Source organism: Diadema antillarum, unplaced genomic scaffold (assembly GCF_040938485.1).
Source record: "Diadema antillarum isolate AM-2024a unplaced genomic scaffold, OU_Dant_1.0 scf00000075, whole genome shotgun sequence".
Classification (NCBI taxonomy): Eukaryota; Metazoa; Echinodermata; class Echinoidea; order Diadematoida; family Diadematidae; genus Diadema; species Diadema antillarum.
In genome coordinates this window covers 1,725,960-1,798,048 of record NW_027270964.1, presented here as the reverse complement: position 1 = coordinate 1,798,048, position 72,089 = coordinate 1,725,960, and the positions used below count along the sequence as shown (strand labels likewise).

The window sequence follows — 72,089 nt, the reverse complement described above, 5'->3', positions numbered from 1 at the left end:
ACTTGTGGCTCAGTGGGTACACAACGAGCTGTTATATTCTCGAGGTCTCTGGGTCAAGTCCGCTTGCAGCAGCCCTTTTAGTGTCTTGTCCTTTATAAACAATACACTTTATCCTCATTTTATCACTTTATCATTCATTCTCATCGTCTCCTACGGAGAGGAGCTTGTTCAAAAGCAGTTCATTAGGTGATTCCTTCTTAAGTCACATATTGTGGTATTATTGTGTGTATGTGTGTGTGTGTGTGTGTGCATGTTTGTGTGTAAATCGGTTGATTCTGCATTGCATGGTCGACTGATGACACAATCATGGACACAAACAAGTCTTAGTAACTGAGTCTGGAGAACATCGTCATAATCAAAAGCAAACACACTTTTAAGATACTTGTGATGACTGAAGAACCACGGGATGTGGGACTACCGGTCTACTCGTTCAGGTCTACAACCACAGAACATGAAATAAATTCAAATAGATAGACAAACTCACCAGCACAGTTTCTTCCGGGGTTAGACGGCTGCTGGTCAGTGTAACCTGGCGGGCAAGAGCAGGTGAAGCTTCCGTCCAAGTTTCGGCAATGCGGGCCGGAGAAACAGTCGTGGATCCCTGCGGCACACTCATCGACGTCTGCGAAATCAAGATGATATAATATTATGATTAAAGGACAAGTCTACCTTCATTATATGGATTGAGTGAATGCAGCAATACCAGTAGAGCACATCAGTGAAAATTTGATGAAAATCGGAAATTCCGTTCAAAAGTTATGAATTTTTTTAAAGTATATTTTGAGTCACTGCTGCATGAGAAGACTACTACAGTGTATGTCACATGCGTAGAACGATAAAAGGAAAATATAAGGAGAATTTCACAATTTGTTTGTCTTGTGAAAAAAATCACATTTCCCCGACTTGCCAATGACGTATGTTAAGGGTTATATTATTTCCCCTGCCTACTGAAAGAGGTAAGTCAAGTGTTCTTGTATTATGCGAGACAAGTGAAAATATGTTGAATTTTCTCTATGTTTTCTTTATATCATTCTACATGCACATGTGACATTACCTGTAGCAGTCTTCTCATCCAGCAGTTGACTGAGTAAAAACTTCAAAAATTCATAACTTTTGAACGGATTGTCCGATTTTCCTCAAACTCTCACTGATGTGTTCTACTAACATTGTTGCATTCACTCAATCCACATATACATATGAAGGTGAACTTGTCCTTTAACCCTATCTTAACTGGGGAGGGGGAGGGGGTCAGATTGACCCCCCCCCCTCGATATTTCGCGCCATGATTCCGCAACGCCCAGAGATTTTGTCGCGCCATTTCATGACTGTTTTTTCATTTAAGTCTACCGCGTATTTTGAAACCAAATTTGCGACGTTCGGGTACACAGTTTTGAAGTTACGTAATGTTTTGCATATGCATGTCAGCCCGAAAACAGCTCAAATTCGCGATATTGTGAGAAAATCCAATGTAAATTGTGTTTTTGTTAAATTGATATAGATTAGATTATTTCAATTTTTATGTATTGAAATTAATCAATTCTAATGTAGATAAGCTCGAGAAAGTGCCTGCAACAGATTTTGGCAAAAAAAAGAAAAAGAAAACAAGAGGGCTGAAAAAACAATAAAATACTTAAGGAATTAACAAAACAATAGAAAAAAGTATATCAAAGTTGACTGTGCTTTTTTTTTTTGCAAGAAAATTGTTTGATGTGTCTTGAGGAATTCTGACCCAATAGTTTAGCAATCCTTCAGTCTTTTAATGGAGTTACAGGTGAAAATATGATTTCATGCATAAATTTGCATAATTAATCTACTAGAAATAGAAATTCATTTTTTCTATTGCATGACCATGTAATCTTGTAGTTTACATCCAGCTCTATGTTCAGGCAAAATTTTGCGGCGATCGCGCCGTCGGCGGCCGAAATCTGAAGGGGGGGGGGGGGGGGGTCAAATTGACCCCCCCCCCCCCCTCCCGTAAAAACTTGGTCTCAAATAGCCCAGTTAGAATAGGGCTTAAGGGAAAGTAAATGATCGAGTTATCGTCGGGGAGATTTGACAGGAAGACAGGGTGTGGTCGTTATAATTGTTACAGTTCGTAATTCCCAAATTTGGTTATTCCAAACGTTCGTTTATGACTAAAAATGAATGAATTAGGTTTGTTATTCCGAAGGTTTGACATTCCGAAAATGAAAAAAGGTTCCTAAATCCCGGAATGTTCGTTCGTCCTTACCGTCTCACCATTTCCGGAATAACGAACCCTGTTTCATTTTCGGATGAACGTATTTTCGGAAAAACGTACCTTATTTTATTTTCGGAATTACGAATTTTCGGAAAAAACGAACTTCCGGAATAAGGCCACAGTACAATGTTCGACTTAACTATCCCCTTTTCGTTTTCGGATTAACTAACCTCTTGGTATACGCAATTCGTGTTTTTCGGAGTAACAAACCTTCGGAATGACTTAATATCTCACCCCATAATGATATATCTCATCTCTCTCCTCCCCTGCTCCCCCATAGGCCTACATATAGGCTTATATGATTATATGCAATTAAATAAGACGTTATATCCCGCTATTGTAACTATACACTGATGTATCTAATGTATATTATACATACGATAAAAAACAAAACTGTAACAAAGTTTATGCTGTATTCACCAACGGTTTATTTCTGCACATAAATCTCCTTGCGATTCGCTCTTTCTTAAGTGTTGATACTGAGAGAGCAATATTATATTGTAGCAATATTATAACAATATCAGAACAATAACAATGTTTATTTTTCTCTCAGTATCAACACTTGAGAAAGAGCGAGTAGCTCGAAAATTTGTGTACAGAAATAAACCGACGGTGAATACAGCATGAACTTTGTTCCAGTTTTGTTTTTTTATCTTATCATCACGCCAACACGTGGACAACCTACTCAATATGTATATATATATATATATATATATATATATACATATATATATATATATACATATATATATATATATATATATATATATATATACGTGTGTGCAACATACTCTCTAAAAAAATCGAGTAAAAATATTCACTCTTGAAGGGGTGAATACAAAAAAGAGTGAATTTAGAGTGAAATTGGAGTGAATTTTGAGTGAAAATGTTCATTTTCACTCTTTTTGGAGTGACCTCGCAGGGATCACTCCAAAATCTTCGGGTGATCCCTGAGGTCACTCCAAAACGAGTGAAAATGAACATTTTCACTCGAAATTCACTCCAATTTCACTCTAAATTCACTCTTTTTTGTATTCACTCCTTCAAGAGTGAATATTTTCACTCGATTTTTTTTTTTTAGAGAGTACACAGTCGTTATTACCATCAGCGCAGTATATTCCCGTATGAGCGGCAGAGCAGACGCACCGATAACCTCCCATTGTGTTGACACAAGTGGCTCCATTGAAACAATCATGGTCCCCGGTGGTGCACTCGTTAATGTCTGCATGTGGATGATAGGAGGAAGAGGGGAAGGAAGAGGAGGAGGAGGAGGAGGAGGAAGAGGAGGAGGAGGAAGAGGAGGAGAAGGAGGTTTGGATATTGTGCAAATTTATGATGATTAATTTCTGGATGAGGAAAACCAGGATATAATAAAGAAAGGAGAAGAATGATGGAGGAGGGGGGGGGGGGGGGTGGGGGACCGGATTAGAAATAAAGGAGTCATTTGAAGGTACAGCTGCACGTACTCGGTTTTTAGTGACAATGTGCTCAAGTTTTACCTCACGTCATGCATCAGTTCGTTTGAGACAGTTGGAATATTTCTTACAAGCTTACAATATTGTGTAATTTTCTTTTCCAGTTTAAAGCTGAATTCATTTTTATTTTTAGCTACTGACTGTTTCGTGTTTCGTTAGGCCTTTTACTGACATTGCATTGTTTGTGTCTTCATTTCTGCTGTGGGATGGTGTACATGTTTATCCAAATCTGTATAAAATATATGTTCGCGGAAAGTTGCTGCAGTAGCGTGCATGCTTAAGGGCTGTGCTATCACCATTGACGTGTAAACGTTTTGTAAGGAGTCAAAAGGGGCCTGATCTTTCTATCCTATATAGCAAAAACTTTGTCCAGAGGCAAAATGACAAACACTTTATGGTCTACATATACAACATGCACCGTCTGAGAGGGGGTTGGAATACCGAAGACAGGCAACTAGGCTTTGAAAGGACCTAGGGACCAAGGCTTTGAAAGGACTGACAAACTTTACTTACCAGTGCACGTCTGCCCGTTTCCAGCAAAGCCACCGCAGCAGTAATACTCGGTATCTTGATAGGATTGGCGCCGATGTGAAGCAGCGTTTTCTGTACCAGTCACCATTTAATTCGGGTTTCTTCTATAACATCTCAGCACTTCATACATTAATAATTGATACGAAGCTTTTCACGATTTGACTATAAGTATGGCGTCAAGAGTGCATTGTAAATCAAACTTTGGCACATTACAAACATAAAACACTCTTTCCCAATGTTTACTACAGGAAAAAAAAAATATTGCGCCAGTCGAAAAACACAAACAAACAATTAAAGAGGTTGGTCAAATTATAGGTCTTACATTGATTGGATACGGTCCCAAGTGTGATCCGCAAACCAGTGAAAGGATTAACGTTCAATTCGTGGAGGACTGCACAAATTTACGCTAACTTTCCTTGACGCCATAACTGCACACAATATTGACACGCGCATTGTAATAAGTTTGAAGTTGGTTAACACAAGCTGGACATTCTCGCCAAAAGGCGATCTCTGTTTTGGAACATCCTTTTGTCGAGAGAAATTTGTATACTGTACCTGAAGCTGCGGTAGTAGATTTTCCTAAACGGACACCAGGCGTTGTAGCTATGCCGGTAGGATTGGCGAGCAGTGGCGCACACCTGCCGATATCGTCTGGTTTGGAAAACAGACATATAGTAGAGATTACTTTTAGCGTTAAAAACTGTGATGAGGAATGATTGGTATACCTTGTTCAATCTGAATCTAATTTTCCCAAGATTTTATGCGCTGGGGGTGTATAAAAAGCTATAAATTCGTCATTGTTATTAGTTGAAATAACTGCAGTTACTGCGGCAGAAAACTTTCATTGCAAGTTCACACCTTGCTAATCTTTAATTTGAAATGATTGACCAAAAGCCCAGCAAATTAAAAGGGATGATTAGAGGTTTCATCAAAATCGGACCTAGTATGAGAAAGTAATTGAAACACGGTGTCGCATCCTTTCAGGAAATAGTGATATCAGTCGAAACCGCCAACAAATCATACAAAGATTGTTACACCTCTCCCTAGTTTGATAACAATTATGTTATCAATATATCTCTATTTCCTACGAAATCGAAAAGAAAACTTGCATCCTGTCCGTCATGTTTAGCTTGTTTGTGATGTACTGATTATCTAGCTATGGTCGTCATGAAGAAAATGATTGTACACGAAGTTGCTTAATCACTGACTCAAACATGAATTATACGATATGAATTGTGTGTGTGTGTGTGTGTGTGTGTGTGTGTGCGTGTGCGTGTGTGCCTGTGAAACACAGTTTCAAATCAGTAGGGGGCAGAATTTTATTTCTTTGCAACTATGAGGCAAAAAAACTTTCACTTAAGGCACCATTGTTTTATTTAGAAATGTTAGCAGCCCGGGAGGATTTATATAACTGCAGGAATTTTGAAGAAGGGAAAATTAACCCAATTATATCTAATAACAAAGATTTTTTATTGAAAGGGAAAATGACATTCAATGCAGATTTATATATGCGGAATGTTTATCATTTAGAACAATTATTTGATAAAGAATCTATAAGACCAATAAGTGATTTTCAAAGTTAAGGTTTTATACAAAGGAGAGAGAGGGCGCTATGGACTGAGACGCACGCGGCAATTTCGTTTGTCTCGCAAAAGTAACAAAATTTCACCAAATTGGGACGTCTACTTCATTTTTTCGGGTCTCACATTCTAACAAAACGACAAAGTTAGAAACATCGCCTGAGGATGGACCAACAAAAATCTGCTCGGCCGCAACGGTTAGCCGCTACAAAGGCAAAAAACTATGGTCCTTCTGTGAGAAAACCCGCAACCCAGGTACGTGCAAACAGCCCGTCAAGTCCGAACCCGAAGGTCACTAACCCTACGCCCATGACTCCGGCCGCTTCCCAGCGAGAGTCGTTGGAAGGCCAAACAGCCAGCGATGCGGAATCTGTTGAACTGGTGCCTGATGACGTCACAAATATGGCTGTCGCATCCACGACGGTAACCAACCCAACGCACCCAGATCGAGGCACCACTATGCCCGCCGACAAGGAAGCACCGGCCTCTGCACCTCCCAATGTGCAAACCCCTGGAAGCTTGGACGCATATTTCAAGGAAGCTACCAGCGGATTCAATAAAATGATCCAAGACGCTGTCGACAAGTTCCTTGGGAAGTTGAGCGATCTTGAGGCCAACATTGAAGCTTCTATCCAATTTGAGAGCAAACGGGTCGATGATCTCGAAGTCAAACAAAAGGAAATGGAAGGTAGAATGAAAAGAATGGAAAAAGAAATTGCCGAACTCCGCTCCGAAGTATTGAAGAACAAAGCGGAAACAAACAAAACCGAAAGAATATCTAGGAGGAATAACATCCGCATCGTGGGAATCCCTGAAACACCAAATGACCAGAGGGAAGACTGCGCCCACATCGTCGAAGACATCCTGCGGTCCAAATTCAAGATGACCACAAAGGTGGAGCGAGCTCATCGTGATGGTCGCAAGGTGGAAGGTCGTCCCAGGCACATCTTGATAAAGTTTCTCTCATACAGAGAAAAAGTAGATGTCATCCGTCGTGCCAGGGAAATCCTAAAGGACGAGCGATATTTCATGATTCATGATCGACGACTTGACGCAGACTGACCTGGAAGAAAAACAGAAATGGAAGAAACAAGTCCAAGAAATGTACAGCAAAGGTACCAAGTTGAGATTCTATGCCGGAAAATGGCGCCAAACCGGAGGCGCTCCCTTTAATTTCGAGTGAGTAGTCATCTCCTATATACATTTCTTATAACTTCAACTGAAGTTTTGTGTACCCTACAGAGAAGATTAGTAACATTGGCCCAGTTGTACATGATTATGATATGACAGATACTTATTGTCCAGCATGAGTAACTCAGAAATCATAGTTTTAGGTATACCTACTGCACTAAAAAAATTCTTACAACCTCAACTGAAGTTTTGTGTAGCCTATAGAGAAGATCAGTAACATTGGCCCAGTTGTACATGATGATGCTATGATAGATACTTATTGTCCTACATGAGTAACTCAGAAATTATATTTTAGGTATACTTATTGCACTCAAAAATTCTTATAACTTCAACTGAAGTTTTGTGTACCCTACAGAGAAGATCAGTAACATTGGCCCAGTTGTACATGATGATGCTATGATAGATACTTATTGTCCTACATGAGTAACTCAGAAATTATATTTTAGGTATACTTATTGCACTAAAAAATTCTTATAACTTCAACTGAAGTTTTGTGTACCCTACAGAGTAGATCAGTAACATTGGCCCAGTTGTACATGATGATGCTATGATAGATACTTATTGTCCTACATGAGCAACTCAGAAATTATATTCTAGGTATATCTATTGCACTCAAGAAGTCAATGATGTTGGTTTAACTAAAATGTGCGTATTGGTTTTTCATTAGGTATACCTATTGTGATCAAAAATTCAATGACGTTGGTTTGGTTAAAATATGCGCACTGGTTTCCTTATAAAAACACACCGGTTTTTGCATGATCACAAATATTCCGGTTTTTCAATACACTAAATTGAAGTGGTAGAAGTAAATGAATCCAAAGTTTACTAGAATTGCTGTCAACGTACAGTGCCAAATGTATATTAAGATACTAAAGTGAAATGGTAGAAGACAATGAATCCAAAATGTACTAGAATTGCTGTCAACTTGCAGTGCCAAATGTATATCAAGATACTGTATTTTTCTTCTTTTTTTTTCTCCTTTTGTTCAGGATGGCATCTGCAAATGGGTACCATCCGAACTGAATACAATATCAGCCGAGTATTATATTTTTCTCTACTTATGCAATGAACCGGCTGCACAGTATATTACAGCAGGTGTGACTTGCTCAAATTTGGTTTGTGTCTTGAACCAGTTGCACAGTGTATTACAACCCTTCAGCAGTTAACGTACGCAAGCTACATTTCACTATCATTAATGAAACACGCTTAAGCATGACTATTCAGTTTGTATAGTTGCCCAGGGTGAATTATACAGTCGGATCTTTTTGTTCAGTGTGGCATCTGCAAATGGGTGCCATCTGAACTGAATTCAGTATCAGCCGAGTATCACATTTTTCTCCACTCACGCAATGAATCGGCTGCACAGTGTATTACAGCAGGTGTAACTTGCTCAAATTTGGTGTGTCTTGGTTACTAGTGTTGCCCCTGGCAACCTTGTTCTTATCCTAAATCATGTAAAGAGTTCCTCAGTGTTAGTCTTGTTGGCGCATAGGGAGTGGGTGATGTTTTGCTCTCCAACTGTGGGAGAGGAGAAATCCGTATTGAATGAATGATAAAAAAACCCGGTTGACTTATATATGTTCCTGGTAAACAAGTCCATTTATGGCATTACTGGTTTCCTCCAAATGGATTCCTCAAGTATAGGTTTCCTTTTAGGCTGTAGGAGTTTTACCTGGCCGACATGACGGTTGTCAAGTCACTTCATTGTGATTAGAGTCTGCACGATGTCATGATCCATCCCAACCAAATCTAAATGTATGAAGTGATAAATATATATATATATATGTATACACATATATATTTCAATCAATAGTAGCTCAATTCAGAACCTTAACAGCCGATTTTTTGAAAATAGAGCTACATGTATTAGTATGCTCCCAAATTACCCAACCTTTTAGCAGTCAACGTACGCAAGCTATACACACTTCATTATCATTAATGCAAAACGCTTAAGCATTTTATGCAGATTGTTTAGTCAACTAGGGTGATTTGTCCAGTCTGTTTTTTTTTTCTATTCAGAATGGCATCTACAAAGGGTGCTATCTGAACTAAATACAGTATCAGCCGAGTGTTATATTCTTCTCCACTCATGCAGTGGACCGGCTGCACAGTGTATTACAGCAGGTGTGACTTGCTCAAATTTGGTTTGTGTCTTGAACCAGTTGCACAGTGTATTACAACCCTTCAGCAGTTAACGTACGCAAGCTACATTTCACTATCATTAATGAAACACGCTTAAGCATGACTATTCAGTTTGTATAGTTGCCCAGGGTGAATTATACAGTCGGATCTTTTTGTTCAGTATGGCATCTGCAAATGGGTGCCATCTGAACTGAATTCAGTATCAGCCGAGTATCACATTTTTCTCCACTCACGCAATGAATCGGCTGCACAGTGTATTACAGCAGGTGTAACTTGCTCAAATTTGGTGTGTCTTGGTTACTAGTGTTGCCCCTGGCAACCTTGTTCTTATCCTAAATCATGTAAAGAGTTCCTCAGTGTTAGTCTTGTTGGCGCATAGGGAGTGGGTGATGTTTTGCTCTCCAACTGTGGGAGAGGAGAAATCCGTATTGAATGAATGATAAAAAAACCCGGTTGACTTATATATGTTCCTGGTAAACAAGTCCATTTATGGCATTACTGGTTTCCTCCAAATGGATTCCTCAAGTATAGGTTTCCTTTTAGGCTGTAGGAGTTTTACCTGGCCGACATGACGGTTGTCAAGTCACTTCATTGTGATTAGAGTCTGCACGATGTCATGATCCATCCCAACCAAATCTAAATGTATGAAGTGATAAATATATATACATATATGTATACACATATATATTTCAATCAATAGTAGCTCAATTCAGAACCTTCACAGCCGATGTTTTGAAAATAGAGCTACATGTATTAGTATGCTCCCAAATTACCCAACCTTTTAGCAGTCAACGTACGCAAGCTATACACACTTCATTATCATTAATGCAAAACGCTTAAGCATTTTATGCAGATTGTTTAGTCAACTAGGGTGATTTGTCCAGTCTGTGTTTTTTTTTCTATTCAGAATGGCATCTACAAAGGGTGCTATCTGAACTAAATACAGTATCAGCCGAGTGTTATATTCTTCTCCACTCATGCAGTGGACCGGCTGCACAGTGTATTACAGCAGGTGTGACTTGCTCAAATTTGGTTTGTGTCTTGAACCAGTTGCACAGTGTATTACAACCCTTCAGCAGTTAACGTACGCAAGCTACATTTCACTATCATTAATGAAACACGCTTAAGCATGACTATTCAGTTTGTATAGTTGCCCAGGGTGAATTATACAGTCGGATCTTTTTGTTCAGTATGGCATCTGCAAATGGGTGCCATCTGAACTGAATTCAGTATCAGCCGAGTATCACATTTTTCTCCACTCACGCAATGAATCGGCTGCACAGTGTATTACAGCAGGTGTAACTTGCTCAAATTTGGTGTGTTTTGGTTACTAGTGTTGCCCCTGGCAACCTTGTTCTTATCCTAAATCATGTAAAGAGTTCCTCAGTGTTAGTCTTGTTGGCGCATAGGGAGTGGGTGATGTTTTGCTCTCCAACTGTGGGAGAGGAGAAATCCGTATTGAATGAATGATAAAAAAACCGGTTGACTTATATATGTTCCTGGTAAACAAATCCATTACTGGTTTCCTCCAAATGGATTCCTCAAGTATAGGTTTCCTTTTAGGCTGTAGGAGTTTTACCTGGCCGACATGACGGTTGTCAAGTCACTTCATTGTGATTAGAGTCTGCACGATGTCATGATCCATCCCAACCAAATCTAAATGTATGAAGTGATAAATATATATATATATATGTATACACATATATATTTCAATCAATAGTAGCTCAATTCAGAACCTTAACAGCCGATTTTTTGAAAATAGAGCTACATGTATTAGTATGCTCCCAAATTACCCAACCTTTTAGCAGTCAACGTACGCAAGCTATACACACTTCATTATCATTAATGCAAAACGCTTAAGCATTTTATGCAGATTGTTTAGTCAACTAGGGTGATTTGTCCAGTCTGTTTTTTTTTCTATTCAGAATGGCATCTACAAAGGGTGCTATCTGAACTGAATACAGTATCAGCCGAGTGTTATATTCTTCTCCACTCATGCAGTGGACCGGCTGTCTGTACAATGTATTTATAATATGTTAACCTGTATTTTGTTGGAATTTGGTGTGTGCTTTGTTCGCTATAGAGTTTTACTTGGCAACCGTGTACTTGCACCATATAGTGATGGTTGGCGGTACCAGGGTGTTGGTCTTCTTGGGGCATAGGGATGGGGTGATCCTTTGCTCCGTAGTTATGGAACAGGAGAAATCCGTATAAATGATAAAAACGGTTTATTCATAGATGTTCCTTGTGAACAAGCCCGTTGCTGGTTCTTTCCAAATTGATTCCTCGGGCAAGGATTCCCTTACGCTGTAGCTGCCTGAGATCTGTACCCTGCAGGCATGATGGTTGTCAGATCAATTTATTGTAATCTAGAGCCTGCACGGGATTAGGATTCATTGTAGTTGAATTTATGGTTATATCATAGTGTATGTGATAAATATATTGATATGATTGCCGGAATTTTATTGCGATTAGATCCAGCACGGGATATGGTCCGTGACAACCAAATCCACGCCTACCGCATTATCCATGTGAGAGATATTTGTTATGATTCTCAATATTCATCAAACCCACCTGCAATTAAATTTTTTTTTGTTGTTGTTGTTGATAAATACCCTTATGATATAATGATAGTAAGTTATATCCTTTTGTTGAGATATAGTTTTGTTTTTTTTTTTCTGATTAATTGACATCAGCCGAATGCTATATTTTTCTCCACTCACGCAGTGGACAGGCTGCACAGTGTATTATAATACAATTGGCGTGACAATAGGCCCTACATAATTCTGTTAACCTGCATTTCCTTCGAATTTGGCGTGTGCCTTGCGCTTTAGAGTTGCCCTTGGCAACCGTGTACCTGCCCTATGTAGTAACTGTTGGCGGTCCCAGCGTGTGGATCTTGTTGTTGTTGTTGATATATACCCTTTACGATAACGACAATAAGTTAATAAAATGTGTTTGGGTGTTTTTCTTTTTCTCTCTCAATCTCTCTTGGTCGAAATATTTTTCTGATTAATTGGCATACCAATTCAGAACTCAATCAGCTGATGTTTTAAATATCTAGGTATGCTCCCAAATTACTCAACCTTTTAGCAGTCAACGTACACAAGCTAAATTTCATTATCATTATTGAAACACGCTTAAGCATCTTATACAGGTTGTATAGTTATCCAGGGTGAATTGTTCAGTTTGTTCTTCTTGTTCAGGGTGGCATCTGCCAACGGGTGCCGACAGTATCAGCCGAGTATTGTATTCTTCTCCACTCACGCAGTGGACCGGCTACACAGTTTGATACAATTTATTACAACATACTATGTCAATTTGTAACTTGTTCGAATTTGGTGTGTGCTTTGTTCGCTATAGAGTTGCTCTTGGCAACCGTGTATTTGCCCTACATGTTCTTTTTGTCCAGGATGGCATCTGCCAACGGGTGCCATCAGAACTGACAGTATCAGCCGAGTATTGTATTCTTCTCCACTCACGCAGTGGACCGGCTGCACAGTTTAATACAGTTTATTACAATATATTATGTCAACTTGTAACTTGCTCGAATTTGGTGTGTGCCTTGTTCGCTACAGAGTTGCCCTTGGCAACCATGTATTTGCCCTATATAATATACTGGCCGTCGGCGGTCCCAGCGTGTTTGTCTTTTTGGGGCATAGGGACGGGTGATCTTTTGCGCTGCAGTTATGGGAGAGGAGGAATCCGTATAGAATTAATGATAAAAACGGTTTTTTTTTTCATTTCTTGTAAAATTGATTCTTCGGGTAAGGATTTCCTTCCTAGAGTTGCCCTTGGGAACCTAGTATTTGCTCGATATACTGGCGGTTGGCGGTCCCTATAAGACTTGAGATGTCTTCTCTTCTGTCATAACACAATACGTATTACATACATGTGTTCCCTCTATTGATCGGATATAGAACAATTACCGGAGTTTTATTATAACTTATTTTGAATATTAGTATTCATGCTTATGACAAACTGTTCTCTTTATGTTTGTGCCTACTTAGATCGTATTAATGTTATGTATAGGACGATCCTATTTTCCTTTGTAGACAACGTTATATTAAGAGACAACGATAAAATGTGTAACTGCAATATTGCAACAATCTCCACAGTCAAATTGTTCTATACTGCCCTCTACAGGTGCCCTCGTGGACTCAAGCAACGGACAACACGCTCACCCTTTAATACGCAATTCTATAGACACAGCATTCAATTCAATTAATGATGATGACTTTTTTGATTTGGCAGGACCTTCTTTTGAACAAAACGAATCAAATATCAATCAAAATGACAATTTTTTTGATAATTATGTTTCTGACAGTTTTAATTCATCGCCGCAAGAATTAGACTATGATTTTGACACAGAGAACCAATTGCAAAGTCCGTCTTCTGAATATCTTACTCAATCCCAATTTACCAATGTTGTCAAGGAATATGATAGTACTACTTTTTCTCTTTTACATTTTAATATCAGAAGTATTAATAAGCATTTTGAAGAATTGAGGTTATTTTTAAATAGTCCCATCATGCATAATATCTCGGCGGTAGGTTTAACCGAAACCTGGCTCTCTCATGACTCCAGTCTTCCCTTCGCTCTCGACGGGTACGATTTAGTGGTTAATAACAGACAAAATAGGGTAGGTGGAGGCGTTGCCATATATGTTAAACAAAATTATGATTATGTAGTCCGCGATGAGTTCACCAGTATGACTGATTTTTTTGAGTCTTTATTTATTGAAATCACAGTTCCAGGCAGCAAAAATATAATCATAGGTGTAGTATATAGACCACCAAATGCGAATACTAAATCATTTTTAGATTATTTTTCGGATCTGGTTAAAAACCCACTTTTTATCAACAAAAATTGTTTTATAATGGGTGATTTTAATATAGATTTGCTAAAACAGAATAATATGTCGCAAGATTTTTTGGAAATATTTTTGTCTGCCTCTTTTTTACCCTTAATATCTAAACCCACACGTATAGTTAATGAATCTGTTTCTTTAATTGATAACATTTTTTGTAACATTCTTCCTCCTCCTGATTCTTTTGTAGTACTCTCAGATATCACCGATCATTTCCCCATCTCGACTGGTTTTTCTTTAAATGGAGCAGTTAATAATAAAAACAACAATATATTTAAACGAAGAGTTACTCATGAAAGTATAGCCAGGCTAGGTGCTAGCTTAGACACCGCAGACTGGTCCTGTATCTTTGATACAGATGATGTTAATTTGTCTTATGAATATTTTATGAAGATTGTTATCCAACATTTGGACATTTGTATTCCAAAACGTAGAGAAAAATCAGCTAATTACAAAAAAATACCCAGGCTCCCATGGATTTCAAAATCGCTCCTGCGTTCAATAAATAGACAGAATAATTTATATTACAGATTTAAAATGAAACGTACTGAGCAATCAAAGTTGAAATACACTAGTTACAAAAATACTTTGACGAAAATTATACGAATAGAAAAGAAAAAATATTATACTAATCAGTTACAATTTTACAGGCATGATATGCAAAATACATGGAAAGTTTTAAAGCAAGCCATGAATATATCAAATGTTAAGTCAAATATTACAAAAATTAGATTTGATGGTGAAATTCTTGAAGATTCTCAACAAATTTGTGATGTTTTGAATAACCATTTTTCTTCAATTGGGGAAAGCCTGGCAAGTAATATTCCTCCCTCCACAAAACATTTTTCCGAATTTTTGGGTCCCCCAAATTCTAGTTCAATATTTTTTAATCCAACATACACTCAGGAGATAATTAATATTGTCTCTGATTTCAGTTCCAAAAAAAGTGCTGGACACGATGACATCAGCAATTTTCTTTTAAAGGGGGTAATATCGTCAATTGCGGATCCCTTAGCTCATATATTTAATCTATCCCTTTTTAATGGCACCTTCCCCGAAAGTATGAAAATAGCAAAAGTCATCCCCTTGTTTAAAAAAGGTGACAAATTAGATGTAAATAATTACCGACCAATTTCTTTGTTAAGTGCATTGTCAAAAATTCTTGAAAAAATTATTTATAAAAGAACTATTAATTTCTTTAAATTTAATCATATATTTACGAATTCTCAATTTGGATTTAGGGAGAAACATAGCACCACACATGCATTATTGAGTTTTATAGAAAAAGTGGCACATGCTATTGATAAATCTTCTCATTTGATAGGTTTGTTCCTGGACTTCTCCAAGGCCTTCGACACCATCAATCATGATATTTTACTTAACAAATTACACCATTATGGAGTGCGTGGGAAGGCCTTGGAGTGGTTCAGGAGCTACCTCATGAACAGGAAACAATATGTTTCTTTAAATGGTTGTAATTCACAAATATTAAATATCAAATGTGGGGTGCCACAGGGAAGTTTATTAGGTCCACTGTTGTTTACTGTTTACATAAATGATTTTTGTAGATCATCAGATGTTCTTTCTTTTATTCTTTTTGCAGACGACTCAAATCTATTTTTTTCACACAATAATCTTTTTACCCTTGTTAATACAATAAATTTAGAATTAGAAAATGTTGCCCAGTGGATAAAAGCAAATAAGCTATCTCTTAACCTTCAAAAAACAAAATATATGCTCTTTAGTAATTCTACTGAGGCATTACCTGTTGATATTGTTTTAGATGGTACTCCACTCGAAAATGTCTCCCATATAAAATTTCTTGGAGTAACAGTTGACAATAAGCTGTCCTGGAAATTTCATATTGACAGTATATGTAAAATTATTTCACGTAATATTGGTATAATTAATAAGCTTAAGTTTTGTTTTCCTTTGTCGTCCCTGCTCGTATTATATTCATCCTTAATATTGCCACATTTAAGTTACGGTATTCTCGCGTGGGGAAATACATATAAAACATTCTTAGATAAATTACTTTTATTGCAAAAGAAATCACTCCGTGTTATATGTCATACTGCATTTTTGTCCCATACTGACCCACTATTTTATGAGCATAAAATATTGAAAATTAATGATTTGTATTTGTTTAATCTAGGACAATTTATGTATAATTATAATAAAAATAATCTCCCAAATATATTTGAAACAATGTTTCAAAGAAATCAATCCATTCATAATTATCCAACACGGCGATCAAATGATTTCCATTTGCCATTTCTGAGAACTTTGTTGGCTCAAAACACATTTATTTACGACGGGCCAAAGTACTGGAATTCACTTCCCAGTAACATTACTACTGCTCAATCTCTGAATTCCTTTAAGAATAAATTAAAACCATTTTTATTGAAACTTTACAACATCCAACAGAGTTAGTTTCCCTTTATCATCTCAGTCAAGTCATCATTTTTTTTTTTACATAAGTCCTCCTATTAAACTATGTCCCTCTCTGTGTTCTAAATATAACGATGTGTTTTTTTTTCTCCTGCATTCTTACCAACATAACTACGTATAAAAAATGTTTTGCATTACATTCAATCCAGCTTGTATTTTATCACTTATTTTACATTATGAAATCCAGATTGCTTGCGTCCACGATGGCACATGCTGTAGTTCCCTCTTTTTTCTCCCTTTTTTTCCTCTCTTTTTTTCCTCTTCTTTTTCCTTTCCTTTTCTCTCTTTTTCCTCTTCCCAATCATTTTGATGTCAGTTGACATCGGTTCGTTTATTGTGTTTTATATTGATGTTTTGTGTATTTTTCTGAGGGTCCCATATCGTACAAGCTTTGCTTCTTAGTGGGACCCTCCACTTCCATCCTCATCCTTAGTTGACTTGTATTATACGCTTTATGTATTTAACAAAGATGTAATCACATCTACTTTTCACTTTCATAATTTTCTTATGTACCTTTTCAAGTTTTGTTCTGTATCACAAATATCCCGTGTATACGCAATGTACATAAAGTTCTTTGTTCATTTTGATGGAGGTGAAAATAAAGTTGAAAGTTGAAAGTTGAAAGTGAAAATAAAGCCTACATTTGGAGTCTTTGTGAGTCAATTTTGAAAAGTGGGAAATATGATGGAATTTCATGCAATTGGTATGAAGTAGATATGAATAATTTTAATATACCCTTAAAGTTTTTTGGACAAATTACAGATTTAAAAAAGATACAATCAAGGAAGATTGATTCACATTTCGTGTCTCTTTTAAAACAATCTTATTGTTCAGAAATCAGAGATGGACACCAAAAATTTGTTTTCGCTGATAAAAGTATGAGAGATATTTTTATAAGGCCTAGAATTTCAACCTTAGTTGGAGATCTCAGAGAATCTCAATATGAATTACTACAAGGGCATCTATACCAAGGAACAGCTTCTAAAATTTGGTTTTGTGGCTGATAATTTATGTTCCTTTTGTGGAAAAAGCTCTGAAACTTACTCGCATTTATCTCGGAACTGCGAAAAAGTTAAATCTTTATGGCACGATTTAATTGAGTACTTTCATTTAGAAGAGTTACGTAATCTAGTTTGGCGGGATATACATATTAGTTTAGAAGGAATTTCTCACAGAATCAAATTGTACAACACTCTTATCTTTACAGTTAGATATAAGTTATATAAAGCGAGGTCACAGTTAATAACACCGACATTGGCAGAATTAAAAAAGACATTGATTATATGTCGAAAGGAAGAGAATGATATTGCCATCAGAAGAAATAGATCAGGTTTGCATTTGCTGAAGTGGGAATATTTAAATAATTAGTAAAGGATTAGTTTGATCCATGCACTCGTACCCCTCCCCTTTTGTGTGAGTTTGATCACTGACATTTTTTCTAAATACATTTGAGCTCAGAGATAAGTATTGTGTATATAAAGTATATGTACATGTATATGGACATGTATATGTCCATAGAGCGAACGCTTCTCGCGGAGAAACAACATCCGGGTCATCGGGATACCAGAATCCGCCAATGGTGAGGAGGATTGCGTCGCCTTGGTTGAGAAACTAGTCCGGGAGAAATTCGCTATGAACGTCAGGGTCGAAAGAGCGCATCGCGACGGGAAGCCCGCGAAAGACCGTCCACGACACATCCTGTTCTAAACGCTGTCTTATCGCCAGAAAATCGAAATCATGAAGGCATCGTGAGAAACTAGCGAACGAGCGCTACTACATGACAGATGACCTAACAGCCGATGACCTCAAAGAGAAGCGCAAGTGGTCTGCAACCGTACAGCAGCTGTACGACTCCGGGGTCAGGCTACGCTTCTACGCAGGTAGATGGAGAAGCAGAGGAGGAGCGCCATACGAGTTCAACTCTTAGATGGTATTGTGATCAGCCTATATCCAACAAATACTCTAACAATTGTATCAATTATGTTATACTCCCTGTCTCTTACATTATTTAAACTCAGATCGTATTATGCGAATGCACTGATATATTGAGAATTTGCTATTTTTCCTTTAATTCTTTGCCTATCATTGTCAAAACTCCCTATAATATATACATGTACTACTCCATCAGTTTACTGATGATTTGTCTCATGTACTAAAACTGCCTGTTATATCTTTGCCATTAACACTTCAGAATCTATCTTTACAATGATACCTGACTAAGATAATAATGTACAATCACTCATAAATTGTAAGTATTATTTGCCGGATGTATTCAATCGTACTTTTGTAAATGTTCCTGATAAATTTGGTTTATTGCATTGTAATGCCCGGAGTTTAAGTCAGAACTTTGATAATGTCACTGATCTATTTACAAATATGTCTTTTTCTTTCTCAGTAGTTGGAATCACTGAAACTTGGTTAAACACCAGATCCCCAGACATATATAATATTCCTAATTATCATTTTGTCCGCAGTGACAGACAGGACGGTCGTGGTGGTGGTGCTGCTTTTTATATATGTAAGTCTCTGTCCTATAAGGTCAGAAATGACCTTTCATTTGTTCATAATTCCGCAGAATTATTATGTATAGAAATAGACATGGTCAACAGTAAAAACTTAATTGTATGTTATATATATCGCCCCTAATAATTGTATTGATAGTTTTTTAGAAGATTTTGATGATATATTACATAATCTGAATAGAGAAAGTAAAATTATATGTTTAATGGGAGATTTCAATATAGACCTGCAACAGGATAACAACAATGTCAATCAATTCAAAAGTGTAGCATACTCGAACGCCTGTTTCCCCGTCATCGACAAACCTACAAGAATTGTAGGTAATTCGTCTACCCTTATAGACAATATATTTATCAATGTACTCAATTGTCATATTCATTCAGGTCTTGTATATTCTGAAATCTCAGATCATGTCCCTGTCTTTGTAATGATTGAATCCCCTCCTCCTCGTAGAAATGGACAATCATTTTATGCTCGTAAATTCACCACTGAAAATGTAGCTAGGTTAAATGAAAATTTGCGGAATGAAGATTGGGAAGATGTTTTAACCTGTGACGATACCGAAAGAGCATAGCAGTTATTCTGGGCTAAATTTGAGATATATTTCAACATTAGTATACCTAAGATCAAGGCAGGGAGAAAACGTAATAAACCTATAAAACCTTGGATAACAAGAGGAATTTTGAATTCTACAAATAAAAGAAATATTTTGTACAAAATAAGTCTTTATCAAGCTAGCCCTGAAAATGTTTCTAATTACAAGACATATCGAAATAGATTAACAAGCATTATCAAACAGTCCAAACAAATGTATTTTTTTCTAAAAAGATATACAATGCTCAATGTAAAAGTTCAACTATATGGAAAATAATCAATGAAATTCTTAATAAGAGTAAATCATCATCTGATTCTCAAGTATTTCATAAAGATGACAATATTGTAAGTAATCCGGTAGATATAAGTAATATGTTTAATGAGTATTTTGTGCATATTGGTCCACAACAGGGCTCTAAAATCGATAAGAGTAATTGTGATTTCGCAGATTTTCTGCCACAACCAATAGATTCATCCTTATTTTTAAACCCAACTGATTTTATTGAAATATTAAGAATTGTTTGTGCTTTTAAAAATAGTTATTCTGTCAGTCATGATGAAATCAGCACCAATTGACTTAAGCAGATTATAGGTAGTGTTTTGTCTCCCTTAGTCTAGTATATCTTTAATCTATCTCTTTCTTCTCTTATTTTTCCAAGTTCCTTCAAAATTGCTAAAGTAATACCGATTTATAAAAAAGATGATCCCACGTGTGTAACTAATTACCGTCCCATTTCTATTCTCTCTAGTTTCTCTAAAATACTCGAGAGAATTGTGTATAATAGGTTGTATGGATTTTTGTGTCAGAATGATTTCTTCAATCCTGATCAATTCGGTTTCCGAACCAATCATTCTACTGATCACGCGCTAATGCAGTTATTTGATAGAGTATCGAGTGCCTTGGCAGATCGCAAACATGTAATTGGTATATTTATGGATCTGAGCAAGGCATTCGATACTCTTGACCACAAAATATTATTATATAAGCTACGACATTACGGGGTTCGGGGTACTGCACTTACAATAATGGTTTGAAAACTATTTGTTATGTAGAAAACAATTTGTTTCCTTTGATTCAGTATCCTCCAATACACTACCTGTAACATGTGGAGTTCCCCAGGGTTCGATCTTAGGGCCGTTATTGTTTCTAATTTACATTAATGATATTTCAAATGCATCATCTATGTTACAGTATATATTATTTGCCGATGATACAAATGTGTTTTACTCACATGCTGACCTAAACCACCTAGTTGCTACTTTGAACAATGAATTACCGAAATTATCTACATGGTTTAAAAGTAATATACTGGCACTTAATTTAAGCAAAACTAATTTCATTCATTTAAAATGTAAAAAAGCTGATCTACCAGAATATGAATTATATATTGATGGTATATCTCTTGAAAGGAAAATATTTAATAAATTTCTTGGTGTGTATATAAACGAAAACCTAAAATGGGATGATCATGTTAAACACATCATTTTGCCTATATCCCGAAACGTTGGCCTGTTAACTAAGCTTCAGTACTTTTTACCAACTCGTGTATTGTTTACCCTGTATAATGCCTTAATCTTACCATATATATCGTATTGCAACATTATCTGGGCAACCCACAGATGTAACACAGACCGTATACTTCTCCTACAGAAAAAAGCAATACGAGTGTGCAGTCGAGCACGCTCTCGAGATCACACCGACCCATTGTTTTTCCAGCTTAAATCCCTTAAGATAAATGATATAAATTTTCTCCAAAAAGCTGTATTTATGTTTTGTCTCAAGTCAAACCTCTTGCCTCCAATATTTAACATAATATTTAGGTCAAATTCAGAGATTCACTCTTATCCAACCAGACAATCCACAAATTTACATTTATTCAACCCCAAAACCGCACTCACGCATCATTCTATCAGACACTCCGGCCCTGACACTTGGAATTCCCTTCCCATTGAAATTAAAAAACATGACCACTATGTATTCATTTAAGAAGGCTGTAAAACTTCACCTCCTTAGGCAGTATTCCCCAGGATAACATTCTGATTCCTTTAATTGTATTATAATCAAATGTATATGAATATGTACGTGATACATAATGCATGGTGTGTGAATAGTAAATCATATCGATTTATTTATCTATCCATATTATGAATATGAGTATGTATATGTATGTATAGGATAGGTACATCATGTATATTATATGAGCATGTATGTGTACGATGTGCCTTACCATTACTGCGTACATAAAACAAGCACGATATATTTTATTCAATGTCAGATAACAATATGTATAACATATTTTGTATTCACACATTATTACTTTCATAGTGCATATTTGGTCATTACTCCGGCAAAGGCAACTGAACGTGTTAACTTTAATATCATTATCATATTGTATTTATCATCATTACTATTATTGTAAAGTAGTTGGAGTGGTACCCATACACTCTGTAACTTTCCCTATTCCCCCTACCCTTCCCTATTTCTCTCTTTCTCTATTCCCTATTCAATTCAGAGTAGGTAAGCATATAGTCTCCATACCGTCAAGCCTCGGCTTATTTTGGAGACCCTTCTGTTTCAGTTCCATAAGCTAGTATGTTTGTATTTGTCTTGTATAATTGTACTAAAAACTATGTGTCGATATACTGTTTGTCATAAATGACATGTACATGATCCTATCTGATGTAACGGAATTAAGCAGAAATAAATCAAATCAAATCAAATCAAATATGTGTACATGCATACATGTATGTGTGTGCATGTAGCATAATCATAAGCATAATTAGCAGAATCATTTACGTTCTTAATGTGGACAGAAATAAGTGTGTTTGTGTTAAGTGGATGTGTGTGCGGATGTAAGTGAGAATGTGTGTGTGGGTGAGAGGGTGTACGTGTGTCTGTCTTTGGGTAAGGATGTGGATGTGATGTAGAGGGCGGGGAGGGGGTTGGAGAAGAGAGGGACGGTTCCTTTTTATGGGGGGGGGGTAAGGTTTGGGCGGTTGAGAGGTTGGGTATGGTGGGAAGGTGGGAACGAGGGTGGGGTTTTCCTTTTGTTGCTGTTGTTCTTTTAATATAGTAGAAATTCCATTTTCTGTTCTTCTTTTTTAGTGCTTGGCTAATTGGTTTTGGTTTTTCTCAGTTAAAATAGAAATTGACCGGAAAATTCATCCTATTTTCTTTCTCCTGCTTGATTTCTGCCTTAAAATGAATTAAATGATTATTCTTTTTTTCATGGAATACGTTTCATACATGCATGAACATTCATGACAAATGTTATGTATAAGATATGTATTTTTTTTGAAACTGTTATATTTTCAAAGGAAATCGAATCAATAAAAAGATCACTGAAAAAAAAGTGTGTGTACGCAAGCCAGTGGAGCTATAGGTGTCGTTACTTGATCAGTATTCGGTAAAAACATGAAAAACTTAAAGATTCCTCAGCTTGTACATAGTAGTCACGAAATCGCGTAAAGGAATAAACAAGACTGCAACCCCAGAAATCACAAAACATGTTTGTTGCCGCACATTTCTACTTAGGACTCCTGCTTAGGTTTAAAATCCTATCAACAGTAATATACATTTCATTTCTCGAGACTTTTACAATTTTTGGGTTTGCTATTTGATTTTTTTCCTCCAAAGAGAGAGAGAGAGAGAGAGAGAGAGAGAGAGAGAAGGGGGAGAGGGAGGGAGGTACGGTCAAAATGTAAGGCTTTCTTTGGGGATTTCCATAGATACTAAATTACGTTTGTTGTCAAATCTGGGGTAAAGTGATAAAAAAAAGTTTTAAAAAAAGCATAACAAAATATTATAATGCTTCCCCTGTGGTCTTGAACATGGTTAGTATGGCTAAGGTCACAACCCCCCAAATCAGCCTGCTCGGCGACCGGTCGGCGAGTTTTTAGCCAATTTCGGTCGGACGCCGACCGGTAACTGACCAGGCACCACTGATTTTGTAGGGCATCGGTCGGTCGCCGCTGAAGTTTTAACGCGGAGTTAAAATTTCAGCGGCGACCGACCAGCTTTCACTCGCTGTGAAAAATACGTTCTGTGTCCGAGCGATTTAAGAAACAAAAATAATAGAGACTAAATGTCAAAAGCACGGAAGAGAAAACCAATGGAATAGATCGAGCGGTCGCCGTCGCGCAATTTAGGGACTAAAGATGATAAAAATAAAATGACAGAAACACTGAAGGAAACCAGGGAATAGGTGGGGAACAGAATCCAGGGCAATGTGGAAGAAGCAGGGGGAGGAATAGAGGCAAGGAAACCCCACCAACATCTCAACATCTCGGCAACCAACATGAGGAACATGGACATGGACAGGAACAACCACTTGGGGCAAAAGAGATGAAAGCTAAATGTGTCGATGTGTAGACTCAGTAATATATGGTTTGGTTATCTTATCATTTATCAAAGGCATATTGAATGAAGAAGTAATGAATGACAAGAGATGGGGGAATGAAAATATGAAATTAGATAGGAATAGAAAAATACTGTAAAATATAGAAGCAAACAAAGATATTTTGGAAAATTCCAATCTATCTTAATCTTTGTTCCATCTTGGGTTTTCCTCCTTTTTGCTTGATTTCCTAATTTCTAGTTATCTGTGATTTCACATAGCTGAGATTTGGTAATTTGACTCTGAAATCTTTTGCCTCGAGTTTTATCTTAATTAATCATCACATCACAAATCACATAGGTACCTACATGAATAAGCCCAGGTCGCTCCCGAGAAATTTCTGGCAAAGCCGCCCGCACGCCTACGGGACACCGGTAGATGACCTATCGATCACCCGTCGGTCGCTGAGCGATTTCGTAAAAATCGGCCGGTGGCCGGTGGGAGATCGACGGGGCACAGCTCGGGCATCTCTGGGGTTTTATAGCCTGCTCGACATCTCCAAAAACTGCTAGGCGGTGCCAAAATTTCAGCGGCGACCGAGCAGGCTACAAATTTGATTTAAAGAGGTGAAACGTACGTCACACGGCGAGTGCATCGTCCCCGTGTGGCAGATGACGTCATAACCATGGCGCCAATCACGACCAAGAACACAGGTAGGACGTACAGGTGTAGACGCATCTTGAGATCTAAGTGATTAAACATTAGCAGCAGCAGCAACATCAACAACAACCAATAAATCGTTGTAGGTGAAGGGTTGCGAATGTTTTGGGTACACTCCCAAACCTTCTTTTTAATACTTTTTGAATGAACCATCTCTGTTGTTGAAAAACGTATCATTAATCCAGAACATGAAACATTTATTTGATTTGATTTGATTTGTTTTGATTTGATTTGATTTGATTTGATTTGATTTGATTTGATTTGATGTGATGTGATGTGATTTGATTTACTGGTTCTTGCATTATCATTGTACATGCACATAATGTAGGCTCCCTACATGTGTACTACACATATTGTTCCCATGTATAGGCCTACACATAAACGAAATTTGTTTAAAAAGTAGTTTTCTCTTCATTACCTTTACAATGTCAGCGATACCGAAGGGCTACAATTAGCTTAAGCGTACCTTGATTTGCTTGCAGCCCTTATACTTAAATGGTATTATAGAAGAAATAGAAGGGAGGGATGACTTTCGTAGAGATATAATTTCGTATAATACTTCAAAGTTGACAGATTCATAGTATACAGATTGATTTCCATTTGATAAGTAATCTTTAATCCAACAGGGATGTAATGCCACGAACTCCATCCAGTCTGTTGCAGCATGTATATGTACACCTTTCTATGACGTTAATAAAGACTGGGGAGAATAGAGATAGGACGATAATTCGAGTTAAGAGAGGAGTCATTTTTTTTTCTTTTCATTTTGGAACAACTTTTGCATTTTTTCTATCAACATAATAATGCATATCGATTTCAACATTATGTGCAATCGAATTCATTTCGATTGTAATATCAATTAGTCAGGCCTTACTTTAAATAATAGCAAGTGTGATAGGAACAGGGAGACTCTGCATTTTCTATCAGAACGGACAACAGAATATCCATCAATGCTATAAAAAAGGGGAAACATGTCGTTAAGGCATGTTTCTGTGGAACAAATAACTGAAAACTTCGTATCGATCGTAGACAATAATTGCATATTTTCGTAATTTCTTAACCCTAACTGCACTGGGGGGGGGGGGGGCGGGTTTATGGGAGGCCCCCCTCCATACTTTTGGTGATTGCATCGCGACCGCTGAGAATTTCGGATTCTCGCTTCATGACTTTTTCCCCTGGAGTCTTGCGCACATTTTGATACCACATTTGTCCATATCGAACCTACCTAGGGGGTGTTATGGGCCAATTAGTATGCGCATGTCATTAAAACGGCTAATCGCTGCATATATTTGTGTACTGTTACATACTGTCAATAGACCAAGGCTTGCATTACTTTATAAATTTTGCTCAGGAATTGGTTTTCCACTTGGTTCATGCTTCTATATTGTTCTGAAATGAATTGGGCAAAATTTAGAAACAATGATATATATAAGGAATATAAAACATAGAAAACATAAGAAATAAAAACAATACAAAACATAACACAAAAGTTGTTTTATTCTCGGTTTTTTTTTCTCTCTATGATTTATTTCACATTTGGGAAACATTATTCTTCATTATTACACAGTTTTCATGTAATTTTGTACTTGTTTAGGCTGAAATTATGAAAATATCCCCCAAATGCATAAGATACGCATTATGAATAATTAATTTGCTAATTATGCAAAAAAATTGCATAAATGATTAAAATAAATTACATCATCAGATTCAGCACGCGAAGATCTATCAGCATACAAATTTTCAAGTTCATCGGACATGCGTTCCCGAGATCAATGGGGGGGGGGGGGGGGGGGGGGGGGGGCCTCCCAGCCCCCCCCCCCCCCCCCCCCAGTATTTTCATGGAGCCAAATAGCCCAGTACAGTTAGGGTTAAAACACTGCCGGTATTGACATATGATTTACTGAAAGAATGCTCTTACAACGAGTAAATTCTGAATTGAACTGGTCAGTTAGATAAAACACCGACATTGGACATTTTCTATGTGTATATTGAAGGTACTGTTTACCATTGGAGCAGTGATTTAAAAAAAAAAGGTTCGAGTTATCACATGTGATGTCTTTATGTGTGGGTCAGTTTTATCACAAAACATCCTACCATATAAAATTTTGGCAATAAAGCCTAAATATAAGGAGATATCACAATTGTTCTCACTAAACCATAACTAACTGTAGACGGTTGAGTCTAGAGACAATTTTATTATAACTGTTGTTCACATTTTGTATATTTAACTATACTTCATTTATTATATTGATTAACTTTTTACATTGGTTGTTTCTATCTCTAACTCACATTTTATAACTATTTTGATGCACTAAAGCTGGGTTTTTGTTTCATATAGAATTATAAATTGTGCCTTTAATTCATATCAGAAAATAAACACAACATAATTATTATGGACTGCATGACATGACTATCAAGCAGACAAGAAGAAAAAGAAAGAACGTAGCAAGTCATACAAGTCACATATCTATCTATCTATCTATATATATATATATACATATATATATATATATATATACATATATATATATATATATATATTATATACATTTCCGTGGTATAGACATAGAGGTTGACAGAGAAAGAAAGGTGTAGAGATGGATGGTCGGAGAAGGAGAAAAAAAATAATTATTAGTAGACATAGGGAAAATGATTATGATATAACATGGGTGGGAGGACGATCGGGATAAGTTTTAATCAGCACCTGCTCTCGTCAAATCGGTTACCGGTACACCGATTTTTCCCTGCCAACCCTTACCCAGATATACGGAGATTACTGTAACTATTGCTTCTGACGTGGCTATATAATTATGTCGGCCTGCTTGCAAGCAAAACAGATGGTGTTGCCTTCGAGCCATTGATTTGCATATTTAATGTGAGTATTAAGCTCTATGATATCTCCTGAATTTAGAGAAGTTTTACTTGCAACAGTCTGTCTGAAAGGCAAAGCATTGCTATATTTTGGGGGTAAAAATACAGGATATATAAAATTATTTGCAGCAAAATACAGATGTAAGGATGATGGCAGACATAATATATACGTTTTGCGTATTGGACATCAAGCTCCGTCTCAAAGAAATATGAAAATATGAAAACAATTCTAAAAGTGTCGGAACATACAGCTTGATATAATGCGCACAAGAGCCCTAAGCATTATTTCATAGTCTAAACACATGCAGTCAAAATTAATGTGCATAAAGCACAATTAAACTGAATTCTTCTGTGTGAAGTGAATAATTTATAAGAATCAGGTCGTACCGAGAATTAGAATTAAAAGGTTAACTTCAATGATAAAAGTGTTTCTGTGATCATAATGATTCAAATGGGGAATCTAATCCCTCGCTGGCTCTATCTGCTCAGGTAATCATTTAGTCATGATAAAACTTCTCCCCTTTTCAGATATGAACATTCATTAGAGTATAACGGAACACCTAATTGACTAGTCAGAACAGGTGATCACTACCACCAAAATGCATACAAATTCTTTTAAAAAAATAGATAAACAATGATGCGAAATGAAGTGAAGAGTACACCCATCGTGAAGATAAAGCAGAAAATGATTTGTTGATGATGTTATGCTGAGTTCAACTAATTTCTCTGAGTATTTCAGCAGTATTACCTCACCATTATGGAGGACATAAAAAATAAGTTTCCAAAATTGTTAAAAAACAAACAAACAAACAAGCACACATCACAGTTAACTTACTGAGATGAGGTAACGACTTCAAGTTGACGTGGTTTTTCACCAACAGCACGACTAAACGTCTATCGCCTCTCTGCCGAAAACAATGCAACGGGTGCAAATTTACAAGAGGCAGTTAAGTCCGTGCAATATGAAGGACAATGAAGGAAGTGAAACTAAAGGATATCGAATAAATGTTTTACTCCTATTTCGATGGGGGGCGCTGAACGTGTATAAAAACACTGCCAAATTTGGATGATTTTAGAATCAGTTTGCTTGCGGAAAAGCGCATTCTGTGATTATTTCGCAAGGTTTCTTTTTCGAAGAGAAATCCTTTTTCCGTTAAAAATTACTAAAGTCCGACATCAATAGAATTATAACAGCTGCTTATTCCACTTGTCTACCATTACAGGAACTTCCGTGTAGTCAGCATGGCTCCCACGGGTGTTAAAAGGGTGATCACGCGTTTCAGGGAAGGAGACAGAAGCAATTTTGGATCATCGAAACCATAATCCAATTTACACAATATATCCACTACCTTCTTCTATGACAAGTAAACAATATATGCGCGTGAATGTAACAACATCATACTGATCAGCTTTCTGTTTAAAAAAAAATGTTTTAAATCTCAAGCTCCCCAATTGTGATTCAGAAAAAAAAATAGCAAAAAGTATTTCCCCTAACTTTCTCTTCAAGGCCAACCCATAATGCAAATAGTCACATTCATAAAATACTTGCAATTTTTCATTCTGTATAAAGTGAAATGATGTTTATCCTCATAAATCACTGATTACTTTACCTCATTTATCATCAGTTGCTGAAAAAAAATGTCCATTATTGATGTTTATCAAATCGATGTTTCAGGTTATCGCTTATTGAAAACGTGAATGTAAGTCAATTCCCTTGTAATAGTTGTTGTGTATGTGTCAACACAGAGAATAATGTTCATTGATTCACAATGCGTCTCACTTTATGTGCATATCAACCAATAAGGCAGTTCGGGGGTAGTTCATGAGCACCGTAGTACGGATGACCTTTCCTTTTTCTTAGTCGGTTAGAGGCACTTCACTCGTTTTCTGCGCGACATAATGCATTTCAAGCTTTACGTAAAAACAATTTATGTGGGATTTATCAGTCCTGTTGACATCAAAGAATGAACTTGCGTAGACCAGAAGACCAGAATGATCCGTCCGTACACTTGGAGAAGCATCCATGTCATTATTTTGCATTAATGTATTATCAATCTCTTACTATTGTGATACTGCCAAACACCGCTTTTGCTGTCAGGCGGATGTGCTGGCAAGCAGCAGTTATAAGGATTACGTGAATAATCATTACATCACAGATGTTTACCCCAGTGAATTTAAAAACCAACGTGCCTGTTGGCACGAACGACTTTCTTTTTTCTGCTCATGCGCTAAGTGAAACTGCGAACTAGCTTGTTGCAAACCAGATGAATCTTATTTTATCGTCTTCTCAAACACCAGTGATAAAGCAGATGTTTTGTCCTCATGACATCTAGTCCTCTCAAAGCCAGAACTTGTAAATTTACTTTCCCCCGCATTTTAATTCTCTGTTAAAGTGCAAGAAAAGTATAGTAATGGAGGCATCAAAGTGCCTGTAGAATCAAGCACCGTATATAGCTGTGTTTCTAGTGTTCCTTCAGACTCTGCAAAACTATTTCATTAGAATGGAGCAGAGAGGCAAAGTTCGTTGTCCCCAGTGACTTCATTCTGACCACCCCCCCCCCCGAATAACAGGTGAGCACGTCACGACGACACCCACGAATCATACAGCTCACGAGTCATACAGCCCATAAGTCCGACACTAAGCAAATAAGGCCCATGAGTCCGATACTAGACAAATAAGGCCCACGAGTTCGAAACTCAGCGAAAAGGCAGTGAAAAGCCCAAAAGTTCGACACTGAGGAAACGAGGCCCAGGAGACCAAGCCCCATGATGTAATGTCGACCTCGTAGGTCCATTTTATCTAGTGTCGAACTCGTGGGCATTGTTTGCTAGGTATCAGACTCATTGTCCTTATTTACCTGGTTGAATTTTCCCGTTGAATGTGTCACGTGTAGCGGCACAGGCTTCACCGCGATGCAATTTGTATAATAGAGTATTCAAACGCGAGTGCCTTGGTTTTCATCATGCCATCTACACGGCAAAATGCTTCACAGTGTTGTCTGTAATAGAGTAACTAATAAAAGTGTCTTTTGAGTCCGGATGCAATACAGTGTAATTGTAGTCGGATAACTCGATGTTATGTGTCGAAACAAACAGTGCAAGGCAAAAATCCCTGCCCCCCCCCCAAAAAAAAAATGAAAACAAATAGCATCAACCAACAAAGGCACGTACACAAAAAAAAACAAGCAAGCACACGAAATAGAAAATAGAAACCGTTTCAATATTATGTAATAATATTCCCTGTTTTTATTGATTTTCTCATTTCGTCTAGTCTGAACTGTCCGTGATGTCTCTTCCTCGAAAAGAAACATGGCATTTAAAATCTGGGGCCCGTTGCATAAAAGTTACAATTATGGTAACTTTGCCATCAATGGTAACTACCATGGCAACAATACTCAACAGCCAATCAAAATTAAGAATTTCATGGAAATTACCCTTGGATGGCAAATTACCATAATAGTAACTTTTATGCAACGGGCCCCTGTTTTATCTTCTTCTATTGATTTTTTTTTTTGCATCAGTTTTAGTGCTGGCAGAGTCCTGACTGGAAGTCGCTACATGTGTATATTGATACGATATAGATTGATATATTTTCCTTATGGTAAGATCTCCTTCAAACTGACAAGCCCTTAAATTCATATCTTGAAAGAACATTATCATACTGACATTCTCATTTTTTTTTTTACAAACACAGGATAAGCGTTGTTGAATGCTGTTGTACAATGTTTTCACTATTCTAATTGAAGCCGCTTCTCGTAGGCCTATGATAATTCAACAGAATGAGCAGTTTCTGCTCCATGCTCTCACTAATATGTATCAATCGGATCACAATACGAGTAAAATCAAAGAAATTGCATACCGCAAGTGGTTTAATCGATGAAGTTACCCTATTTGTCGTCTGTTCCCCTTTCATGTAAGCCTTTTGCATTAAAGTCATTCCGCATGTCCGGTGTGATTTGAGAAATTCATTACATAACCTGAGAAAGTCCAGCTAAGGAGATCAATGAGGAGAATTCGCCCTCCTCGCGTCTGTTCCCCCCCCCCCCCCCCCCCCCCCCCCCAATCTAATCCCTGGTCTGCATTGCTTTTTGAACGTGTGGTTATGTAGCCTTTTCTTTGAGCAGACTTTCTTTGTTGCATCGCGCACGGATGAGTGAGCGCGTGGCACACCGCTGGATGACGTCATCTACTTTCGAAATTCTAGCATTGCTGCCAGGGAGAGAAAGGGGATTTCCCCATCCACTTATCATACACTGGCACACATAGCGAGAACAATGGGCAACGCATTGTTCCGTAAGCACGAAAACAGACAAAAGGGGTGAAAGAAAATGACATGGTATAGTGCAACTTGTCGGAGGTCACGCAGATTATGACCGGATTGTCGCTGCACAGTCTGCCATTACATTTCCTTGTACGTCCTGTATGGTAAAGCCTTCAAGCCAACATTGCACATATACGTATGCTCAGGGACCATGCAAAACCATTCGTTTGGCAAGCGAAAAAAAAAAGAAGAAAGAAGAGAACGCTCAACACAGCACACAATATTTTTATGGTTTACAAGCGTTGTCAGCGTTTATTAACAAACTCCGTCATAAATATAACAAAGAAATAATATTGCAAACACTGCTTGATTTCTCCTTTAATTACTGCTCCCCCCCCCCCAAAAAAAAAAGCAAAACAAAAACCCTGTGCTCCAACCGCCTTCCTTGATTGAGAGTCATGTAGGCCTACGTATCACCCACATGAAAAGATCCCTCTACTACATACAAAACAGGAATAAAAAAGGTCCCGTTTACCTTTGGGAGCAGTGATTTCAGTTTTAATTTTCAAGATATTACATTTGATGCATATGTGTAGGTCTGTTGTATCACAGACCATCTTACCATAATAATTATAACATTTTTGCAATAACACCCAAAATATAAGGAGATATCAGTATTATTCTCAATAAACCATAACCGTAGACGGTTTAGTCTGGAAACGCTTTTATTATAGGCATACCTATTGTTCACATTCTGTGTGTTTAACAATACTGAACATCGATTATACGAATTCATATTTTTTACAGTGGTTGTTTCTATCCCTAACTCTCATTTTTGAACTATTTTAAAGCAACAATGCTGGGATTTTGTTTCATGTGCAAATAGTAAATTATGCCTTTAAGTTTAGAGTTCAAATAAACGTAGGACGTCGCTTACGGTGGCGCTTAGAAATCAAATATCTGTTGTCTCATGTGATGTGTTGTGATATGAATTCATGTAGTCATTGAAAATGAAATGTTTCTACAGAAAATGTGAAATAAGTAAGTTTTCCCGAAGCATAGTTAAAAAAAGGCAATAATCTAATAACGTCAAAGCTAGAGAATATGAAGTAGACGGATGAAGGTTGAGGTGTGAAATTTGTTCAATTTGTCTCTGTCTAGCAAATTAGATTTGGAAGTTGCGATCTTACAGATTTCATTTGAGGGAGACAGATTGAAGAAAATTCACCCCTCAACGTCAAAGCTACCGGCAAACACCATAATGAATGGACATGATTATAATATGTTGTGTTGAATGACTTCAAACGCCATCGCAAATGATATCAAGGTCATAAATGTTAATTTTCAGATTTCAGTCAGCTCCCATGGTAAGTTGTTGTTTTTCTGTCTCCACGCTTGACAGGTATAATACTAACATTCCTAAGGGATGGGGGTGGGGGTGGGGCATGATTATTCCTTTTATACACAGACGATCGGACAAGACTGTGTGTGTGTAGGGGGGCGTTTTCTGTTCACATTGTCCAGTGACCCGTGGAATCGGAGGTATCTGTAGGGAGATTTTTGAAAGACCTGATGGTAAGTTAAGACCGTTATGAGGAAGTGAGCTACAAGAAATGTATACCTTGCTGTGTGAAGCTTGTGATCAAACGGTGACGACAGAAATGATCTCAAAACAACCTCATCAAACTATTTAATCATAATTATACACACTTTCCGTCAAACAGATGAATTGCATGGCGCTTCTCTGACATGGAGCACCACGGAATACGCGACTCTTCGCTGTGCTGTCTGGAATTGGGAGAATCCTGATTGCCATCATCGAGAAAGTGGGAGAATCGAGGAAACGATCTGAGAGGGGGGAAAGTCCACCAAAACCTGCTACCACCAGTAAAAGACAATCTACCCCCGTCTCCAAGGCTTGGATGGCCACGTCGTCGTCAACCAGGGAAGTGGCCCGGCCACCTAGCCCCCTGCTTCTCATCTTTTTACAACTTCTGGCGTCAACACAAGGTATGGTAACATTGGAAACGCAGGATATGTGCAATCTTTTAGTACGTTCTTTCCTCGCGAATTATGTGAACAGTCCATTGATCGTGTACAAAAAATTAAGTAAATTAAGTTTTTTTAGCTACAAAAGTGTTAAATATGCAGTTGGCTGAAAAGATTCAAACTAACGAGCACTCATATACGAGTAATATATTAGAACATTATAGACTGGAACATAATTCATTCAGTGAACACGATTTAAAGACAACTTGAATTTTTGAGATATTGTGTACAAACTGTATAAGAAGTCTGAGGCGATGGATCATCAAAAGACTCATTGGCATTTTCGCATTGACTATTTAAGAAGCGTTCTAGGATATAATTATCGAAACTTCACATGTTCATAACTTCCTTAATTTCTGTTCTATTTTGATTAAATTTTCACAATTGCGTTTACAAAATTGGCTCTTTCTTATATCAGACTAACTTTGAATTTCCCTTTAAATACCATTATACATTCTTTAAACTTACGAAAACTAGTAAACCAATGTGTTGTCAAACGTGAAAGTTGTTGCATACTGCAGGTCACGTTAACAGTTTGATTATGCTTATTGATTATTCAATCATGATAATTAAGTAACATACACAAGAAACAGTATAGCATACTAACTTTATATAGTTGTTATCTAACAAAATCCATCTACTGAAATGCATTATACCGAATGATAAAACCTATTTTTAGTCCCTACATTTGTGCTTCCTCTCGGACCTAGTGTAATTGGGTCATCCCACGAGATCGACAGCCACGAGTCATGCAGGCGACAAGTTCAACATTGAAGAAAGTCCATGAATTATACAGCCCATGAGTTCGACACCATAGACGAATGAGGCTAATGAGTTCCATTGGTGAAAATAGCCCACGAGTTCGACATTTATTTCAATTCATTTTATTTTCATTTTTTTTCCAACAAAACAAAGCATAGAATATACATCAAGAATTACATCATAGGCATACATTCGACAACTACATCTGTACTAGGTCTAGTATATGGAAAATAAATGATAGTTAACAAATAAAGATAATATTTGCATTCCGGCAAAGTACAAAGTTGTGTGTTTGTTTCTGTGTTGTTGTTGTTGTGTTTTTTTTTTTTTTGGGGGGGGGGGAGGGGGAATTGAGAGAATGCATTGGTCTCATGGGCCTTCTTTGCTTAGTGTCGAACTCATGAGCTGTGTAACTCTTGGGCTGTATATGACTCGTGGGCTGTGTGAGTCGTGGGTGTCGGTTTCGTGATGTGCATCCGACGTAATAAACTACATTTGGGCTTGATAAGCATTTGTGGTGCAAAGTCAAAGTCTGATAGGGTATTGGATTTTTAAAGTTCATCAACTAAAATCTCTATTTGATACGTAGGCCTATATAGTGACACAAATGCCGATCAGTGATCATTCAGTTTTAGTTTCAGTTATAACAGGGAGGTGGTCTCTCTTCCACCTCCCTGGTTACAATGCGATATCATAAATTATAAGTTACAACTATACAGGAACTTCCTAATCCAGAAAATCGGTACAAGACTAAACGCCCCCACATAGAGAAGAAGAAGAAAAAAAGAAGGCAACACACACATGCACACACACACACACACACACACAAATCACATTAAAGGGACATTTGAGACGGTTATGTATTACACAAATCGACAGGTCCATGTATAGATTTGTGGAATTTATTGTGGTCCTTGAGCAGAGAAATCAATACTTTGAAAATTACACTGAACAGTGATGATGATATAGGAGGGTCATGCATTTCAGACAGAAATGTAGCAGTGTAATTCCATTACAAGTTCACCTGTGAATAATCAAACTTTCTTCTACTTCCTTGAGCCCCAACTCATGCATTCTTATGGTGAGGCTGCCATGTCATCATGCTTGTTCATTGCATTTTGTTATGAATCTTTGAAAACATTCTTATTCTTCATCCCGATCACTATAAATTCTGAAAATCTGTACTTAGGGTTGGTTTTTATTCAAATGTAAAAGTCTGAAAACCATCCGGAGGTCTCCTTTGAATACTGCCTTCAAATAATATTGTGTAAACATGCGAGAAGGGCAAGTGAAAGTTTGATTTTGTGACGGTTTTCACTATTTATTTCTTTTTCTATTTGACCTTTTGTCATTAACTTTGGACTGCTTTTAACCACTATCATCGCAGGGCAAGAGGTGTACATCACTGTGGTGGCCAGTGGATATGCCGACATTGAAAGCAGTCAACATGGTTACGAGTGTTACAGGAGTGATCCCATCAACGCCAACCTTGCCTTTGGCCGAACCGTTGACATACCCGTAAACCCGAATCATTTGAGCAGTACTGTTGATTCTCAGCCTCATCAGGATCCGTCGTACGCAGCTGCTGCTGAAGAAGCCGTCTTCGCCACCAGTCTGAACGACGCAAACGGGTTCGGGCCGTTCTACTGTCGTGGCTCCGCCCAAGGATACAGCACAACTCAAGTTACTACGTTCTTCTCGAGAGCAGATGGTGTGTAAGATTCGATGATCATCACTTAGTGTAATCCCACTTCGTCTTATATCCATTAGTCTCGACCTGCATAGTTTAATCCTGTTCCGTCCACAACCAGTTCGTCCAATGACCATTTAGTCCAATTGCCACTTAGCCTCATTACCAGTTAGTCTACTTCCAGATGGGCTATGACCATGCCCATTTCGTCTAATACCCACAGTTTATTACACAAGATGGGAAAATCCAAGGAGACAAAATTCCAGTTAGACCATCTGATCATTAGATAATTAGTCAAACTTGGCATTCACTAGACCAACTTGAGACTTAGACCAGACGAAATTGATAGTAGACCAAATGAGTTTAGCCGTACTGGTGTTAGACGAACTAGGAAGTAGACCATCTGATATTAGACCAAGTGGCAATTTCCCATCCCAGCTATCGACACATAACTGTCGATGGGATCCCAAAGGGTGCAGATAACGTTTTCTGTAAAAGTTCCATCTGAATTAAAAGTAGAATCCACCAATATTTGTTAGGGCTGGTCCTTTAAGTCTTGAAAATAAAAATGATATTACAATCCACTCAACACTCCTCTGGCCTATGACCAGTGCTATTTGTAAAAGAAAGGATAGTGCAGTTGAACTTCGGACCCATTCTTTTGACCCAAAGAAGTACGAAATATCTACATATAAGAAGGAAACTTCACATAACCTATACTAGAAATATATAGGCCTAACTGTATCAATGCAGAGCAAAAACCACTTACCTCGACAGTGCTGCATGGAGAGAAGATAATCGTGGTAAAATAAAACCGAACACAAACAAACGATGACCTTGTCCAACACCAAGCAAGAGAAAGAAAATCCCTGTAGATCAGTGCAAAAATGATCAAAATCAGATAAGATACAAGGAAGCTATGATAGTCTGAAATATCACAATTTAAGACACTTCTTGACCAGTCGTTTTGGATACTTAAATCAGTAAGTGGACGATGACATGTCATGCTCTCACAATTTCTTATATATTCATTTAATGTGCAAAAATTACAAAAATCTCATATTTCAGCTGTTTACATATAAAACTTGCCTTAATCCTATCGAAAATAAAGAAGAACTTGTTGTGGGAACATGCTTTTACTTGTACCAGCTAAAAGATCATTTTTCGGAATTTCATATATAATATAAATGAAAAATTGTGACCGTATGACATCATCAACTCGCTCATTTGAATATTCATAAGGACTGGTCAAGTAATGTTTTCCGAAAAAAAAAATGTGATGTCTCAAAATGTTATGTCCTCCTTATTTCCTATCCGATTTTTGTTATTATTGTATCGTTCTGTAGGGAATATTTTCTCTTTCTTTTGAAGTTTATTTATTTTTTGTGGTAGACTTTCTCTTCAAAGTTTTTGCAAGTTTTCTCGCAAAGTTCATGAGTAGCAGTCACATTAATCAGATCAGATGAGGAGAAGGAGCCATAGCCGCGCATGCATCCCGTTGACCAACCTAGTCCACCTCCCAATTGCCTCCCCCTTTTTTTATGGGGGCAGGGTGGAGGGGCATGAAACCAGAAAGAAAAATTAGATAATGCACTACCTTTAATGCAAAGTAAAAGTTGTCCAGTGTAAAATCACATATCCATGTAGTGATCGGTTTTAGGGGCCGTGGGCAATTACCCCTGGGCAATTACCCCAGATCCTTCCCCTGACCTTAACCTTAATCCTAATCCTGAACCTAATCCTAACCCTAACCCGAACTCTAACCCTAAACCTCACCCTAATCCTAATCTCTATACTCTAACCTTATCACTATAAACCAGTATTTAAGTGGAGGGGGGGGGGGGGGTAATTGCCCTGATACATAGGTTTTAATTTTGGCTTGCGTTTATCAACTTTCCCCTGTTTAAACGGCTTTCCAAAGCCCTTTCCAAAGCCCTTTCCAAAGCCCTTTCCAAAGCTCTTTCCAAAGCCCTGTACTATTAATGTGCCGCTTGTTTTATCATCATAAAGACATATCTTCCTTTGAGAGTGACGAGTCATGATGCAATGCCACATGAATCAATTGTCTTCCTATCAGTTTAGCACATACATGTACTTCAAATATTTCTGAGTGGCGGCATGAGACTTTGGGTGCGTTTATCAACTCCTTTTCTCGACAGAAACAGGTTTTCCAAACAGCTTTCTAGGAATTTTTACGAGTTGATAAACGCAAAGCTGTTTTGAAAGCCCTTTCGGAAAGCCTTTTCGAAAAGGTGCGTTTATCAACTCTCCTTTTCTCAGCAGAAACAGGTTTTCCAATCAGCTTTCAAGGAATTTTTACGAGTTGATAAACGCAAAGCTGTTTTGAAAGCCGCAAATTTGTGGCTGTCCAAACAGGTTTCCTAAACAGGTTTTCAGAAACCAGTTTGTAAAAGCCTTTTGAAGTTGATAAACGCAAACTGTTTTGAAACGGCTTTGTAGTATTGTATTGCAGTTACGAACAATGCACGCCTTATATGACCTCTCCTCCTCTGGTCGAATTGCGCAATGCAGCTGTGCAGTGACAGGCCAGTTATCGTGTTCGCGAAGAGTTGATAAACTATTTTGGAAGCCGTTTCTAAAGGGCTTTGGAAACGGCTTTTGAAAGCCGTTTAAACAGGGGAAAGTTGATAAACGCAGGATCAGGAGCGAGAGCTTTCATCAAGCAGATGCATGCTTTGCATTAAAACGTATGACATGATTCGACTTAATTCGGCTAACATGTGGAACCAAGTGGTGGTAGCTCATTAGCCTTGCCACTGCAACAGAAAAAAAGCAGCACTACCGCACAACGATATCGATGGCACTTTGAAAGAATACTCTGCTCAGTTAGAATTACAGGTTACCTTTACAGGGACTGTACACTACTGGTTGAGGTGGGGATTCATGTTTTGAACATTCCTAAGTGAGATAATGAGAAACCTCTTGTGAAATATGAAAGAGCATGTAATTTATAGAAGGATTCAACGTTTATTTGATGAAAATTGGTTTTCAAATGGCTGAGATATACAAAAAAGTGATAATAAAAGGCAACAGGCCATGCCTTTTATTAGGATCTCTTTGTTTCACCTTGTTTTGGGATATCTCAGCCATTTCAAAACCGATTTTCATCAAATAAACTTTTGATACCCCTTAGAATTGCATGCTCTTTGACATCTCATAGAGTGGTTTCTGAATATCTCGCAAAACATTAAAAGCTAAATCCTCACCTTGACCAGAACTGTACACATCCTTTAACCTTTTCTGTGCCAGAGTGCACAATTTTTTTACACAAAAACCTATCGACAGGTAATATAATATATGGCACGCAGGAAGTTAATAAGAAGAGCAAAGCTGCTCGTCAATTAGCTCAAATCGTTTTCAAATAAAAAAATTCATTGGTTTTGATCATTGTCATGGCATTTCTCTAACCAAAATGAAGACACACGCAATCGTGCCCATTCTTTTTTGTGTGTGTTTCCACAGCCCACTTTGTTCCGGCAAGTGGAGTGTTCACCCGAACCGTGAACGTTGGAGATACAGGAGTGTCTATCAGCATGACAAAACGTCATACTATTATAAGACGAATCGACTGGAGGAAAGATGTTGCCCGCATAGATAATTACAACGAGCTGAATTATCTTATCAGCGCACCAATAGTGTTGTCTGACGAAGGGTTTTATGAGATTCACTACTATAATATGAGGTCCCAAGGAAGAGGAGCCGTGGTACGACTTATTGTCAGAGGTAAAGTATCTATGGCAACTATACCCCTTGGGTTGTGGGTGTGTTCGTGTTCTTGTTGTTGTTGTTCTTGTTGTTGTTGGTGGTGGTGGTGGTAGTGTCCGTCAAGCATATTGCGCTATTTCATGTAACTATCTCACTAAGGTCATGCCAGGGGAAGCCACAACTACTGCTCCTAAGTGAGGAAAAGGGTGATCACGACTTTTCTTATACTTTTCTCAAGTCCCGTAGAAGAATAGCGTCCTCAAAAAACTCCTCAGCATTTATTTGTACGTATTACGTATCCGTCAAGTTACAGGCCCTACTTTTGCGGTTCCCTCATGTTTTATATCTTGTTAAGATTAGTCGTTTATGTAGTTCTCTTTGGACACATTTTCAAGTCATAATCTATTGCATATCATCCTTTTCGTATGTTGTTTGTTATAGAATATTGTATACTTATTTCAATATAAAGTGATGTATGTAAATAAACATAAACATGAACATGAACATGTCCATGTCCACTGAGTCTTGAGTGTAAGACTGGTTCAGTTTCAGTAATCAAATCAAATCAAATCTAAAGTCTGTTGTGCGTTTATTTATAGCTCAAACAATGATAGAATGCACTTATTTAACATTAAGACTTAGTCGCTGAGAGGGAGTATTTGTTGAATACACTAATTTCACGATAAGATAGGTCTGTGCATTTGCACAGAAAGATTTTGTAAGTTGCTCGCCAAGCTTGACATGCTTGATTCAAAAGTTATGTACACTTATGTATCTTGTAGACATAATCATACATGCAAAACTCGGAAATATCGAGTATGCATAACTGAAATTGAGTTGTCAAAGCAAAGGGGTTAGGTTGCCATTGATTTCCTTGGTATTTTTTTTCACCATAACATCAAAGTGTTATCTTCACGTGATCACGCCTATACCAAATTATGCTGCGACTTTTTGCCACTTATCAAGTTAAACCCAACTGCTTGGCCCCTTGGTCACACATTTCAGTGTACTGTATGGATGCAAGTGACTCTTCAAAAAATAAACATGGCACCAGCTACTTTTTGATGCTCAGTGTCATCATTCTGCCCCCCCCCCCCCCCCCCCCCCCCCCCCCCCGTCCGGAGCTGCTTGTAACCTTTGACCGGGTGTTTGAACCATGATGCCACATTTCGCCAATTAACTGAGTAGAATACCTGGCAATTTATACTGAGATTAAAGTAATGGCAAGGCCGTCCGGAAGAGCACTGCTAACGCAGCTATAGGATGAGACTACCTTGTGCAAATGGAAGTGTTGAAAAGACCATTGCGCATAATCTATATATGTGATGATTTATGTAGTTTGTTGTGAGGTTCTGTCATTACTTTGCCGGAATCTAGCGTCAAAGATCCTAATAATCTAAGAATAATCAGGAGTTGAATTCGCGAATATATCTTTGAGAAACAATTGCTGTTTTTGTTATCATTTCATCATTATCTGTTGCTGTTAACATTGATGATGATAGCAATGATATTGTTATCATCACCATTATTGTAATTTACCTATATTCATTGTATCCGTTGTTTCTATATACCGGTGCTACCATAATCCTCCTGATTTGTCTTTTAGAGTGTGCTGCTGGGAGGTGGGGCCCGCCCGATTGTGACGGTGTGTGTGATAAGTGCTACAACGGAGGAATGTGTGACGATAAGACTGGTCTCTGCATCTGTCCAAACAACTTCAGAGGACCAAACTGCCTGGAAAGTGAGTGTCACTCACCACATGAGGGCAGCAGAGTTAAATCTGACGTAACTATAAGACTATCTAAACAAATTTAGTGCTCCCTATTTAAAATCGATATCAATCTTGAACAAACATAATAAGGAACGTTCACAGTAAGTAGCAAAAAAAAAACAACAGTAACAAAACTATTACACAAACAATAGAACTCTCGACTGTCAATCTTAGGATTGAACAAGATGAACGAGAAATAACTTTTCTGTTGACAAACGAGGTCTCCTAGTCTGTGAAATGAAGATATTTAGAGCAAATAAGGATGTCGTGTTTTTTTTAACCTGTTCAATGCTGAATTCTGAAATCCACGCAGACTTAATACACAGACCGCTAGGTTCCCGTAGTGAATGGGTTAACTTATTACAATTATTCCTTGAAAAAAAAAATTAACATCCATCTCCTGTCGAACTATTACTGTGGCAAATACTCAGTATTATGGGCAAATATTGATGCAGCATCTATCTAGTACATGCAAATCAACCATTTTTAAGTTGGATTTGAATTGTGGGTTGCAATTATGGTGTAAAAAAATATATATATTTTCGAGTAGCTGTCGCAGGCCTTTTAAGCATTTATATTCAAGCCGTGTCCATCCTGCAACAAAGATGAAGTAAGCGTTCCAGTCAGCGCATTCTGTGTGAAGCATCCCTTTGTAAGCTACACGGGTACCATTATCAGGAATTTTAAGTTGTATAACCAAAGGATCCAATGTCTCATAAATATAACAGTTTCCGATAAACTGAAAAACAGGGCAATTCCGGTTCGGGTATACATGTAGTATGCTAGATAAAAGACATATTGCTTCATCTCTGTGTGTAAATGAACAAAGAAAACATTTTTGCTCATATCTTCCTTCAGTGAAATAGCGTTAAGAAATGCCATGCGTTTCTCTGCAAAATATCTTCACCTGAGTGAAAATACATGTCGTTACTGAATACGGTAAACACGATAATCATTATGAGCGTCAGAATATTCTTTGGTTTGTCTGTCAACGTTACCATAGTAAATTTGACAATTTCATCTGATGTCAGTTTGTAGGAGCAGTGGAGGAAATCGGTTTGGACGGGATTGTGAGTTCAAATGTTCCCAGGACTCCAGCGATCCAGACGACGGATGCAGCGGTCGTTTGTTTTGTCTTCCCGACCCCTATGGGTGCTCCTGTGACGTAGGAGTCAGAGGACTGGCTTGCAATGATGGTATATATAATAATGAATCTCTCATTCTGTATGTCTGCTCCAACGGCGGTCATTTTCGTAGGAAAAAAAAATCACTACAAAGCGATATAAAATAAAACTTCAATTACAAAGGATGAAACAAAACCAGCTCAGAGCAAAAGGCAAGACAGAAGCAGTCATTATACAATCATTAACAAACATTTTGAAGTATATAAAGTACCCTCTTAAAAAATGTGGACTAACTTCGGATCAAATATATCAATGCTGCTCTGTTATCCTACTCGGTTGTTGCCATGTGAACAGACTCATGCATATACATTTTAGTTGCATGCTCTCTCAAATTCTTTCCCATCGGTGTTTTTCCTTCCACTTCTAGTAAGACCTTGGTCGTGTCGCATAGTTTCCCCTCCTTTCTTTTTTTCCTTTCTTTTATGCATCATTGCAGCTGGCTGGTATATCACATATAGGAATTGCAATTGATTCATGTTCTCCATTTTTTTAATCTTTCCCCGTGTTTATGGAAGCCGGAATGTTTAAACCCTAATAGTACTTAAGTATTCACGTCATTGTCACTCCCATGTCTAAATTGCTATGAGAGCAACTGCTATAGTGTGCAGCATGTGGTTACTTGTTCTCATTTTATCACACACATAAATGCATGTAAGAAGAATCTTCTGAGCCCCGAGTAATAGTCATTCTCTTTTGTTTATCATTACTTTTGGTCTTAATTGTACCCGTGCTCCTCATCCTGTTCCCCTTACTAGGCTTTTGTTGGGACCTACACTCAACAAGCTTTGCTTTTTAGTAGGTTCCGTCGTATTTCTCTTCGCATCCTTTACTTTGATTGAAAATGACACATCGACCGTTATGTATTACTTTTGTATTCCTATTTCTTCATGTATATATCCAAGCTGGACATTCTGTATTTTATTTTGTTATATACCATGTATTTTCCATCGAGAAATACGAAAATAAATTGAAATTGAAATTGAAATTGAAATGAGGACTGTAATTGAAATATAGCAAAGTATGGAGAAGTTAAAGAGTTCAAATGATATTCATTTTCCCCCGCAAGAGCAGTAACCCTCACAGCCACATTATGCAAATTGTGTAGGGTGATGATGTTATCTTCTTAAAAGCCCTAATTCCTTAACATACAATTTTTACGTTATTTCAGTTATTCTGAAGTAAAGCAGGCAGTTATCGTTCACATTGTCCTTTCTCCTCATGATAAAAAGTGGATCAAGTACCTTTTGAAAAGGAACTCTTCAATTGTGTTTGGGTAATATTCCTTTTTCCCCCTTTCATGTTTTCAGGTTGTTGGGTGTTTGTTTTTTTCTTCATTTACGAAAGAAAACTGAAAAGTAGGAAAGGAATGTGTGTGTTTTGTGTGGGCGCGTGCGCACGCGCGTGTTTGTAACATAGATACTGTATACTGTTCGTTCCTCTGTCCTTGCAGTTTGTGGGAGTGGAATGTTTGGCCCCGGATGTTCTCAAACATGTCACTGTCAGGTGGAATCCAACTGCAGCCCTTATACTGGGGAGTGTTCATCAGGAGGTTGCCAGGCCGGCTGGACGGGTGACAATTGCCAGAGTAAGTCGTGCTTTCTTCGTCTACGTTCCCTCTCTCCCTCTCCCTGTCGGATTTTGACAGTTCGACTCTGCCTGGCAGATCTAGCAATACACAAATGCAATGGGCGATTTCATCAAAGCCGGTGTGTGAGTTGTCACTTTCAATCACATAGCGTGCATCCCCTGCCCATGGGCCTAGAATTTCTCGGTACATAATATCACCAATACCCAGGTGCCGTGCGCAGAGCAGGGTTTTAGATGCATTATGGGATTATTACATAAGGTTGGTTGGGCTTGATCGAATTGATATGATCGGCTGTGGGAACCCACCTAGGCCTATGGATAGCATAGAAATCCTCCGCCAGGTGAAGCTTTTAGGCGCCACAGAACCCCGTGTTTGGGAGTCCGGGGCTTTAGCCACTGTATATGCAGTGTCTTCCTCATAGTACTCAGTATAGGACAGAGTGGTATTGCTTGGGTATCCTGACTTGTAAGATAAGCTTGTAGAGGTAGTATCCTCTGTGGTGGGAGAACCTCCAAAACACTCCAATTTCAAGGTATAAAAGTATGGTGTTACGGCCAAACCCGGCTTGGGATGAGAGCTGAATATACCCATGGTACAGTCAGTTCTACCATCGCCATCCTGTGCACAGATCTAGCCACCAACACCATGTCCGGCCGCAGGGCAGTCACCAGCACCTCCTCTGGCACTGTAGGATTTCCCTCGTCCATCCGCACCTCCAAATCGTCTCCCGCTGCTAGAATCCCTCCAACATACATATTATCCCCTCGGCCCTTCTCGCACTGCATCTCACCCCCTCCTTCACAAAATGATTCCCCTCACCCAACAGGCCCATTCTTCCTTCTCGCCTCCACTGGCACCCTTGCTACACCCATATCCTTCAACGACTAGTTGTGCCTCCATGTATAGGCCTGCAATAGTCCTCCATACACTGGCAGAATGTGTTCTAGTGAGCCCTTAGCCTTCTTGCAAACCCTACATCCAATGTCCTCCAACCCCATCCCCCCACCTCTTCAGATTTACCGTGGAAGGCAAAACATGAAAGATGGAACTGATCATGAAGCGCACAGCTCCAATGGACATTGACCTGAGGTCATTTCATGACGCCTTCCTTTGCTACACCCCTTCCACTCGAGTCCACGCCCCTGTACTCCCTGCTATACGGCCTTGGCAAAGCGGTTCTCCTTCTCCTTGACCACCTCCACCGCAAAATCCCTCCTGCCCTTCCTACCTTCATTGCTTTACCATCTCACACCCTGATGAAACCCGACCCCCGTTCCGCCCCACCTAAACGGCGCGCCCCGCATCTCCTTCCACTTTGCCATTGCTACTGCCTCATCCGCAGCCCCCTCCACTTCCTCCCCGTGTGGATCGGTGGCTTAAATCCTGCTATAGTCTGGTCTTTTTGACTCCCTCATCATCATTATCACTAGCCTAACCTTGCCAGCTTTAAACTCCTCAACCACTGACGTCATAGGAAATTGCAGCTTATCTGATCTGCAAAAGAATGTCAGATCTGTAAGCATTCTCAGAACGCCTAACCACTTCCGGTAGTACGAATTCATCTTCTGTTACATCCTCTCAACCCTGGACTCTGCCACCTAGTACATCTGCAGTTGCCGCGGTAGCAAGCCAAATGGACAGCATCACACCACATCACATTCCCAGGGATCGTCCTGTCAACACCACATCTTCGCATTCCCAAGGATGAGCGTCCTGTCCACCCTCTTCAGCCACTCCACCACTTTGTCATAGATCTACACACCTCGATGCCTATAATTCAACTTGTCCTGATACCATCCCCCAAGGCTCTTCACCCCCTGCTCCGCAACCTGAGGTATATCAGGTATATCCTCTCCCCCAATCTGAAACCTCCTTGTGGCCACCTTTCCCTTCCTCACAAGGATGGCACTGAGCGACTGTTCTTGGCCTTGAACTTCATCCGTGTCCAGGCCACCAACTCCTATAACCTGTGGTGCCCATCTTCAACCCGAGTCTCATTGCCAGACACGATGGTGATGTCATCCATGAAAACCCTAACTGAAGGTATAACTACCTCTGTAGCTAGCGTCAACCCCTCAATCCCTAGAACAAACAGCAGCGGTAAGACTGGGCACCCCCATCGGAATGCCATTCTCTAACACCAGCCATTCCGTCTTGTAAGTCTGGGTCGTGATTCTCATCCTAAACTGGCTGCATCTACATACCTCTTCTTCAGGTCCTCATACCGGCCCTTCAGAATAGCTCTTTCCCCCATCTGCCTGCCTCCACCTACCGCCAAGCTCTTCTTCTCCGCCCTCAACTGAAAAACATCAAACGCATCTTCCTCGACTCTGACTTTCTAACACGCCTCCACACTCTCTACACCTTCACTACCCACAGGCTTTATCCCAAACTCCTCTGCACAAGCCCCATAACACAACTCCTCCAACATACGCATCTTCTTCTCAACACTCTCAACCAATTCCACTTCCAAAACTCCCACAAGCTTGATGTCAAAAAACTCCCACTTATCACTACTCGCCGGTGGCCATGCAGTCGGCTCTTTCCGCTCCAACACAGCATGTAGAGCATGCTGGGGGTCTCTGGCTCTGTGCATGGTCTGAAACCAGACTGGGACCTCCCACTGTCTCACCCAGCTCAGTGCTGGTGCAGTCATGCCCTACTGCCACTCTTCCACAACTCGTTCTTGCCCTGTGAACTGCCACACCTCTGTTCCCCTTGAACCTCTTGCCGCATTCCTCACACATACCCTCTTGGTCTACATTCATTATCGTGATCCAAAGTACCCGCCCTTTCAGAATTCAGCAGCATGGATTCTTATTCGGCACGACTCAATGCGAAGGGGCGGATGAGCGGGTGAGTCGCCTTTCAGTCAAGTTGCACACTCACAAATAGGGGGTGAAAACCTCTCCCACTGCTACCCCTCAGCCCTGGCGCACAGCCCTAAATGAGGGTCCGCCGGTTATTGTTTGCCGAAGGCATCAGGTTAGCCTTCCTTGATGCCCCACCTATCCTGTTCTACTTATGCTCTTGTTTATCTGCAGTGAAACCGAAATATATTTGGATTAACTTGAATTGACGAAGTCTGCGCTTGATATCATATTCGACGAATCACTGTTAAATAATGTAGGCTCCTGATTTTAGAACTGAGAGTTTTTCAAGTGGCGCTTGTGCTCATCCCGCAGTTCCCCAAGAGTGCGACGTTGGCTACTACGGCCCGCAGTGCACCAGTAAATGTAGCTGTGCTATGGACGCAGCTTGCAACCGCGACACGGGGGCGTGTCCTGGGGAGATGTGTGCTGCCGGCTACGACAAGGTCAACTGCAGAGGTAAAAGAACACACAAAAAAAGAAGTAAAAGAAGAAAAGAGAGTTCTAGATTTCATTCAGTGATAGAAGCATACCATGAACCCCTTACTCACGACTAGATTCCAATCCACTTGAAATGAATTTCACTATTTTTGAAAGGTAATACCAAAGACGACTTTTCCATAACACGTTGCAGAAATGCAGAACTTATTATTTGAACATGATAAGAAAGACTTTTCAAGATGATGTAAATTGGTACACGCCCAAGAATGGTACACTGGTATTGCCAACTGCTGAAAATCATTCGCGACGTACTGATATTGTTGTCAATCTTGTTTTTACAGCTTGTGAGGGCGCTTTTTTCGGGCTTGACTGCCTGAACGAGTGCCACTGTGAAGAGTCGGCTTGTGATAAAGTTACCGGAGTTTGCAGTGGACAATGCCTTGCGAACTGGCTCCTACTCGACTGTGTAACTGGTATGCTTCATTGGACCACAGTCAGATTTATCATTCAAAGATATTCTACTAAATATGGTTGTGTTTTACTCATCCAGGAAGGCACCATCAGTATTTAAAACTTGTTTTCCCTTCGAACCCTGTTTGAAAATCAGTTACAAACTTATACCAGATGCAACATAGTGAAACACCGCATAACTCCGTTGATATCATGCTACAGCACAAAATTTATTATAACATGATGATAAGACAAAACGGAGGCATGAAATATAGCTTTTTCGATATAGAATTTCAGTTACAAATATAGCTATAATTATAACTGTGGCTTTAACAGTTCCGAGTTAATTTCTAAAAGTCAGTCTTGGGACTGACTTTGCATTTAACGGGTAATTCTTTTCATTACAAATGTTATCATAATTATCATCAACATTTATTCGTGATGATGATGATATCATTATAATGATAATAATAATGATAATCATCATCATCATCATAATCGTTTTCTGTATCAATATCTCCCTGTTGACCAATCCTGTTATGTTATGTAAGGGCCTCGTTCACGTATTAGATGCTAAGTCTTGCTCCGTTTCGTGTTTTGTTATAACAGGAATATCAAGGATGACGTTTGCAAAAGTCAATCCTTACCAGCCCTCCACCGTCGACTGCTACATTGAGACGGCGGCAGGGGGCGCCGTGTCTTTGCAGACTGTCCTCTACTTCTCTGACACAAACGGAACCAAAGATACTACGGGAATCACGCTTCCGACTGGAGGCACGACCAATCCGAGGCGCTTTCAAGTCTCAAGTCTCATGCCGGGAGAATATGCGTGTGTGATCACTATGGAAGGCCGGTTCGCCGAGCTTAGAGAACAGGCAGACGTTTACGGTGCGGATGAAAGGGAAATTAGGGTCTAGGGCATTTACCCCCCAGGGCAATATTACCGCGACCCTTCCCCTGACCCTAACCCTAATCTAATCCTGAACCTAATCCTAACCTTAACCCAAACTCTAGACCATAAACCAAACCCTAACCCTAATCTTTACTCCAATCTTAGCACTAGCCAGTATTTAGCCGGGGGTAATTGCCCTCGGATGGTAATTGCCCTGATACGAAGTTAACTTCATGCCGATTCGGTGAATGTGAAAATTTTAGTAGTACACCTCAGTAAATACGTTCGAGGAAAATCGGACAATATATTCATAGGTTATGGGAGTTTTCATGGCTATTTATCAACCACTACAACCCGCAGCCCCCCCCCCCCCCTTCCCCCTACCGTCCCCATCTCAGAGAGGGTTCTACGGTCCCTGGCTGATTATCATCATTGCCGACCACCATATAATCATTTTCATTTATTCTCGATAATGCTTAATAAGAAAGACTCAATAAGACAGAGATTAGAGTTAAGAGGTAAGAGTTAAAGATATTGTTGGCGTGGCACGTCATTGAAAAATCCCGTTTTAATCTACGTACAGCCTTGCCTGTGATTACAACACCGCCAACAGCGTCCGGAATAACCTCTGTGGGAATGACCCTTCTTTGGATGCCGTGGACGCCGGGGGTGGACCAGGGAGATCCCCCTCTGGTCGCCTACAAGGTGTACCGCAGGGCGCCCTCTGGCGAAGACTGGATGGAGGACCAGGTGGTCAACGACGATGTTACTTCAGTGAATGTCACCGGCCTCGACCCGGACACTTCTTACTTGTTCAGCGTGGCAGCAGTTCGAGAAGGCCTCGGAGGGGAGGGACCACGATCTCCAGAACTGAGCATCACAACTGTGTGTGGCAGTAAGCAATAGACCTCACGACCCTTGAATTTCTGTATACCTCGCAGCACGCCATCTTTTGGTGACAACAGAGCAACCCTGCAGAGTGTCGTCTGAGCAGAAGAAAACAGATGAAACAAAGATGAAGATGAAGAAAAGATTACAAAGAGATAAGAAGAAATAAATAAATAATAAGTAAAGTGATAAACAAGAAAAAGAACGAAGATGAAGAGCAAGAAGTTCAGCCATGTCAGTAGAGTCGTGACCCGTGTTTTTTAAACCCATTGATGTCTGATCAACGAACGTAGTGTACAATGAATGTATACCCATAATTTCACTTTTCAACTTCTTGTTCTTCGACAGCTTTGCCGGTTATCGACTCTGCCCCGACCGTGTCCAATCTGTCCTCCATGGGGGCGCAATTGCTCTGGAACGCGTGGATTCCCGGGGTAGACGAGTGGCAAGCACCTATCGAAGGGTACGTCGTCTACACTCGGGCTCCGGACGGGGGTTGGATGGAAGTCCACAGGGTGGATCCGAAAGTGACGTCCGCTACTGTGGGTGGCCTACGGCCGGACACCGAGTACGCCTTTAGCATCGGCATCTCCCTGCTCGCATCGTGTAGAGAGGGTCCCATGTCGGAAGAATCCTACGCCAGCACTCACTGTGACAGTAAAACAATAATTAGATTCTACACCAATGTTTTGTCTGTGTGTGTATGTGTGTAGGTAGGTGTGTGTGTGTGTTTGTGTTTGTGTGTGTGTGTGTGTATGTGTGTGTGTTTGTGTGTGTGAAGGTGTGCTTCTTTTTGTCTTTCTCTTTTATGCAATTTGCCTACTTTTGTCAGTTCATCAATTGGTTATTGTTTAAGAGGAGACTGCAAACTTCACTGCAAGCCCTGATTTTTAGCACTTCCCTCCATTTTCAACAATTTTGATTCAATATTTGTGACAAACGTCACATTGTCCTTCAGTTCACAGCGTTTTCCTCGTTACAATAATCATGTCCACTCAAATGTCTTTTGCAATTGCATTTTTGTTGAAAATGGAATAAATGAAATGAATACAATGAAATAAAAGAAATAAGCATATAGATGTTCATGCATCATCAGCACGTGGGCCATGAATTGCAGTGATAGCATAAGAGATGCATCAGTGATTTAGTTTTAGATCGAATAACACTGAAGAGTAGTGCAGTAAAGTTCGGCAAACGCAGCAAAATGTACGGAAGCTGCTATGTGCCATTCGACGTGACGACATGGCGAGATACTTCATCTTGTCGACTTAATATTCATATGTCGGCATGTCACGGTATGTAACTTACCATGTCACCTTATCAACTTTATAAGGTCAACATAGCGATACAGATTATCTCGCCAAGTCGACTTCCCAAAAAGTGTACGTCGCCATGTCGTTTAAGGAAGTCGACTTGACGAGATAATCTGTGTCGCCATGGCGACTTATCAAAGTTGCTAAGTCGACATTTTGAGTTACAATATGTCGACATGATGAGAATACTAAGTCCACTTGACAAGATCAAGTATTTCGCCATCATGTTGTGATGTCGAATGACACTTGGGAGCTTCCGTAGAAATGAAAGAGGAAATAGACAAGAAAAGCAGTAAAATTTGACTTTTCGCTCTCTCTCATTCTATTCATAAATCTGTCTCTGTTTGCCTGCCTGTCTGTCTCTGTTTCTGTTTGTTGCGAATATCTTCAAGGGCCAGACTTCATTGCCTTGATCTGATAGCTAGAGTTGTTCATTTCATGTAAAATGGGGTACCTATAGTATTAAAAAAAAAGACTGAAGGTAGAGCTTCCCTTCCAGACTGTTGACAAGAGTTGTCGTCTTTTGCTATAGGACCGTCTCTTCCTCCTGGGAACATCACAGCCACGGCAACAACCTCTGATGAATTATTCGTCACGTGGACGGTAACTATAGCAAACAGTAGTCAGACACCCGAATGGTGAAACAATGTGACACATTCCCCTATATAGACACCGCTTTAATCTCTCACTTTGAATGTGGGAGGTAGAAAAACGAATTTACAAGCAAACCGATAAAATTACGCTGTAGACAGTATTAATTTTTAAACTCCAATTGTGTCCCGAAGGTGTGTCGCGGAAAGCGTGTGGGGAAGGAACATTCGATGTTGTTTTTAAGGTCGAGTCCGACATCCGGATGACCCCCCCCCCCCCCAGCTTATTGTATGAAATGAAATGAGAACAAGGGCATTCACTCCTTTATCTTTGTGAGGATGCTTTCATTGTAAACACCTAATACAAAACGGCGTCATTTTTAGCAGGTAATGGGCGACTAACACCGGAAGTATTACTTCTCACTCAATCACGTTCTTTACTCTGTCTCCCGTCAGTAACAGCTAACCTGAACGATAGTCTGGGTAGAGACTGGGATACTGAAGTATTCTTCGTGCAACACTGTTTATGTCAAGTCTATACAAAATTGCAATGGTGCATGAGGAATAATCACTGTCTATGTAATATTGGCAAATCTGCATACCTAATCTATCTGTATCTCACAAGACGCGAGCAACAGTTGATGAGTGGGGAACTGTTGTATAGTGGGTACAGCACTCTTGACTTTAAAACGGGGGGTTGTTGGTTCGAATACTGCCCGGGCGTACATCCTAATTTTCATGGTGCATGAAATGGTTTCTTGGCGATGATGGGCTTGGATAGGAAGACAGATCTGATACGTGTGTTATTAACATTGTGTAAGCTACCATAAATACATATGAACACTATTCTTCACATTACTTCATGCAGCCACCATCACGTTACCATGGGAACGAACAGCACTACTAATTTTGTAAAGTTGTCTGATGTGTATTCTGATTATAACTCAAGGAAGCACTAAAAGGCATAATACATGTACAAGCTACAGGAAGGACGTATTTAAGACCCCGTTTACAGTGCAGTTCCGGGCCGAACGCGGGACGAGCCGCGGCCGAGCCCGGCCTCATGTATTGCGGTACTCGCCCCCCCCCCCCCCCCCCCAATTTTGTCCGTTTACAGTGGAGGGCTCTGCCCGGGCTTTTAATTCTAACTTTTCAATATTTTGTGGTAGTGGCGCTCTGCTTACGACTATTGTTGGGAGCGCGCCGATCGCATTAAGATGAAGGGGGCACCGGGCGCGCGTCCCCTCTTTATTTCTGTTCAAACAAAAGAAATAAAAAGAAAAGAAGGGGGTGTGCACCCCTTTTAATTTAGTAAAGGCGTCTCCCCTTCACGGAATTCCTGGATCCGCCTCTGCGATTGTGATAATTATTTTGTGGTCAACTCAAACACCCCTATTGACCTCTGGCTTTCTGCGTGGGGTCAGCTCTCTTCCTCTAAATATGTTACTTTTTCTACATAAAAAATGAAGACAATCATGTAAAGAAATTAATGGCTTCTTTCCATTCCATTTGCATACACATTATGATCGCTTTCTTTTAGCATTGGTAACAGTTGCAGTATTTGTAGAAGAAAGCGGATACGAAATGTAAAGTAATAACACATTTAGAAATTCTTACACAAGTCGAAACCATTGGAAATGTTGAAGACAGCGAGACAAATTTCCTGCAATTTTCACATTTTCAATTTTTACTTTTTTTTTCAATTTTTCAAAAGGCACCTCACCTCCACGGATTTCATGGATCCGCCCCTGATTATATTCATCATCATTAACATAATTTTCATCATTATCAAAAATTAACACATGTGCATCATTTCTCGGTAACTGGTGTGATCATGTACCTTGGGTTTTTTTTTTTCTTATCTGTATTCGTGTGTGTCATTCTCTTGTATGAAACATTGCACACTATTAATTACTTTTAATCGGGGGATCCCAACTCCAAAACTATAGGGCCTACATTATTGTGCTATACAACTTTTCTGAACAAGCCCTCCTTATCACATCACTGCTTGTAAGCTATCATGTGTTATGTGCATGCATTCATGTATTCTATGGAATAAACACATATCAATTTGTCTTTACTTAAATTGAATCATCACCACCATTATCATATTGTGTCTAGGCTCCATCTGCGAACACAGCAAATTGTGGAAGCGGCTTTACTTCCTACGTGCTTTACTACCAGTCAATTTCAACGGACGCTGCAGGCAACGTCACCATCGATGCGGCGGCCACGGAGTGGACGTTGACTGGCCTGGGAAACTCTCTGGGATACGCTGTCCAACTGTCAGTCGTAAACGCCGTCGGAGAAAGTGAAGCCAGTGACGTCATTCGTGCAATATCTTCACAAGATGACGGTACGTATGTGTCAACTACACTCACATACAGACAAATCCCTGCGCGCACAATACACATGCATATCCAACAAAACATGTACTACGTGACGATTATATGGGAATCATGTGTATAGAATATAATGCGTATATACTGCGCTATATTATCCGTGGGTCAGTCTCTGTCTTTCTCTTTCCTTCCTTTTCCTCATCTCTCTGTATATCTCCATATAAGTTATCGGTATATTATATGCTTATACTGTTAGATTTTCATATACATCATTGTGGTTGCAGTATATTTAGCAGAGTTCAATTTTCTATTATTTCTATCGGTCGCCTGTTGAGTCTGTAATACAGATATTTCTGACACGATATCGACCGCCGGCCAGGTTTTGAAGTTGTTTAAGATGTTTAAAGTTGCCACAAAATTATCAGTATCATTATAATCAGCACGCTCAAGACAGGCAAAATTAATAATATATATTTCGTTTTACCGATGGGTAACATCGCACTTTCGTAAGGCAGAAATTACTTTCTATTCCTACACATATTAAAGACCAGTGACAGTTAACGACCTCAACAGTTTACAAAATACAGTTGCCATTTGTTTTTTCAGGTGTTTCTCAGCCTGTTTCAATTATAGGGCAAGTTGTCGGCGGAGTTGTTGGTTTGCTGGTTACAGCCATCATTATTTTCGTCTTCCTCTTCCTTTTAAGGTATGGATGCGATATTTTACGCATACTTACTATTGTACGTGTACTATGTAGCTTTCTTAATATTTCCCGGGAGTAAAGTTGCCCGTCGAATACCCCTCGTGTATCATTTTGATTATACCTTGAATAAGATCAGAAAATGTATACCTCTTGAAGTCATTTGATGATTCCTTGGTACATAAGTGGACCATATCTTTTTTAGTTGGTGTATTAGATTAATTATTTACTTTAGAAAGCAACCTGGTCATTTTATTAGATCACGTAGGAATCGTGTAAAGGTTACATTCCTGGGATTTGTGAAAACTGGGGCCCGTCTCATAAAGGGTTGAGATTGATCTTACGTTTTTTCGAGCGTAACTCAGTAAATCCAGCGTAAGATCGATACTGATCGTGACTCTGTTTCAGGCAGATACTTATTTGATGCACACGTTTAATAGCAGATGGGGTATAATTTTTTTGAATCGTATCAATCGTAAGATCAATCTTATGAAACGGGCCGCTAGGTGATCGCATCCCCTCATTATTATAGATGTGGTCTTCATTTCCTCTGTTTTGTTACTGTCTATTTTTCTCTTACAATGTAATGCTGGCATCATTTGCCCTAGTACTTTCTTTTTCTAGAATATGTCAACCTGGCAATATTAATGTGTGGTTATCAATTTCAGTCTTTTATGATGATATAAAATCAAATTTAATTGTTGAACATAACGTACTTTGTATTCTAAATCCATCCGACATGTTACTTACTGGACTATTATATAATTGGTAATGAAATTACCATTCGATTTTTTTGCGCTACAAAGATCTTTCTTCCATAGGAATCATACACGAGCATAGCTGAGGTGTCCTCGTATTCCTTAGTAGTGGCTGGTGTTGTGCTTTTTATACCCGTGCGTGTGTCTTTTCTGTGTTTCCTCGCTTGCATCTGTTTCTTTCTAAATCTGCAGAAGAAGACGCAAGGCGACACAACAAGGAAAAGAAAAGAAGTTGTTCACACTCGGCATGGACAGCTGTGATTCATCAGGTAAGTGTATCTCAGGTTAATTTACCGTTTCATTGGGTTAGGGTTTTATTAATGAGCAGTGTCATCAGGAATACAATACACGTGACATGTAGGCCCTACAATGCCATAATGCACGTTTCAGTGAATAACAGACTCATTAGAATCCATTTACCTATTATACACGAGTACGATATATAAGTCAGATTTATTAACTCTATATCCTGCAGTGAATAACATAATGTCAATTAAATGTTGTATTCCGCGTCAATACAAAAATCATGGTTGACATAAACAGGGGCGGATCCAGGAGTTCGGTAAAGGGGAGGGAAAAGGGCGCAAAAATATCTCTGGTGCCACTTCCGGGTTTAATCAGCTGACAGGCAAAAAAAAAAAGAAAAAAAGAAAAGGTCTCCGTGCCGTTTCTCGCACCACTTCCGGGTTTCGTCGGTTGCCAAAAAACAAACGAACAAACAAACAAACAAACAAAACAACAACAAAAAACACCCTCCGGATCCGCCACTGATAAATCATAAAAAGACAATTTTAAAGTAATTGGAAAAAAAAATTCATTGGACAAAGCAACCTTGTGTGTCCTCTTGCTGCTCCGTCCACACATAATAAACTCAAAGAGTATATATAGGTAGGCCCTAAGAGATATAGTTACGATAGTACCAGCTATAACACAGTGTTTAAATCTTGTCGCAGCGACGTGTAATTACCTTGTAGAATGAAGAATAAAACGAGTGCCAGTTTGGTTCACATTTTCAGATGATTTCACGCTACTTTTATATCATTTTTTTTTTTGGCGTGAAATTGTGGTTAATAATGAAAGTCACCTTTCCATCTTTGAGGCGAGCATCAGTCGAGAAAGGACAAGCCATCCTTTGACCCACGACCTGATGGCCTCGGAAAGGTGATCATCAATTCAGCGGAAAACGAGTATGCCCCTGCCATGGAAGATGAGTACGAACTGTCTGGCAACTTCGACAGATGTCATCCCCCGATTGATTTGGCAGATTTTCCCGCCTTCGTGCTCAAGAGCAGACAACATTCCGAGTCTCTCATATCAGAATTCAGTGTACGTTATAAATGTTATATATATGTTTTCTTTCTGTCATCCTTTTATTTTTGATAGTCAGGGCAGACTACCTGCTTTGATATGAAACTGGAGATGAAGAGTTAAAGGGCTATCCAGAGCTTGGCCAGTTTTATTTCTCAGATTAGAATATATTGAGAGATCTGATTATCCAATCATTTAGTGCATAGTGTATGTTCATTTTCAATATCAGTACACGAAACGCCTACTCGCCTAAAGGGAATTTAAATTGATATCAGTATGGATACTTCATCATTTGATGCAGAATTTATAGACAAATGGTAACCATCTGTTCATCTCCCCCCCCCCTTTCTCTCTCTCTCTCTCTCTCTCTCTCTATATATATATATATATATATATATATATATATATATATATACATACACGTATCATATAAAGAGTTGATAGATCGATAGATAGGTAGATAATAATTCATGTCTTTATACTTATGATTATGTGTACCATTTTGCAGTCTTCTTTCCAGAAACTCTTTACGTACATGTTCCTTTCTCCAGGACTTGCCGAAAGAAGATCTTTTCCCACAGACAGTGGCGCGAAAAAATGCCAATTCGCAGAAAAACAGATACAAGAATATATTGCCATGTGAGTATTCTTCTACACCATAAAATTACCACAGCACGTCTTTCATTAACTCACTGCAGAACATCCTTTTTACCAGTTATTCAGCCACTCATAATTCTTGCACCTATTCTTACGAGAAGTGAACGTTTACATTTCTCCGTATGTCTTCTATTACTTTCTGTTACATTTCTTTTTATAAATTTCATATATTTTAATACATTCTGTAGTCTTCGTTTTTTTTTCTTCAATTTTATAGATCCCATTGTCTTTCTTACTCATTTTTTTTTATAGATATTCATGTTTCGATCAATTAAAACACACATACCACATGCACATGGCAATCAAGTAATTTTCTTTACAGAGTTACACGCGTAAAGTTGACGTAGGCCATGCCTTGAGAAGTGGTGATACGTGGTGAAACTCAAGACATAAATCTGCCTCAGATCTCAATAAAATGGGAAGTACAGCAAACTATTTGTTTGTTCAAATTCATGAAACTATTGTTTGTCCACCTACAGATGACTCCGCGAGAGTAGTTCTTGAAGTCATTCCCGGCAAGCCTGATACTGACTACTACAACGCATCTTGTATGTCAGTGAGTACATCCATTTTGCTCATTGTTAACTCGGAGCTATGTTGTACCGTTTAGGAGAAAACTGTGATCAACGTTCAACAGAGCTCATGATGATGATCACTATGTTGATTATAATTATTTTCACAAGATGATCATGTTAGTATGGCGTTCTTTACGTCGAGTAGCCTCTTCAACAATATGGTATTGGTCTTCCAAAAGGCCACATCATTATTGTTGTCCCAACATTGCAAGGCACGGGGGGGGGGGGGGGGGGGGGGTAAAGAATAGTACAAGATTCGAACTCGGGACGCAGTGACCTGCTTCATAAAGAGTTATAATTGATCTTACGCTCGATTTATAGAGAGTAACTGAGCGAATCGAGCGTAAGATCGATACTGATCGTAAGTCCGTTTCATGAAGATGCTGACGGTCGATTTCAAGCACAGATTTAAAATCAGATCACGTGAAAGTTTTTTTTTTAATCGCACCAACCTTAAGATCAATATTACGATCAACTTTTATGAAGCAGGCCCCATGTTTGAAAGCAGAAAGGCTCAGCCCACCATGAGGAACATTTCGTTCCTATTTGAAATCAATTACTTACGTTACTGCATGATGTTGCGCGCATGAAATGTATGGGTAGGGGAAGTGCCACATCTCAAATACAAGTGGTGAAAATGAACAGAGGTAACAGACCAAGGACCAATCAAATCATTTGCAGAATAGATCGGTGTCACTGTCCCGTATCATTCAGATGCTGTCTTGAATATAGCGCTATAATTATGTAGAACATGCACCGTTTCGATACTATACTTTACTAGTGTCATTTTAACGTGACAGACCACTACGCCTTTATGGAGTCTCTTACGTTATTGACAGTAGAGAACTCGTTACTCATGTTACTCTCAGGCGTTGTCTCTTTCTCTTGGTTTAGTTTGTTTGTTTGTTTGGTTTTTTTTTTTTTTGCTGTGGGGGGGGGATGTGATACAACACATTGTTGATCTACTTGTTTTTCTTTCACTGTCTCAGGACGCAAATTGGAACCAGGTTTACATCGCATCGCAAGGTAACTTTCTTGAGTGAGTGCAAGTTTCTTGAGTGAGTGTGAGTTCCTTGAGTGAGTGTGACGTCTTTTTTTAGTGAGCATGAGCTTCTTGAGTGAGTGTGAGTTTCTTGAGTTGGTGAGAATTTTTTGAGTGAGTGCGAGTTCCTTGAGTGAGTGTAATTTTCTCGAGTGTGAGTACCTTGAGTGAGTGTGAGTTTCTTGAGTGAGTGTGAGTTTATTGAGTGTGAGTATCTTGAGTGAGTGTGAGTTTCTTGAGTGAGTGTGAGTTTCTTGAGTGAATGTGAGTTCCTTGAGTAAGTGTGTTAAAAAGCACGAACGGATGACGCCTTTTTTCATGCACCAGGAACTGGGAGGCAAATGCTAAAAATTGGCGTGGAAGCACTCTATGTTTGTCGTGTTATTTCATTATTGATGTATGTAGTGGAAGACGAATGTTTTATACTAGACGTTGACAGCTTATCTTTCGAAAAATTAAAACAGTTTGAAATTTCTTGTACTTGCAATACCTCTTTAAACACCAATACCTGGAAAGACAGGGTGAGTAAGACGTTATATCCAAGGATTTACTCACCCGGACATGATTCGCTCGCAGGATTACCTTGACCTATCAAGTCTAATATCTATAGTCTATAGTCTGAGATCTATGTGATGTTGTGCAGTGTCCTATTTTCATATTCACTGTCAGCGTTTCATAACGTAGAGTACAGAAAGAACATGTCATTTGATCTCTTTGTTGTTCTTCTATAAATAATTTAATTGGAATATCTGCAAAAGCATCATAATGGCTAAATCCATAACTGATTCATGAATTTGCAACACGACTGAAGAAGTTAAAGTTCTTGTTTCATTCTTAAGTTGGCTTATTTTCGTAAATTTCATATCTGACGCGTATTGATGAATTTCCCAAGTCTCACCTCATTTCTCTCCAATATAAGATATGTGATATTTGCCAAGTCCGACTGTGTTGGAAAGATGATAATCTATGCATCTAAATTTCCCTGAGAACCTGACTTGTTACATGTACTAAGAATCCAGGACCTTCTCTACTTCTTTGATGCCACGGCGGCGGTCCTACAAATCGTTAGAATCCCCGATCTACTGACAAAACCCTCTCGCGTCTTCTTTTTTCTCAAGGTGGGATATGGACAGGTGATAGTAGTAGTAGTAGTAGTAGTAGTAGTAGTAGTAGTAGTAGTAGTAGTAATGTCTTATTTAACCAGGGTAACCTCTTCAGTGTTGCCACTGCTCTACCAGGGGCCCTGCCATTATTATTACCATAGCGTTGCCAGGTACCCATTCATGCACCTGGGTCGAGAGGGACATGTTGGGCAAAACATCCTGCCCAAGGACGTCAGCACTGGGCGGGATTCAATTTCGGGTCCTCCGATTGGGAGTCGGGAGTCTTATCCACTAGGCCACAGCGCCCCCAAGGGTGATGGATGCTTACTGTTATTCTATGTTTTCTATTCTGCCAGGACCAAACAAAGCGTCCATCGGAGATTTCTGGAGGATGATCTGGCAGGAGAATGTGAAGACTGTTGCCATGGTTACTAAATTGGAAGAGCTGGGAAAGGTTAGGTCACTTTTGTTTTCTTTTGTTTTTGTTTTTCCAAACCCTTCCGTTGTGTACATATCCGCAGTGCAGCAATTGAAATAATGGAAATTTAATTTGTTCATTTTTCACAAGGAAAAGATATCATTGGATACAGTGGCAACCACCCTGCTTGTTAAACGCAGTTTTCTCGACAATGTTTTCTTTTTGAGCATGTAATTCGTAACTCCAGTCCTCCATCGTGAAGAAAACATTCTTAACCCATATCTAAATATAGTCTTTGTCCCTGATGGGCATTCCACATTTCGAGTCGGTTGATCAATGGTTGAACCATACAACATGATGATGATGATGATGATGAAGATGATGAAGATGATGAGGAAGACAATTTCCGCATGAATTTCCAGACCTTGAACGATATCATGTCATGAAATAACATAAGGTTTGCTCTGTTTTCTATTTCAATCTAAAACTATCTCTGTGCATGTCTCTCTTTTCTTCTACAGGGTAAATGCTTGAGATATTGGCCGAATGAAGAGGAAGGTGTCTTAAAAATCGGAAACTATGAAATTCACCTCACTGCCATCGACGTTCGAGGCGATGTTGTGAAGAGAACACTTTCTGTGAGACAGGTGAGTACATGATCTGATAATTGGAGATATTTTCATTATTCTTTTATGCTTTTTTTTTACTTTCAATGGTATACCCTTCTGTCAAGTCATGTAATGTCATTGTGTTCTCCTGTCTTGTTCTGTCCTGTCTTTGTAAACAAATTATATGTTCACAAGAATCCTTTGAGTGGTTCACAATTTACAAGCATGCTTTTCAGTGAACCTCTCATTTCTCTCAATTCTTGATTTTTTTTTCCTGACATAACTTTGTACTTTGCCGATATGCATGACGGGGTATAATTTTGTATTTGTTAACCATTATCTATCATGTAAAGTCGAATACATGCCTATGATATATCTTCTGATTCATTTCACGTTATGTTTGCCGAAGAGAAAGAAATAATGAAATAAAATAAATGAAATGAAATGTCATCGGGGCCCCATTTCATAAAGAGTTGATACGATAGCAACTCTTGCTGGGATGGCAATTGTCATGGAAACAATAAGAATCCAGCTTCCTGATTTGCTGTTGCTATGGGAAGTTGCCATTCCAAGCAAGAGTTGCAATCCTAACACTTTTTATGAAATGGAACCTAGGTTTTCCACAAGGACGGATCCAGGAATTCCGTAAAGTGGGGGGGGGGGGGGGCTAAGGGTGCGAAGCGAGGGAGCCTAGCGAGCGAGGGGCGGTGTACCCTCCCCCCCCCCCCCCACGGGAGGGAGATTCTCTTATATTTATGTTGATGATCGTGCAATTTCTTGCATACTTTTTGGTAAGAAAATAAAGGGAAAATATATTTAGAATAAAAGAAGAAATAACTGTATCACTCATACAGTCGATAAATGTTGCAAGTTACCTCTCTAGGATGTTTCCGAAAATATTGGATGAAGAATGTATTTACATTCAACGGTGCACTGATACTATTACAAATGTAGGGACATATTATTACCATAATCAAAATCTGTTGGAATGTGCATGAAGTAAAGTATATCATGGTTTCTGTTTATAAAAGGACGTTCTATTTCCCTAGGGCTATAGTGAATATAAAAGACGATATTTCCTTTACAGTCTGTTATGGAAGACATCTTCCCATATTACTTTATAATTCATCTGATCATTCCGACAATGAACAAGTCAAACATTACATGTTAAGCATACATCCTTTTTTTGTGGGGGGGGGGGGGGATTTATTAATTGCGTAAGAAGTCACTATAAACCTGTCATAATTCAACTCATGTCATGTCACCTAGGGGTCAGAATCCCGAGACATCCATCACTACCAGTATACAGCGTGGCCCGATAAGGGGGTTCCCAAACACACCTCCAGTCTACTACGATTCATCAGGCAGGTTCGAGCCAACCATGCTGGAGACTCGTCCCCTCTCCTGGTACACTGTAGGTGGGTAATAGTGTGGCGTGTCCACTTTCCTGTGAAGTGCGCAGTGTTTCAGTGTGACACTGTGGGCCGGACACACTGACATATGTACAGTGTGGTTTCCACCCCAGCGAACTATAAACATTCAATCATTAATTCAAGTGAATGTAATGGCTTTTCTGTCAAAACTGTGTCTCTGCAACAGTTAGGTAGTGTATACGAATAGACGCCAGATAGGGCCTAATAATTCATAAAATGATCTATACATACTGTGTGAAGACAAACAGTCACACCCTTGACACATTACTTTTCGACATAGATTGTTCACGCTTCAGTGCCGCTCTTTGACCTTCACGAAATTTAAAGGGAACCCAAACCCAAAGAGCATTGGGGATTGAGTGAAAGCAGCAACATCAGTAGAACACATCAGTGAAAGTTTGAAGAAAATCGGACAATCGATGCAAAAGTTATGAATTTTTAAAGTTTTGGTTTCGGAACCGCTGGATGAGGAGACTACTGGAGGTTATGACGTATGAGTGGACAACAATACAAAGGAAAATATAAAGGGAATTCAACAAAAATTCACATTTCTAGCATTATAAGAGAGCACTTGAATAACCGCTTTCAGAAAGCAGAGGGAATAATTGCTACCTTTAACATAATATGTCAGTATCAAGTTGATGGAATTTGTAATTTTCATGAAAAATTATTTCTTTGGAGGGGGGGGGGGGTGAAATTTTCCTTATATGTTCTTTATTATTGTTGTCCACTCATACGTCATAACCTCTAGTAGTCTCCTCATCCAGCGGTTCCAACACCAAAACTTTAAGAATTCATAACTTTTGCATCGATTGTCCGATTTTCTTCAAACTTTCACTGACAGTGACTGATGTGTTCTATTAATGTTGCTGCTTTCACTCAATCCACATTGCTCTTTGGGTTTACCTTCCCTTATATATTTATATATATATATATATCTCCGTTTCCATACACGAGTGTTTGACATCTCTTATATGTTATCACTGCCGGCCTATTTTTTTTTTTCAGCACATGTATTTGATGTAAACAAAATTTGAAAGTTGTCGGAGAAGTGTAATGATTTGTGTATTTTTGATATATTTTAGTCTATACGTTTGTGTATGTATATGATGATGATATGAAGATTATGTATAATTTTCCTGGCAGATTTCTCAATGTGTGTGTATAAGTGTATTTGATTAATTCTGCTATTTTGGTTATCAGGTGGCTTTCTATATGTATGTATATAATTGTGTAGTTTTATCTTTTAATCGTAGACTGATTGTATGATTATGTATGTTACCATAAAATGAAATATTACATTGTACAAAATTCTGCAATTCAGCCATGTTCATGGTTGCAAATGAATTTTTTTTTAAATAAACCATTACCATTACCATTACCATTTAATCAGAAGTCAGTGGTGCCAAAGACCACAACTGTCATTCAAAAATGGCTGCACACATTGTAACATGTATGAACTTTGTGTCAGACACGATATATTACATGTTACCAATTGAAAAAGTGTTGACATTGTTATAGTGCTCACCGTGACTGGCCACGGTGTATTTCCCGTGTGTTGAAGCGTGTACTCTCACACTTACACACATGTCATAATTGAAGACATTCATCGAAAGCTCTGTCGCCATTACTGTTGACTTAGATTTAGGTGTAAGATATGTCAGTTCGGGAATTATTGGCTGCCATCATACCAGTATGCTCTACCTATCAAAGGTGCAAATAGTGGCATCTGTCTGGACGGGAACGATTTCGTAGTGTCGCTATTAACTGATAGTGCCCTTTAAACAGGATTAGATGTCCGTGTTTTATGAATATGTGACAACATTTGATTAGAAAAGAAACATTGACATCAAATGCTATCAAATTAAAGAACACGTATATAAACATTATAATGATGTGACCTGTCGTACCGTGCAGTGCCGGTGTAGGACGCACAGGCGTCGTTCTAGCCATCCTGACTGTTGCTGAGAACGCCAAGAGAACACAGAAGGTTGACATATTCAATATCGTGGCCTCCATGCGCAAGAGACGCCCTTTCATGGTACAGACCAAGGTACGTTGCCCTTATAATCTCAAGTTAACAGGAGCTAGAACCAGGAGCTAATTTTAGGGCTGATGATTGTCGAATACAAACAATTACAGTCAATATCGGAACACCGTCGATACAATCTGTGGATGAAAACATAATTAGAACTGTATAAATTGACGACGTTATTGCTTTCTACGATGTATTACTGTTATACTGAAATAATGATTACTTCTGATTCAAGTCAGATGTCTTGTATTGGTAACTGTGATGGGTTACTATGGTACTGTTTTATGTGCATTCAACAGCAGACAAAAGGCATCATTCATTACAAACTAAAAACAGACAAAACATCCTCAAATGAGGCAAACAATATACAAGTTACTCGCTAACGAGAAGCTCTTCGTTCCTCTAGATCATAAATTCCAGCAATTCCTGGCTTTCCAACAAAAAGATAAACGTACAAACAAGCGCACAAACAAATGCATAAACACACAAACAAATTATACAACACAAAATCCTGTTATCCTGCTACAGGAACAGTACATCTTCCTTTACTCGGCCGTGCTGGAGAACATGTTATGGGAAGAAACAGAGATCCCAGTGGAACACTTTTCAGCACGTCTAGCCTCACTCAAGAATCCATCTGCCGATGATGGTACTTCAAAACTTGGGAAGGAATTCGAGGTAAGCATAAAAATGAACCCATTCTGTTATTGTAATAACTTTGTCCCCCTACTGGAAAGAACGCAGTGTTCAACAGTGTGTTCACAGTGGGTTCACAAAGTCGACTTTGTGAAAACGTTCGAATTTAACAGTGTGGAGATGATTTCACACTGTGGTGTGATTTTCACAGTGTGTTCACATAGTAATGCTTTGTTTCACACTGTGAATTGATGACTCACATCGTGTTCACACTGTTAAAACACGCGAATCTAACAGTGTGAGGAGATTTCACACTGTGTTCACACTGTGTTTCAGACTGTATTTCTCACACTGTGGGACACTGTGTTCTTTCAAGCAGGGCAAGATATGGATATCTTTGAAGTACATCCAATATGCAGTGTCACTGGAATTGTATTCATACTATTTAGACTGTTATATGAACCTGTCTTTCACATCATATTACTTTTTCATGTATCATAATAAATTTATGATGTGTCATTTATTTGTACCGTAGTGTTGTACGTGAATAGAATTTCTTTGTGGAAAATAAAAATAAAAAACCGTGGTACATCTTGAAAGGTCATCACCTTTAAAGAGGAGATCGTACATTTCATCATTGGTTGGAACTATGTAGAGATTACAAAGAATATGTCATGAATTTCACAGTTGATGCCTACCGACACTGACTATTAACCGCTATATGGTTTCAAATTAAAAACAGGAACAACCACGAGAAGTAGTTGATTCCTTTGAATACGAAAGGGCTCAAACATGTGATGGGATCATGCATGGAAGACCCTCAATCCATTGCATAGCGTGGACATGTGATTTTGTTATTCCGAAGGCTCATTTATCCGAAAATAAGGTAAAAGATTCATTTTAGTTCCGAAGGTTCGATAATCCGAAAATGAAATAAAGTTTATAGTTATTCCGAAGGTTCGTTAATCCTAAAACGAAGAGAAGGTGCGTACTAGCCATGGACCTTTGAAGTCCATGGTACAATTAATGAATCCTTTGACAGATAGATTGTGATGTCGTTTTCTGTGTTGCCTTTTGTTAATCCCTGTAGCTTATGTAGATTATGTATTTCCATTTTCTCTTACAAAAACCAAGAACCTATGCTTGCTGAGTCCTCCACCTCCGGAGAAAATGATGCGATCTGGGCGGCTGACGAAAAACCGAACAAAAAGCCGCTGTCACAACTCACTGCCAAGTAAGTGCTACTTAACATAATGACAACAATGATTGTTTTAAATGAATTTCAAAGAAGCGTAGAATTTGTGAGAGCCATGAATTGCCGCAAACGCCATTTCAGTTTCAAATGGTGAATGAGATGCTTGAAACGAAATTATAGTCATGCCTTAACATCAGAAACAATAAAAAGGAATTCACGTGATTATTCATGGCAAATTGATAGTCCTTCCGTGTTTAACCAAGGTGGATTTTATAGATAGGATAAGAACAAATTAATAGAACGGTAGTATAGCTTCGGTGATTATCGGTCCACCATGCATCGAATTCTTTCCGTAGTGAGAGGTGATCTTGAAAATGGACCAAATCAATAGGCCTTTTGATCAGTATGTTCTGATCTTCGTGGTGGACTGGAATTCACCAAAGCTATAAATTCTTGTTATCTAACCTCCCAATAATACCAGAATGGTATAACTTCATTAGCATAAGATGATTTTTTTTGTTGTTGACAGAAAGAAAAAAGATACAAAAAACACACATTTCATTTCAAAGATTCTCTTTTTGTTTTTGTTGTTTGTTTGTGTTTGTTTTTTATAGCGAGAGCAGTGACAGTTACGGAACGTATTATACACATTCAGATAGGATGCTGGTATAAGCAAATTGCCTCGCTTACTCGGTTGCTTTCATGGCTTTTGCGTGCATGGATATAGATCGTGCACATAGATGAATGCATAGGTCTTCATCAGATGTCCTCTATTGACATATTCAAAAGTAAAATACAGTGTACAAAATCATATCTGTCACATCAAGACGATCTAGAGTTGAAGAATTAAAGTATGTATGCATGTATGTCATCAATTAATAGTTGAATCAAGAAACTGGAAAATAAACTCACTGTTGCGACGTTTCGCCAATTATCAATTGGCTTCTTCGGGCGGATGATGCTCTCGATGATGGAATGGCCCTTGGCAGTGAGTTTATTGTCCAGTTTCTTGATTCAACTAATTATTGATCTTGTATTTCGACTGGATGAATGAGAAGAATTTTCATCAGTCTATATGTATGTATGTATATATGTATTTCGGATTTGTGTTACTATTTCTATAATTATTATCATTATTGCTATCATTATTATTATTATTATTATTATTATTATTATTATTATTACCATGATCATCATCATTATTATATCATTGTTTTGGTTGCAGTGGAAAGAAATCGCGTCATGCTCCGCAGTTCTGACTCTAACTCAGATTTCATCAACGCCAGCTTTGTGCAGGTGAGTCAAATTCGTGTAAATGGCTGGGATTCAAGACTAGCAAGCCACTTTTGACCTGGCATGGTTACAAAAGTATAGGACAGTGATTCATTCTTATTGCTATGATGCTACATTATTGCTTGGTTTCTGCTTCTCTCTCTCTCTCCCTCTCTCTCCCCTCTCCCTCCTCCTCTCTATCCTTCTCTCTCTTTTCTCTTTCCTTTTTTGTCACGTGATACGTACTATCCATTTACCCTCATCAAAACAAAAAAACAAACAATCTGAAAAGAAATGAAAAAATGACCAAAATTTAGACTGGTTTAGGATGCACAATGTTCCTTATACATAGATCTGAATCTAAGACTTCGTTATTTTCAATACAAGATTCTATACAAATATTGGTGTTAATAAATTACAGTTTCGCCATGGAAATCTCTTGCACAGACCTCGGTACGTTCATTCTCGAAAAAAAAAAAGTGTTGAAAACATTGATCTTTTAAACGTATCACCGAGATTATCTTCCGCATCTCCTTTATTCTTTCTCGATTAATTTCCATAGGGAGCTCGCACCAGTTTCGTCACATCGCAGATGCCGATGCCCGCAACTCTGGCGGACTTCTGGTCCATGGTTGCGGACTACAAACCGTCCTGCATTGTTATGCTGAATGATGCAGAGGAGAGCGACGCAGTACGTACATACGCACAATAGCCTTTGACCTTTGTTGTCTTCCCTCAAGTCTTTTCTTCATTTATAGTCGCGGTACTGTACCTTTGTATTAACTACCAGGATCCTTTGGATGAAAAACCACTATAGAAGAAAGTGTGGCTAAGTCAAGGCTGTTCTTCATATCATTTGAAAAGAAAAGAAAATTCCGGGAGTGTGAATGGAGTAATTTTAAAGAGCAGTGAGGACAAATAGATTACTTTAGAAGATACTATTACTTTTAGGCTCAAATCTTGGTCCCACCTATCAAACGGCGGGCAACACCGCCAAAAGAGGACTTTTAGGGACAATCATACATCATGTTCATGTGGACTCCATGACTGACATGAATAAAGAATGGCAAGATACAAGTGAATCTGCATTAAAAACGGGCAAAACTCGTCAGTCAATAGATTCCATTACAAGGAGCATGTGTTAAGTCTGCATAGAATCGTACTCAAGAGCAATATCAGATAGACATAGAGCAGTAATGAATAAAAGGCATGGGCGTCACCAGGGGGGGGGGGGGGGGGTACGCTGGGTGCGAACGCACCCCCTTCAGAACCTTAAAAAAAAAAAAAAAAAAAAAAAAAAAAACCGCTTCACTTCAGTCTGCGAGTGACCTCAACGCCGGACGCTAAATAATTGTTCTTTTTTTATTTTTCATCTTATTTTTTTTAACTTTTCATCTTATTTTTTTTTTTACTTTGCACCAGGAGGAAAAAAACCAAACCAAAACAAAGCAAAACAAAAACAAAAACAAAAACAAAAACAAAAACAATCGCACCCCGGCTCTGGCAGCACTGATGCTATAAGTGTTTACTATCTATCGACCGTATTGTATACGTAAGGTATATTTCATTCATTGCGCAACAGATTATCAATTCAGAAAATGCAAAAGCTCCGTCGCATGGGAGGGAAATACCCCGCCCGCAACCTCCCCCGTTCAGTGAGTGTTGCTTTACATATAGTCTATATCAAAATGCCTTGCATTGCCAATAATAAGACTTGACCAGGGCTATTTCCCAACTTTTCCATGTATAAAACACACACACACACAAACACAAACGATTAGGGATGCTCTAAAGTGCAGATTTTGGACATCCTTCCCCCGCTTGGTCACTTCGACGCCCCCTCGCTGGTCATACCTCCCCATCATAAACATTTTCATTTTTTGTTTCATTTTCATTCATTTATTTTTCATTTCCAACAAAAACATATAAATATATTACAAAAATTGAATACAGTGCATAAATTTCATCATACAAAGTAAAGGATAAATTTACAGAAAACTTGTAGGTATAGGAAAACATAAACCGACATCCTTGACTACCAGTGGCGCACCGCCCCCCCCCCCTTAATTTCCAAAGCGAAAAAAAAAACATAGCTACAAACGGCAGTTTTTGGACTGTGAAATGTCAAAATTTTCACGCTCGCTCGCTCCGCTCGCTCGTATTTAATCGCTATGTCATTCTCCTGATGTTGCTGCCAGTATTGAATTGCCAGCAGTTGCACCTGGTGCGCCCCCCCCTTAATTTTCAAAGCGAAAAGGAATAGCTACAAACGGCAGTTTTTAGACTGTAACATGTCAAAATTTTCAAGCCCGCTCGCTCCGCTCGCTCGCATTTTAATCAATTAAATTCAATTAAAACTTTATTTCATTTTTCGAAAAGGACATAAACATTTCACTTTCTTTGGTAACCTAGAATAAGGTTGCATAATCAAAACAAAGTAAATTGAGAAAACATAATTGTGGAACCTTGGGGTAACAAAAACGTTGTAAGGAAAATGGATTGACTGAAGTGATACAGACGATATAATCGTTATGCCATTCTCCAGATGTTGCTGCCAGTAATTGCCAGCAGTTGTGCCCGGTGCATACCCGCCCCCCCCCCCCCCCTTAGAAAACGAAAAAATATAGCTACAAACGGCAGTTTTTTGACTGTGTCAAAATTTTCAAGCTCACTCGTTCCGCTCGCTCGCATTTAATTGTTATGCCATTCTCCTGATGTTACTGCCAGTAATTGCCAGCAGTTGTGCCCTGTGCGCCCCCTAATTTCCAAAGCGAAGAAATATAGCTACCTGTACAAACGGAAGGTTTTTTTTTACTGTAAAATGTCAAATTTTTCAAGGTCGCTCGCTCCGCTCTCTCACATCTAATCGTTATCCCATCCTCCTGATGTTGTTGCCAGTAATTGCCAGTAGTTGCGCCCGGTGCGCCCTGCTTAATTTCCAAAGCGAAAAAAAAAATTAGCTACAAACGGTAATTTTTTGACTGTAAAAAGTCAACATTTTCAAGCTCGCTCGCATTTAATCGCTTTGGCATTCTCCTGATGTTACTGCCAATAAATTGCCAGCAGTTGCGCCCGGTGCGCCTCCCCTCCTTAATTTCCAAAGCGAAAAGGAATAGCTACAAACGGCAGTTTTTAGACTGTAAAATGTCAAAATTTTCAAGCTCGCTCGCATTTTAACCAATTCAATTCAATTCAATTCAAACTTTATTTCATTTTTCGAAAAGAACATAAACATTTCACTTTCTTTGGTAACATAGAATAAGGTTGCATAATCGAAACAAATTAAATTGAGAAAACATAATTGTGGAACCTCGGGGTTACGAAAACGTTGTAAGGAAAATTGATTGACTGAAGTGATACAGACGATATAATCGTTATGCCATTCTCCAGATGTTGCTGCCAGTAATTGCCAGCAGTTGTGCCCGGTGCATACCCCCCACCTTAATATAGAAAACGAAAAAATATAGCTACAAACGGCAGTTTTTTGTCTGTCAAATTTTTCAAGCTCACTCGTTCCGCTCGCTCGCATTTAATTGTTATGCCATTCTCCTGATGTTACTGCCAGTAATTGCCAGCAGTTGCTCCCTGTGCGCCCCCCTTAATTTCTAAAGCGAAGAAATATAGCTACAAACGGAAGTTTTTTTTTACTGTAAATTAATGTCAAAATTGTCAAGGTCGCTCGCTCCGCTCGCTCGCATTTAATCGTTATCCCATTCTCCTGATGTTGTTGCCAGTAATTGCCAGCAGTTGCGCCCGGTGCGCCCTGCTTTATTTCCAAAGCGAAAAAATATAGCTACAAACGGGAATTTTTTTGACTGTCAAATGTCAACATTTTCAAGCTCGCTCGCGTTTAATCGCTTTGGCATTCTCCTGATGTTATACTGCCAGTAATTGCCAGCAGTTGCGCCCGGTGCGCTCCCCCCCCCCTTAATTTTCAAAGCGAAAAGATGTAGCTAAAAACGGCATTTTTTTAACTGTGAAATCGCAACATTTTCGAGCTCGCTCGCTTC

The 72,089-nt window shown here is 38.9% G+C and overlaps 1 protein-coding gene and 1 pseudogene across 1 annotated transcript; both read left to right on the top strand.

The window, feature by feature from the left end:
* Positions 1-5,868: 5,868 nt before the first annotated feature.
* LOC139717396 (uncharacterized) lies at positions 5,869-7,071 on the top strand (annotated as a pseudogene).
* An 11,186-nt stretch (positions 7,072-18,257) lies between these two features.
* LOC139717474 (uncharacterized) lies at positions 18,258-49,231 on the top strand. The gene is made up of 9 exons (XM_071628981.1): positions 18,258-18,360; positions 33,539-33,793; positions 35,982-36,305; positions 39,768-40,028; positions 41,617-41,751; positions 42,813-42,977; positions 44,416-44,550; positions 47,739-47,882; positions 48,924-49,231. The coding sequence occupies exons 1-9, from the start codon at positions 18,258-18,260 to the stop codon at positions 49,229-49,231; spliced, it is 1,830 nt and encodes a 609-aa protein (XP_071485082.1).
* The last annotated feature ends 22,858 nt before the right edge of the window (positions 49,232-72,089 follow it).

Bases quoted from the DNA above. Each gene is read 5' to 3' on its own strand.
- LOC139717474 (XM_071628981.1), top strand. From the start codon at position 18,258: ATGACAGATGACCTAACAGCCGATGACCTCAAAGAGAAGCGCAAGTGG. The intron at 18,361-33,538 runs GTAGATGGAGAA...TCTGACATGGAG, and splicing joins CAGGCTACGCTTCTACGCAG to CACCACGGAATACGCGACTC. The intron at 40,029-41,616 runs GTAAAGTATCTA...TTTGTCTTTTAG, and splicing joins GGTACGACTTATTGTCAGAG to AGTGTGCTGCTGGGAGGTGG.